The sequence below is a fragment of the Pangasianodon hypophthalmus genome, chromosome 16, assembly GCF_027358585.1.
Source record: "Pangasianodon hypophthalmus isolate fPanHyp1 chromosome 16, fPanHyp1.pri, whole genome shotgun sequence".
NCBI classification, from domain to species: Eukaryota; Metazoa; Chordata; class Actinopteri; order Siluriformes; family Pangasiidae; genus Pangasianodon; species Pangasianodon hypophthalmus.
The window spans coordinates 14,340,148-14,408,684 of record NC_069725.1 but is presented as its reverse complement, the minus strand read 5'-3'; the positions used below and the strand labels follow the sequence as shown (position 1 = coordinate 14,408,684).

The window sequence follows — 68,537 nt, the reverse complement described above, 5'->3', positions numbered from 1 at the left end:
TAATCTTGAGACTTAATGTGTATTTGCAGATACAGGAGTGAATGTTGTGTATTTGTGAAAACTGTTTTCATTTGTGTGAATTGTATTTCCATGTGAATTTTCTGTGTGAATACTTTCCACATGAACATGTGAATCCCAAATGTTGGAATGCATGAAATAAATTCTAAAAAAAAGAGTGTTGTTATTTTATTGCTGTTATTTTTGATTGCAAATAATGTACCGTATATATTACAAAGACCAAAAATGCAAGTAAAAATGGCATATTTTAAGTGCATTAGAGGGAATTATTTTAAATGCTGTAGCCCTCCAGCTCTAGGGTTGGAAAGCCATGGCCACTCTTGACAACTTCTCCAAATTCTATTAACTATTAAAACACCCCTAAGCAATGCAGTAACGGGAGAACCTGAATGGTAACCAGTATGGTATGGAAAACCACAGTTTTCCATACAAAGTTTTCCTACCAAGTTTGACAACATTTTGTTGCTTTCCAGCCAAGATAAATATCACATTATAAATAAATCAGGTCTAATATAAACAAATATGCATTAACATGCTTCTTATGGTGTGTCCACCAGACTTAAGTATCTGGACAATATGTCTGAAATCAGTCAGGAAATCTTTCCTCACTGTTCAATTTTCTCAAAGTATTTATTTTTGAAATTGTATTTCTGTTCTGTGGTTGACTCCATGAGATGTCATTCACTTGCACTTGAGATGAATTCACCTGTGCGTGCATGAATAAAATAAAATGTTTACTCTTCTAGACAGGTGATATTTTGTGTTGTTTGCTTAGAGACTGATTGCAGAGATGGACAGCTTTGGAGAGAGCAAACAAAATCTCTAACCATTCTTTACAGAGGAATATTCCTTCAGGCTTTCAGCACTAGTATACTGTGGGTTTAGGATATTCTGGAGAGTTTCACTGGGAAATAAAAAAAAAAAATCTAAATATCAAAAAAATATATATATCTTTAATAAATACTACATATTTTTAAAAAAATAATAATAATTCATGATACACTATCATTACCTTGTTATTTTGTCTGGTGGTACAACTACAGGTGTAGAATTCTACTCTTCTGTCTTCAAAGTGAGGATACAAGATGGTCAGATAGCTATCTATCACACTGTGCACACAGAAGATACATTTAAAGTATTTACTCAGTGGCTGACATTAAAAGGTTTTTGACAGCAGCAATGGAAGACCAGTTATGATCATGAATGGCCTTGATGTTTGTTTGCATCCCATAATGTTTGCCTGTCTCCTCGAAATTCTCCCCAGAAAAAGCTTCTTAACACATATTGTAGCTCAAATCATCAAAGAGAAGCACTGCAGAAAGCAGCTACGTTCAATACACCCTTCATAGCACAGCATCCATCAAGCACTATTTCAGCTTTGATGAAAGGTGATTATGGAATGCATAATGTACAAGATTGTTTAAACTTGGTCATGGTTAAGGAGATGTGAAATCATTACTACATGCTTGAAAGGTACAGAATTTTTAGTCTGTTTTAATACTAATGCTGGTAACGCTGTTGGATAAGGTTTGCCTTGCATTTGTTGTAAACAGTAAAAAAAAAATTCTGCTACCAGGTATCACTTAAAACAGTAAAACAATGGTAAGCCCTAGCAATGTGCTGTATCTTTCACCACACAGTTGGCCTGTTTTAGATACACTATGTAAGTTTAAACCAAGGTATAAAATTCATTCATGGTATACATACATAGAATAAAACACAAAAAGACCTAGATGTTTGATGGTAGAATTTTACACAATCAATTTTTTGCCACACAAGAGGTTTAATAACACAAGATCAGAAGCAATAACTCTAAAATACGCAGAAATAAGCTAAGTGGGCGAAAACCAAACTTACAGGAAAGAGCAAGGCTTGAAAAGCTGCCTAAAGCCAGATCACCCACTGGACATTGCTCGTGAAGCAACCAGACGGGGGGTCTATGGACAACGAGGGTGAGGTGTAGGCTGATGATGAAAGTCCTCCTTGATAAAGTGATCCAGAACATCTTGGGACCAGAACTCTCCTCTGGACTGTACCCTTCCCAATCCATCAGAGATTGGAACTGACCCCTTTAATGGGAAGAGTCTAAGAGGGTCCTCTACCAAAGGCTAGTGAAGGGGCATCTAGGGGTTCAACTTTTTGCAGGGGTCTGAGCACCACCCTTCTTTGGAGAAGGACATGGTATAAGGCTGTTATACAATATTGTGGAGGCAGTTGTAGGCAGTTACCTGGATGATGCGTTGCAGGATCTTGAAAAGATTAAAGTTTTCTTGATAGTAAATGGAAGTTAATATCCTTATGGAATTTATTATCCTTAGTTCTACAACTCATGTATAAATCTTTTGAAGAATGAAGTCCACATACATTTAACTCAGTTCAGTCATTTACTACAATTGGAATAGTTACACAAGTATTTCAGCTTTTATATCAGTGTGCATCAGTGTGTAGCTTCCCCTTTAAAAGCTGCAAGGCACCATGTGATCTTTAACAGGACATTAATTTAATTACTTAATGAGGCTGCAGAACACCACTTGACAGTAAACAAAGCTGTCTCCTTCAAATACATACAATTACTTAATAAGCAACACTAATTATCCCATTTACATTATTTAACACCATGAATTCAAGAATAAACAAGATAAGAAGAGTAAATAAATGGTTTATTCCCAGTGAACTCCAGCTTATCTGTATTAAAAAGACAATAGACACACATCAGTGGTTAAACCACATCATCAAACACTCTTGAGAAGCCATGTCTGTGTAGAATAGCGTTCCTCTGTATTGCAAGTATGCCTTAATGTACACATTTGGCACTAGTTTGACTTCTTTTGGTCCTGGGAGAGTAGAGGGGAGTGAAGTGACCGATAAATCAGCTGGGCCTGGTAACTTACAGCTGATTGGCATTTATGAACATACACATGTGAGTACTAGAAATCAGTGTTTCCGAAACAAATGAAAATCCAGCAGAAAATTTTTGTATTTACACACAATTTTATAAAAGTTTGATAAATGAGGCCCATTGTTAGTAAAATATAAGCTAATTCAAATTTCCTATAAATAAATTATCATAATTTTTGATAAGAGTACCCAGTGCTGTACCTTGAATCTATAAATTCTTTCGAAACAAAAAGTCATTTTTTTTTGCCAAGATTAAAGTGGTAAGTTTTATCTTTTTCATAGTTTCTATGAATTCCTCTTTGTACTTCCCTATTTGTATGGGCAAATTTTTTCCTTGAGTTACTCTTGCCAATCATCTTCATTTAAATTATACAATCCATTGTTAAAGTTTGTTTAAGCTCCTTAGTGGCCAACTAAGGTTGTCCAGATTGGTGGGAGAATAGAGTTCCGACTTATAAAGATATATGGGAGAAAATTGCAGAAGGTCATCCATCACTGCAACACTCCACCGATCTGGGCTTTATGGCAGAATGGCCAGAAGAATTTCAAATTCCAAGCAGGCTTTCATGTGTCTTGCACTGAGGAGAGGCTTCCATCTGGCCACTCTGCCATAAAGTCCAGATCGGTGGAGTGTTGCAGTGATCTCCAAGTTTCTCCCATCTCCACACATGATCTCTGGAGCTCAACCAGAATGACCATCAGGTTCTTTGTCACCTCTCTTACCAAAGCCCTTCTCCTGCATTTACTAAGTTTGGCCGGACTGCCAGTTGTAAGAGTCCTGGTTGTTCTAAACTTCTTCTATTTAAGACTTATGGAGGTCACTGTGCTATTGGGAAACTTCAATGCAGCAGAAATTTTTTTGCAGCCTTCCTCACATCTGTGCCTCAACACAGTCCTGTCTCTGAGCTCTGCAGGCAGTTCCTCTGACTTCCTGGCTTGGTTTTTGCTCTGATATGCATTTTCAGCTGTTAGACTTTATATACACAGGTGTTTGCCTTTCCAAATCATGTCCAATCAATTGAATTTGCTACAGGTGGACTCCAGTCAAAATGTAGTCTTTGGACTCACCTGAGCTAAATTTCTAGTGTCATAGCAAGAGTCTGAATACTTATGTTTACGTGATTTTTCTTTTTTTCAATCACATATCTAGTTTTTCGCAAATCTGTTTTTTGCTTTGTCATTATGGGATATGGAGTGTAGATTGATGTGAAAAAAAAAAATTAAAACATTTTAGAATAAGGCTGCAACATAACAAAATTTGAAGAAAAAAAATCTGAATACTTTCTGAATGCACTGTGTATATATGTATGTATATATACTTCACTCCCCATGCGCATCAGTAAGCCTTGGGCACCCATGACCCTGTCACCGGTTGTCCTTCCTTGGACCACTTTTGGTAGGTACTAACCACTGCATACGGGGAACACCCCACAAGACCTGCCGTTTTGGAGATGCTCTGACCCAGTCGTCAAGCCATCACAATTTGGCCCTTGTCAAAGTCATTCAGATCCTTATGCTTGCCCATTTTTCCTGCTTCCAATGCATCAACTTCAAGAACTGGCTGTTCACTTGCTGTCTAATATATCCCACCCCTTGACGTGTGTGTGTGTGTGTGTCTGTGTGTATATATATTTAAGTATGTCTGTGTGTGTGTGTGTGTGTGTGTGTGTGTGTTTAGCTGACACAATATCCTGTGACACTGTGACAGGGAAGCCAACCTTCTCTGGTCATGTGGTCATTATATAAATCTTTTGATTGGTTAGAATAATCCAAAGACTCAGAGCAGAAACTTAATTAGGCTTATCAGTAATTAGTAATGGTGTTGGTGGTCCTGTTCAACAGAGTAGAGCTGAGAAGGCAGATTAGAGTCCTCTCTCCTAGAGCTGGCTTTTATCTTCTCACTGCTAATAAGCCTTTGTATCCAATCTTACACACATCGGTGGTTTTCATAAGGAGCTGAAACAGGCCTCCACACTCATCCTGTACAGTGTGAATATTCATTTCCTATACAGAGCTGCTTTGTTATTTTCTCTCTCTCTCTCTCTCTCTCTCTCTCAGCAAAATGAAGAAATGGTACTGGATAATAATTTGCATCTGTTTTACTTTTTCATAAAGTGTCAGTGCTTTGTTTTTCCTTTATAGCCACATGATTTGAACCAATTAAGTGTTTTGCACACAGTATCTATTACACAGCTAAACCATTCTGCCATCATTGCTTTTTTATGTGAAATGAATATGACCTAGAATGTTGCAGCAAGACATTAGACTGTAAATCACTTTTAATTAAAGTCAAATAAAAGAGAATGAGGCATACAATATAACCTTAAGTGGCAAGCACAACAACAAAAATCTAAAGCTTGTTTAAGAAATAAAACAGAAATAAGCCATACAGCTGGAAGAAACAATGGTATAATACATAAAATGTTTCTATAGTGCCTAGTAACGTCATATGTCCTCCTTCAAGCTCCCGGTGATCCGGCTAATAACCAGGGTACTGAATCTGAATCAACATAGGAGGATACATCTTGGCAGGGAGGACTACTGATAGAAGTGATAGCTAACAGACATGACAGCTCCAACAACTATAAGTCCTATCCTGTTAAAAGATAACAGATATGTCCATTTATTGCTATTATTTCCTTTACCTGCTTTTTCCTGGTCAGGGTAATGGTGGCTCTGGAGCATATCCGTGGAACACTGGGTGTGAGGGGAGATACACGCTGCACGGGGTGCCAGCCCCATTGCCATATGAATTCACCAACTCATTCACAACTAGAAGAGATTTAGCATAGGCAATTCACTTTGGCATGGGAGGTGGGAGAACCTGGAGTACCCAGAGGAAACCCATGTGGTCACAAGGAGAACTCTGCACAGGGAGTAACCCAAGATAAGTATTGAACTGGGGATTCAGGAGGTGTGAGGCAGCAACACTACCATCAGCACCACCATGTGACCATGATACCCTTGAATGTTATTTAATTGATGTAGTTCATTAGTGTTTCTTAATGTTTCTAATGCATTTAAAATTTAATAATTCAGCATCAGGAATTCAGGAATTCCATCAGCTAGCTATAAAACCAGACAAGGACCCTGTGATGGAACAGGTGAGTATGGTCAGCTTTCATGTATAAAAATAATTAAACAAATTGCCTAAAAGCTACTGGCAAAGCCACAGGTTTCCATGAAGCCTGACACAGTAACAAGACCCTAATCTAAGCAAAGTCTCCTTCTACGATCCTAGCAATCATGGCACAGCGTTGTCTGGTTGTGCTCTATTATCACTCACAGGTCATGTCACAGAGCAGGAAATGGTACTGAAGCTTAACATACTGTATATCATCAAAGAAGCACCTAAGTTCTTGTTTAGGTCCATAGTCTTAAAGCTGGATGAAAACTAGTTTTGCAAGCAAGTTTCACATGTTTCTGACGTTTGCAGATGTTTTTTCCTGATGCCCTGCTGAGCTTATATGTTAAATAAAGACCAAACTGCTCCAGGAAAGCAAACCACTTTCCAGGGTGCTGAAACACAACTGAACAAGGATTTCAGCCCCCATGTTTTGTTGAGCAGGCAGCAGTGAGGAGCTTTGAAATAAGTGATGTCTATCTCCTCCGCATCTGACAGCTATAAACACTCAGTTCCTGGATATTCATCGAACAGTACTGAGGTGGAAAAATATCTTACTTCTCTTTCTACATCTCAAGCATAGCCACAGAAGACTTAGGGTTAGAGGACAGTGATCACCATGGAAACATGGAGAACTGTGTGCTGTCACCCAACACCAAGCCTCTGACAACCTCAAATAATTACTTTGTTTCTGTTAAATAAATTGCTCCTGTGATGATTTCTTTCTTTATTTATTTATTTTTTATTTAGTGCTTATAACAGGTGTCCATGGAAGGTGAATATGTATTGTAAAACATAAATCTGATTTGAATTTTTGGGCTATTTGGCCCTTGAGTTGAAAAGGCAGCCAACCAGCACATACCTGTACAGCCAACTTCAGCACCATGTGAAAATTATGTCTCGCAAAGTTCCACGCAGCTTGTTTGCTAATTGAGAAGTCCTTGGCACGAAATTGTTTTGGATCACTGTTAATGGATGTTCTTAGTATTCCACATTTTATAGATTGTAACAAGTTGGATTGCTTATAGGGCCGCCAACTATAGTCAGTCATGTGTTTTATTGCTAAACAACATCCCCAAAAAGTAGGTTATGTTAAATAATGATGGAAGGAAAGTTGCTTAAAAAGGAGGTGAGTTGAAATTGTGGTGTTGATAAATCATCATCAAGAGGGAGTGCTGCCTTACAGCATTGATGGATAAAACTACACCTCGTACTCAAGGATGGCAAGGAAAAACTACCTGATATGAGAAAGAAACCTTGAGAGGGGACCCTTCCTCTTCTGGGTGACACCAGATAGTGGGATTATAAATTGTTACTCCTCTAACTACCCAAACAGGTCAAAGAAAAAGTTGTTCAGTATTAGCATTTTGTGAATACTAGCACTTGATGAGCACAGGACAGTGTTTATGATTACAGGAGCAGCACATGATTCTACAGTATCCAGGTCACATTATCCCCTTGAGCATTGTTTAAGGGAAGTATAATCTTTAGGGTATCCACGTCGGACCATTCACGGCACCAGAAGCTGAGTCACAAGTGCAGAAAGCTTCAAGTAGAAAGTCAGGATGACTCAGAAGGCGAGAGGAGCCACAGCAGTAGAGTGGTGTGTGTCAGGAGAGAAAGAACAGATTATTAGGTATGCTCTGGACCTGCAGTCATCTTAAAGGGTGTAGACTGTGAGCAGAGTGCAAGCGAGGACTCCAGCAGGTCTATCTATGAAATCATACCTATACTTTATAGTTGCCATTCTACCCACCAGTGTGTTTTTGGAAGGTGAAACCAGAGTACCCAGAGAATCCCCACACGAAACTCCATGTGAAACATTACATGGACAGTAGCCTGAACTAATGATCAAACCCCAGACCCTGAAGTTGTGAGGTGTCAAAGCTATACCACCCATTAATAATTATTATAAGAGTTCATCTTTAATAAAACACTGTAGGTAGTCTAATAAATCTCTAATAAATAAACTTTATATTTATGTAACACACAATATCAAGATATTTTGTTTTCCTAAATGAAATGAAATCCAATAATGTGATTCTATCATCATGTCTGACATAACTATCTGGTTGGAAAACTGTTACAAACTCATGTATCTGTATTCAGGGACGTGGGAAGGCAAGCTGAACAAGTTGCCTAAACATACTACACTTAGGTATACATCATATATTTTATGAGAACCATTATTCATGGATTTGTGGATTATGGTCATATATAATCCATATATAATTATAGATTATATATGACCCATCCCTACATACAGCTCAGATACATCAATCGTCAAGAGAGCGAGTCAGGGAGAGAGTGAAAGTCTAATATAAACAAAGCGGAATCAGGCTTAATGGTTTTAGCTTTCTAGCTTTATTGCTGTTAGATATTTGGCTGTATTGAGTGTGTTTCTGTGTGGGGTTTTGTTGTGCTACAATCTTGAATATATTGCCATGCCTACTGTGTGTGTATTTCATCCACCGGTCTGTGTCTTTTAGTGAGCAGACTTCATATTGTTGTTCTTTACACTGTACTTTAGCTAGATAATTAGAGTTAGGTGGCTAGTCTTCTCCTTTTGGCCTTGGAGATATGCCTTGCAGTTCAGAGCTGAGCCTGGTGTGAAATTTCCAGGTCCCTTTCAATCAGAACATATTTTTAAGCTAGCTAGCTATCATTACGTGACTAGAACATTCTAGAGGTTATGCGGTTTTTTTATTCTGCAGAATGAGCAGAGCAAGCAGAATGAGCAGGACAAGCAGCTCAGGGAATGCTGCTTGATCAGGCAGTCACGTTTACATCTAACTGGCTGAGGATAGCTAAAAGTAACAGGTTTTGCTATTTTGCCTAGTTCTCAGGAAAATGTGGCAGTTACATTTACTTGCACAATAAAGGTTTTATTCTCAATAACACTTCTGTTATTCCATAATAGCAGCAGATTATTTATATCCCCAGAGTCATGAATATTTGGACTGTGTCCCAAACTGTGTAATACAATACTAAGTAATTTGTCAGTACACCTTCTGTGTTCTTATATTTAGGCGATCTACAGTGTAGTACTTTACTTGGAACACTGCCTTGAATTCTCACTGATTGTGTATTGAACACATTAGAGTAATCCATTTGGTGTAGCACACATTATGAAATATTCTTCTGTGAGCTTCCGTAGCTTGCAATAAATTCTACCAGAGAGGGTGAAATTAAAAAATCTTCAATTCAATCAAGTCAGTGGGACCATACGACCTTATCTTATTGACAAGAATATCTAAGCAACTCTGACATGCTTGTCTGTGATATTGAAATTAATCACTGGTAAACATTTATTTTTTATATACTGTAGTAATTGTTGAATGTAGTTTACCTCATTTAACATTATAGATCACATATCTCCATCTCTCTCTCTCTCTCTCTCTCTCACCTGTTCAGTCACATTGTTTGAAGCACATTGCCACAGACTTCAGTGGCCTCATTGTCACCAGAGACCAAACTTAAGCACTCAGGCACCAGTGGCTAAGCACATGCTTTAAATGAGAACAGAAGCACCACTAGCTGTCCCCAGTAGACTGTTGTGTTACTGTTCTCTTTCCGCCTAGAGCACTCATTCTAGACTGAGTGACCCTTTTTATTCCATGCATTTCCCACAGAGAGTGGGCAGAGAATGGGTGCTGTGAATATAAAGCTCTGCATACAGCTGATTACTGGAAAGTCCAGTTACAAAGGTGTGGTGCTGTTGTGTGAAGTCTATGGTTGGATGCTGTTCTGGACTAGTACACTAGAGGTCAGCACTATATAACAGGTCCATACTGTATATGCATCATAATTACAAATTTACATAATTACATAGTTTCCAATGATGAAAGACATTAGCCATCTGACAAAGAATTAAGCCTTTACAAAGTAATTTGTTCATTATTGACATCAGTACACAATTTAATTATGTGTGATGCCTACGTCCACTTCATCTTAATCCTTTGTGCCTGCACCGAAAATTAAATACCCACAGAGAGCCCAGTGCAGAGTGAGTAATTCTGGGTTCACATAACTGTTAGCTGTTGATTTAATCATTTGAAAAAAAGCCTTCCATTAGGCAATGGTGACTTTTAAAGCATGCAGAATAAAATGTGAAATCTTTCAGTTTTCACTGATTTACATAGTACACCTTTAGCCTGAAAACAGCTCATGCAGTTTTAATCAGTTTTCTATTGCATAATATAATTGCAGAATAAAAGTGTATATTTTAGCTCTTACATTTAACATTTCTTACTGTCAGGTTTTGCAGCCAAGATATATAGCTTATAAGTAATGGTGTTGATTCTTTATACTATAATTGTACATTTCTAATCTTTATAGCATACGCCTGGATTACAACTAAATTGCATAAGCAGTGCATATATTGACTAAGCACAAAGGGAGCAATTATTCGCATGACTAGACAATAAAAGTCTTCCTAAAGTCAGTTTAAAATACAATCAAAGCACATTTTAGGGAGTTCATCCAAACTCTGTGAGTGCTCGAAGAAGTTCACATTAAATTCTTTCACTGATATGACAACATTCTCTTGTTTTTGTTGTGCTTACCTTCTATTCAGGGATATGTTGTGCCTTTCCCTTAATATTTGTACCTGATTGCTGAAAAAGTAAACTGGATCTTCTCCCCTAGAGACAAGCATTGAAATCTTTTCTACACAATACTTTATGAGTACTTTTGTAGCACTTTTCTACAGTATACAATTGTAATTCTGAATAAATACACTATATGGCCAAAGGTTTGTGGACACCTGACCATCACACCCATATGTGGTTCCTCCACAAACTGGTGCCACAACGTTGGAAGCACACAATTGTATGGATGTCTTTGCAGTAACATTACAATTTCCCTTCACTGGAACTAAAGGGGCCCAAACATGTTCCAGCATGACAATGCCCCTGTGCACAACGCGAGCTCCATGAAGACATGGGTTGCCAAGGTTGATCAGAGGTTGTGACTGTAGTAGTTGTATATACTGGAAACTGGCACATGACTTTTAAGGAGATTTCAGTCACTTACACTGTCATTATAATACAGCTGTAAAAGTGCTCACTTAAGCTATGATATATAATTAAGTGGTAGCTCACATTCATTAATATTGTTTTGTGTGCAAATTCCAGGACTGCCAGAAAGCCAATCAGGGCAGGAGACATGACAGCTCTTCTAAAGCTTCTTTATTCAAGCTGACATGGTTTTATATTACAGATATATGTAATATACTGTATGTCTGTAATTATTTCATTGTCATGTCAGCATTGGCCTTCAACTCCCATCAGCACTCACAGACTACAACACATCACATGACCCTGTGACATGCCCTCTAGATCATTCTCACCTGTTTTGTCTTTCCTCTTGATTAGTGTCCCTATTTAAGTTCGGCAAGTTCTTTTTTTCTTTGCTAAGTTTCTGTTGTTTGTTGTCTGCTTAATGCCATGTTCTAGATTTGCCCCAAAGTTCTTGTTTTACTTTTTTTTAAAATCTTGTTTCCAATGATTGATTACTTAACAGGCCTATCGGGCACAGGCGCAGGAGCCCAAGGAGTCAGGGGCCCCAAGGGCAGAACCTCCATGTACAGTCGCTCTTATTGACTACTCAGTGTCAAAGGGCCAAAAGTCTCCCTCAGAAACTGAAGAAATAGCCTACACAGTAACTTTGAAGATGTCACATGAAAGAATCCATCATTACACCTCAAAGTGAGTGTTTATCAGTTTAGTTTTCTGTAGGACTCTGGGGGCCTAATCCTCTGTTACTGATGTCATTCAATATGGACCCTGCAACTGAAAAAAAAAAAAGTACCAAACAATGGCTCTATTAGAAAGCCACTGAGAGAAATACATAACAGCCACCTTCCCAAATTCTAAATAAAAATAAATGTTGCATTTGCCTAAAGGCATGATTCATGAGGAACCCGCAAGTTTTTTTCCACCCCGATTTGTCTAGGGCCCCACTAACTCCTATAACAGCATGGTTTTCCAGATCAGGATACGACTGTGTTGTCACATGACCATAGAGTTGATTTTTGCAGAACCATTAGAGGTTCTGAGTGTGCTGCCTGTTTAAGTGTTTTGTACTGTGAAATATTATTCATACCAGGTAACTTACATTCTGCTCTTGTGGTGTGTCACTTGGCTGCTTTAAATATGTAGTGCCAGGCCTAAACTGAAACAAATAAAATTCTTAACATGAAAATAATATTACTACTTTTAACAGTTTATTGGGACCTACCTCTTGCAAAAATCAGGTGATGCCCCCTGTTAGTTCCTATTCTCATTTATTTTTTAGCCGCAATAAACAGTAATTGCCTCACCAGCCTCGCTCCTCTCTCTCTCTCTCTCTCTCTCTCTCTGAAAAAAAACACAACAAAAAACAGTTTGTCATTTTACTGAGAAACCAGAAAGTGTAACAGCTTGCAACTGAGACTCCTTCCATAAATGTTAATAATAAGGGTCTTCTAACAAAAAATGCCCACACATCAACGATTATAGGTTTTACTTTGTTTAACATGTTATTAGTCTTAGATTATGTGGAGTGTCCACCGTACAAGTCCCTGTGAATGAGCTGTTGCTATAGAAACAATAACATACTAGAACAAGCACATTAATATTAACCTATCATTCATGTTACAACTGGAACTACATTCTGAGCCGTGCTGTTATATGAAAATAATGCACACCTTCTTACCAATCAGATTTTCTCAGATATGCTGAGAAACAGGCTTTCTGTCTGAAAGCTACTGCGCATATACTGTAGCTACACTATAAGCATGGAGATATCACAGTGAAAGCCGGTGAAGTAGCCTGCTGGAGGTTTACTGTTTTTATTATTATTATTATTATTATTATTATTATTATTATTATTATTATTATTATTTGTGATGAGGACCTCATTAGTTGTGATAAATGTGATGAATGACAGTTCCACTGAAATTATTAAAATAGCATGTCAATAATAGGGGAACATTATGCCTTATCTTATAAATCCTGATCTACTTTTCTTTTCCTCTCACTGCTCTTTACTACACTACCCAATCTGACATTCTAGGGGGCCTTTTGTGCATCTGTGCCCAGGGGCCCATTGTCTCATAACTGTCCCATTGTTACAGTCATATAGCCTATAGTTTAGATGCTAACTGTCAAATCTAATCATTGAAATATATTATATTTTTTAATTAAAACTGCCCATGCCAAGTAAATGAAAGGAGAAATTGTTTACATCATTGAACAACAACTGCAATTAGCAAATACTACACATACAAGCCTTCTACAAACAGAGTAGGTAAAATTTATGGTAAGACAACAGTGTGGTTAGCTGCTGATGTGGTTTATTAACCACTTGCTTTTGATATTTTCTCCTGATCCTCATAGCAGTTTCATTCTGTGGGCGATAACCAAACAAAATGTCAATGGGGTGGCAAATAAGTAAATATTGTGGTTTTCTTTCATGTATTTATTATTACATAGAGATGTCCTACTGAGACTAGTTTATCCTAGCACAATATTAGACATGAGCGATACATTCCAGTTAGATTAAAGACAAATGTAAACCTGTGTAAGTTAAATAAATTATGCATTGATTATCCAATTATTTTGCCTCACTTGTAAGAGAAATAGAAAATGTTATTTACTTTCTGTAATGGGGCAGTGATAGCTTGGTTCCCTGGCATGAACTAGAAAGCTGGCTTGGGGTTAGGGTTAGGGCTAGGGCAGGTTGACCCTCATTTTTTTTTCTTTTTCTTTTCTTTTTTTGGTTAGATTGGATTCTGTGTTACTTCTCATAAAAAGCTTTGGACAAAAGTTTCTCTAAATCAGATATCTATAAGTCTGTAAATGTATATTCTTCTTCTTCTTATTATTATTATTATACTAAGCAGCACACCTAAATAAAAGGTTTTAGGTTTTCCCAAGAAACAACAATAACAAATCTGTTAATATCCTCTGAGAAACAATCACACAACTAGATATTGATGAATAGAACTTATGATCTCTATGGAAATTATATTCGCAAGAATGTCATAAGATGCAGGGCGAGCCACCACACACGTATACATTTAAAAAAAAAAACTGAGTGCAATCAAGCAAGTCAGAACATTTACACTGACTAATCAGGGAAAATAGAAATTACTTCAGCATTACTGTCAGGATTACTGATTAGCACTTCTCTGCTTACCCAACTTTCTTGCCATACAAAGAGCAAATACTACTGATATCCAATTTTATCTCTGTAAGAAGGAACATCAGTTCAAAAAATTCCCTGTTTTCATGCATATGTAGAGTAGCTTTAGAACTGAATCAGTTTGTGAGAATCCCTCAGAGATTATAGAAGATTAAGGGAATTTTCTGGAATTCAGTGGCAACAGTAGTCATTGGGTACTCTACAAACACTGGTTAACCACAATAGGCAATAAAAGCTGAACATCCTCTTAAAGCTTTTCTAGTGTAGCAGCTTGTCCCTAGTCAGGCAAAATGCTACAGTCACTTGTATTTTTATATTTTCACCCAACACCCAACCCTTAGACTTGCCTAGACTAGCCTACTCGAAAGTTACATTTGTTACATCCAGCTCTTCCAATACATTACATCCAATATTCGATCATAAAATACACTATATGGGCAAAAGTTTGTGGACACCTGACCATCACACCCATATGTAGACATTCTCCAAGCTGTTGTCAGAAAGATGGAAGCACACAATTGTATAGAATGTCTCCTTGTGCTGTAGCATTGCAATTTCCCTTCACTGGAACTAAGAGGCCCAAACCTGTTCCAGCATGACAATGTCCCAGTGCACAAAACAAGCTCCATGAAGATATAGTTTGCAAAGGGTGGTGTGGAAGAACTCGGGTGGCCTGCACAGAGCCCTGATCTCAGCCCCACTGAACTGGAACACTGACTGCAACCCAAGCTTTTTCAACTGACATCAATGCCTGACTGCACTAATGCTCTTGTGGCTGAATGAATAAATCCCCACAGCCATGTTCCAATATCTTGTGGAAAGCCTTTCCAGAAGAGTGGAAATCTTGAATGGGATGTTCAAAAAGCACTGGCTATGATGGTCAGGTGTCCACAAACTTTTGGCCATATAGTCTACCTGCAATTCCATGTACACAAAACTGATATGAATCAATAATGGCTTTAATATGTATTGAAAAATGTTATTATATCAGGTTGGATTGAACTGCAGAGTTACAAAGAGCATAATTACTCTCGCATGACTTCTTGATGGAGAATTGGGCTGTTTTCACCTCCCTCTGCCTTCCATGATGCAACTGGTCAGTGAACTTTAGAAGATGTGAAGCAGCCAGGGGGACACATGCATCAAAAAGAATAAAAAAATTACGCCAAAACACTTAACTTGATATATAGTCAACTCATAATATCACATTAACATTAGAGGGAATCCTTCAAGATCAGGAAGATACAAAGTACAGTGAAGAAGAAGTTTGAACAGGAAGCAACATTAAAGCAATGCACTTACTCTGTTGTTGGCAAACACACACTTAGACACACATAGTACAACAACAGACACATTACATGCAAGTGTAACATGATGGAATAGCCATGGACAGTCATGGGAAGTTCATTTCACCACCTGGGTGCCAGGAAGGAGAACAGCCCTGGTGCATGTCTTGCTTGAAATGGCGAGTTCAATCGATCCGTGTTAGACGCTTGAAAGGAGCATGGGGAAGAGCAAGGTCTGATAAGTGCTAACAGGCAGGTGAGAGCTGGTCTGTATTTGGCTTTGTAGACAAGCATCAGTGTTTTAAATCTGAGGCAGGCACCTACAGGAAACCCAGGGAGGGAATGCAGCAATTGGATGGTGTGGGGAACTTGGGTAGAATGAAAACAATCGTGCAGCTGCTTTCTGGATCAGTTGCAAGGGTTAGATGGCATGCGGGGACAGACCTCCCAAGAGTGAGTTGCAGCAGTCCAGTTTCAAGATGACAAGGGACTGAAGTACCTGAGTGGCCTGCATAGTGGCATTAGCATAGTGGCATTAACAACACGAGAAGGATACTTGGTTGTCCAGAACTACCACAATCCTGCACTAACAAACAATACTTAACCTAACATAACATTCAAATAACAAATATGTCATGAGGTCTTGTCTTTCGTCAGCAAACTGTAATGCAACATCGTTCAAAGTGTTTTTCTTAGCAATTTAAGGATTCCCCTGCCTATCATTACCCAGTCCTGCACCTTTATGTTTGTCTAACAGTCCCATCACCATCTGCCATTTAGTTGGAATGATGAGATGTACTGCAATATACCACACTCAACTAATGTTATCTCTTTCATTGGGGCTACTTTGTAAATTATTATAAAATGGTTCATTGACATAAAATTTGTCATCCATAAAACTTAACTGTAGTCTGATTATCCGTATTTCTAAATAAATCCTTTTCCAAGTGCTTAATTAGGTAATGTTTAAGCTTTTATAAAGGGTGCTGGTATGGTCATGGTTCTATGAACATTCATGACCCGTGCACTTAGCATTTTAGGAGGCTTGTTTCCCCCTGGAATTTAATGCATAATACAGCAGTGGTGATGTATTCACATTATATCCATTGATTGTAGGGGTGAGCACATTTGCATATCTTACCAATAACAGAAGTGTCAACAGCTTCCAAATAATTGCTTCATTATAATTTTAAATACAGTATTTGAGTTTCATTCAGGAGAGTTATACTGAACTAAAATTATATCCTGGTGAATATATATGAACATCCTCTCAGAAGAAAAACATTTTCCTTTCATATCGAATATACTAACACTACAACAGACTTTGAAAGGCTTGAAAAAGAAATTGTTATGGAGATTTTTGCAGAAAAAGGCCTGTCTTTACATGCCAATGTCTGTTCGACTGGTCTCGTTATTGGTATTGCATGCATGAAGCTGTGAGTTCTGTGTCCTCAGGGAGCACTTAGGGAATTTCACACTGCAGGCTGATCCTCAGTCAAAATACCAAACCTTTATAGGGTTGTAGCAATGATGTACTAAATCTAAATGACATGACAAACCTGGATATAATATCAACCATCAACTATATATCATCTTCAAGAGTAAGAAGAACATGCACAGAAAGGACAACAGCTTCTGGAGAACTGTCTTATCTTCAGATTAACTTGCACAGATTTGAACTCAGAACTGTACAGAGGCATTTTGGATGCAAACTTGCAGAAATCAGCAAAGAATTTATTCAAGTGGCAGAAGTGGATTTTTCAGCAGGTTAATGATCCAGAGCACAGGATCCACCTTTTTTTGCCAAAAAGAAAATGAAAGTCTTAGAATGGCCTCTTCCAGAGCCCTGACCTAAACCCTATAGAGCATCTATGGGATGCAATAGAGAAGAAATAGCAGATTGCTGATGCTCTAGTGTGGATGATCTGAAAGTTTTGTTGGCTGAAACGTCCTCCACATGTATTACAGAAACTGGTTGATTCCATGCCCAGACATTGTCAAGAGGTTCCATGAAACAAAGGATGGCATACTAAAACATTATAACTGTGATCTTGAATGAAGCCACTACTGAGTGTCCAGTTGTCTCATTTTAAACATATCTATTATTTTTCAACATAATTTATTTTTTTGGGGAAATGTATTTCTTGAAAAGTGTGCTTGTGGTATCTTTCTTTAAAATAAATGCCACTTGGTTTGACTTGTTTTCTAATGCAGAGAGAGAGAGAGAGAGAGAGAGAGAGAGAGAGAGTGTGTGTGTGTGTGGTGTGCGGGTGTGTGTGAACACAATTCATACATTTATAAGTGTGGCTTAAGTGTCCCAATACTTTTTGGGGCCACTGTACCAGTATAGCATAACATCAGTCATGTTACAATTTCTGATTTCCTTCTAGTCTCCAGCCATGTCAATTTATCATATCACTGTGACCAACATAGTTACTGCCTTTGAAATGTAAACTCGAGGGATCATATTTTATAAAGACTATATATTAAGCACAAAAAATGACCATTGTCAATCCATTTGTAATGCACTAGTGGCTTTCTATTCGTATGTTGTTTCAGGTTTTGGCTAACATATCGCAGTACAGTACGTCTTGGAGACTCATGGCATTTTTTTTTTTCAGTATTACATGCCACTAAGCTGACTTTCAACTTAATTTAAGGGATATATAGAACAGTTTTCACTATCATATTTAGTAGTAGTTTACCAGCTGTTATTTTATTAAGCACAGTAGTGGGGGTATATGTTAGCCAGGATTCCTTTGGGAACAAAGAAGGAGGACATGTATTCTCCTGGTGGCTGTAGCTAATGTAATTACCGTTTCATATGTTTGAAATGGATAGTTATATAATCCCGACAGGAAAAAAAAAAAAATATATATATATATATATATATATATATATATTCTTTAAGAATTTCTACTTGTAAAAGTGTAAAGAACCAGGTTTCAGTGACCTTCACAAGCATTCACACAAGATTTTTTTTATCACAAAGATGAAAATGTGTTTAAAGTGTTTATCATGCTTTATAGTATTAACAGTAGATTGAATAACACAACACATTTGAGATTTCGAACCTAAATAAACTGTATAAAGGCAGTTACTTGGCAGAAAACAACCTTAATTCAAATAAAACAGAATAACAATCAAGTAATTGTGACACATGTTCCTGTTTGCTAGCCTCCTATACCTAATGTCTGCATCCTTCTACTTCATGCACTACTTTACTGTTGACAAGAAAGCCTCTCCTACTGAATATGGGCATGCTTTGGAAACGGAGTGCACATCACTCTTTGAGCCATGCTTGCCCTGCTCAACAGAGCTCTCCCTGTGCCTTCCAATTTAAAGTGACTCTGTTTTGCTTTCTCTCTCTTGTCACACATCCAAGACCCAAAATATTTCAAGTCGACAATGTTCTTCAGTTGCTGGAACATGATGTAAACAAGCTTTATATTTGTCACATACTTGGCCCCTCCTTCACCATCTCTTCTTCTGCATGGTCTGTCAGACAACAATTAGGCAATATCACACAACATTTCAGATAAAAGTCTGAGGACTTACATCGTAGTAGTTATCTGATCCATACTTAAGATAACACAACGAAATGTTGTCACAGTTCAAGTAAGCTGAAATTCCAGGAGAACCATTCTGTAAAACAGGTCGGTACATGATTTTAACAGTTTAACTTATCTCTAAATTGAGAACAGGTATTTGAGTGTAGGAACAGTTTGACTTTTCAAACAGTGTATTAAGATCACCATATTAGCGGCATCTCTTTTAGCATTCTTTTTAGACAAGATGATATCAGCATTGAAGGCATGGAGATATATTGTGATAAGAAAATTTGAAGTAGTTATCAGATATTGTGGGTTTACATAATTAATTACACAAAGGTCTAAAGAGCTACCTAATCAGACAATATACAATCTTTCCTCTGCAATTACTCATGTTAAACTTTATCATTACTGCTTGATTTGCTAGACATCTTTTTCTCTGCAATTTCTCTGCATGTTTTATGTCATGTAATGTCATTTATATCATTTAATATTAATCTCTGTGTAAATAGGAAGCAGTAAGTATTGTCTAACTTTAATTATTTTTTTCTTTATGCAGATTGCAAAAACTGTCTTCTGGGAATTTATAGTACTTCTTTGAAACTTGTTTGAGGCATTATTAGAGGTTAAGCATGTAAATAGCAAGCTTTAGGAAACTTTAGGAATATTAAGCAAGCTTTGTTCAGCTGGCCATAAAGCTTACACACTGACGTGACCTGATATATGATTACATACAGGTAGTTTAAGAATGAAAAAAGGTGTATAATATGTTGTCATGATTATGATAGAGGTAATCTGGGCTGTCTAACACCATTAAACAGTCATAGCTAGTGTTTGTAGCTAGTTACTTCCCAAAGATTTGGTGAAAACTGGTTGAATAATATTAATGCATTATTATAGGCCATGAAATGAAAGCTATATAAATGGAATTTGAAAATATAGGTTGGTTGAAAGGTAGGTAGGTTGTGGACCATGATCTTTACATTTCTTGTCACTCATCAGGGAAGCTTTATCCTCCATGATCTCTATAAAGTAAAAAAGCGATTATTATTAATGAATGTCATAGTATAACTTTCAAATGGCATGTGTTCTCTACAATTAGTTACAGGTGAAAAGAATGAATGTGCAAAGTATTTTTTGCTAAAAAGCCTTGAGGGAATTTGGAGCACATAAACATGCATGCACACACACACACACACACACACACACACACATGGACGTGCACACACACCCACACACACAGTACAGACTGGATGTAAATGTTAGGCAGTGCCGCTTTGCTGCTTTCATTTCATGTCAAAAGAATGAGTCATAAGGTGTTCAGTAGGTGAATGGTTAGATGTTGTTGAATACGTTGCTAAGGACTGGCCTATGTTTGTTTTTTTTTTATAATGCTCTCTCTCTCTCTATCTCTCTCTCACACACACACACACTTACACAATTACCCACACCATTATGATTTGATTCCTATTTTTGTCAGAAAGCATTTCATATCATTCCCCCACCCTGTCCTTCACTCTTGCCATGATCTAACACTGCAATCCTCTAGACCTGGTGTTAATGGTGCCTTTCACTGAGGCACACAGACTAGAACAAACACATTCATTCATGCATCGAAATGCTAATGTGGCTGAGCTACACCACATTTTCACCAGGCATTATAATTACACAGCCTAATTCCCCTTACAGAAAGTCATTATTATTTGTTGCTGAACGATGGTGAACAGTCATCTGGCACTGGAAATGCTATAAATACCATGATCTCAAGTTATTGTAACTTTTGAGGAGAATCAAGCTTTTTGTACAGCATTGGTATATAAAATGATAATGAGAGAAGAATTGAACAGAAATAAGAGTAGGACTTAGTACTCTTTGCAGAATTTATGTCAAAAATCATACTTTGTTCCTTGGAAACCTGTAACCCTTTGGCTACTTGGGAAGCTGACCATAAACTACAGTACATTACTAAATCATAAACATTGATTTATTTTTGTGATCACTACATAAACACAAAATAGGGCACAGCATTACAGCTTTGTCTTGTATCGGTGTGCAAAATGGATTTCTACGTCAGCGTGAACACTGTTGTAGGCAGGACACTGACACAGAGCAGCATAATTGTAAAAAAAAAAAAAAAAGGGTAGGGTGTGAACGAAGACATCATCAAGAGGTGTGGATAGACGTGCTGCTGCAGCACCCAATCAGCTGAGAGTTTTACTGAGAGTCTTTAAAGAGAGCAGTGCAGCGCAGTGACATTTTCATAATGAAAATTTTATTTACAGATTTCATATCAATATATTGGTTGTAGAAATGACAGAATTTGAACTGTTTTTTTCTCGTGCGCTTTTGTTGGTGTTCAATTACATGTGCTTACATACTTTAAAAACATTGTAAGAAATGCAAGAAATGGCATTTTTTTAAGGTGTTCCTTGAAATTTGTGTCTGTACTAAGAAGGTATACTGATAGGCAGTAATAAAAGTACAATTTTGGGATAAAGTTAGTTTAAAAATCCCACTAAAACAGCAGATTTTTAGTGTCACACCCAATGTTGCTCCTCTCCATCCCCATTAATGCAAGCATGGCCATTTCTGACCTGGGGGCAAGAACAGGGAAAAATTGCCTGATAAATTAGCAATGCACCAGTGTTATTAAGCTTAGTGCTTGTGCCTACATGAACATAGAGCCCACAATCAGAAACTCTTTTTGATATAATGAGTGATGAGGAGAAAGGAAGTGGCCTATTGCTCAGTGTAAGGAACCATAAGCATTCTGCATCTACTGAAATTAAAAACAATTTATGTAATTTAGCCATGATATCTTTAACTATGTTTTTTGTGATTTGTTTTTACTTGTGTGAACATGGGATTTACAATAATGATTCATCCATTTCCACTTGGGGCTTTGTTGTAGCATGCACGAGAGAATAATAGGTGAATCGATGGGAGTCAGCTCTGAATCTTCAAGCAAGTATGGGCTGGAATGATGTCTTACCCAAGACTCATTTTTGCTCATTTTTTAACCTTTCATTTATCCATTCCTTATCCTTATGCTTAAGTTTTCTTATCCAAGATTCTTCTGCATGCATTGCATTTAATTGGAAGGAAGGGCTCCAGACACACTTTACAATTCAGCTACAGCTGCAGTCCCTTGTACACAGCAAAACATTTATCCACTACATATTACTGAAGAAGTTTATATATTTGTCAAATTGGTAAGCAAGCATGCTTAATTTCTTTTACGTTCGGCCATCAGTCAACCTCGCTTTGACACTTTACGTTGACTTATGTTGCTTTACGCTCTCATATGAATTGTAAGATTTGAGGTTGGAGAAGTGGCATGTTTATAATAAACGAATAATTTTCTGTACATCTGTGATAAAATAGGTCTAAATGTTTAAGCAGCGATTTGCTTATGCTCTTAGACCTACTGCGATTAAGCAAGACCTTCAGAGTTCTGACATACACTGATTTTCTGAATGATACAGTAGAGGAATTTAAGATGCTGTCAGGTTCTTTTTCTACATGTCCCAAATATAGGAGCAATCCACAGAAAAGCTGCAGTGGCTAAATTGAAATCTCTCGCTCTCTCGCTCTCTCCCTCCCATGTGCTATAAACTGATATGCAATTTCTAAGAATATTTAAGAAATATACCTGGAATGTGCTGTGTCAGAACTATTTAAGGAGGATGGTGCACAGTAGCCACGATCAGTGATTTCTGTGTGTTCATGTACTGAATATTGATTTCAATATGTTTAACATATTGAACATCTGTTCAACTGCTGGTCTTCTGTACGCTTAATGTGCACTTAGTTTCCCAATGCCTACGAGACTAAGTAGACATATTTGCACTACAGGAGCACTAAATAATTTCATACACACGCATACATGCATGGAAAATAGTCTCAGAATGATTCTTAATTTTTCAGCATTAAAAGCATTAATTATAATGATTTTTGAATTCTAGAACATAAAAAATGTGCTCAATTATGGCATGAAACCGCCTACAAGTAGTGTGGCTGCTGCATTTAATCTTTTGACAGTAACATTAGACAAACAGGAGTTACAGTAATTTAAGTCTTTAGCTGGAAGATGATTTTATCTTATAAATTCTTAGCAAAAACATCAACAATGTTTACAATCCATACTGTCTCCTTTGAAGATCTTTTTGAAATTCGAGCCCAAGGCGTACACTATTTAAATGTACATGCTTTTTTTTTGCACAGCCTATGTGTAAGCCCACTGGTTTTACAGGTTCCAACTGTCAGTAGACTGTCAGCAGTTTGTTATATGGTAGCTGTGTTCAATTCTGGGAATTTTCACGGCTCTGTTCATGCTTGTCTATGATCACTACAGGATTAAATATTGGCAAGATATTGCGCAGGTGTCAGGGAGCGAGAAGCTGCTAAAGGTAAGAGTATTTTCTGACCTTTCTGTAATGAAACTGTCTCCCTAAAGGAAATCTAAAACCTAATTTGTTTTATTATATTATTTTTATATTTAGAGTATTAGTTTCTTTCAGGTGCTATTTTTGATAAGAAGTATATGTACTTTGCAAGCCATAAATTTTAAGAAATAGTAAGATGCTATGCTCACAGATTAATATTGATCCTGCTGCAAAAAGTGTTATTCATGACATGATTGTTCTATCAGTATTAATTATAGATGTCAACATATAGTGATGTGTATAATATTTATTTTAGGGATATAATATTAAAGGTTACCTTAGAGTTTATGTTCATTTTTGTTTACATGCACATGGATTTTTTCACTTCTAAAGTATACAGTCACGTGTTATTATTCCAGACAAACATCCAGCTGAGACGTTTGAGCACCAGATAATCATTACGTCTCAGTGCATACTCCATGCGTGACACTCAAAAACATTGTCATCCGTAGTGAAATTATGCAGCTCCTGTGTGTACTGTGGTTGAAAGCCATTAGCATTTGTGTGAATTGTAAAAACGTGTGTGCATATCTGGGTGTGTGTTTGTTTATGAATGTGTGTCTGTGATTAAATGCTTATAGGAATACATACAGCTAAATTTCTGCTGCATCTACAAATATGACCATACCCTAGGTCTGGTTTTGTATGCAGTATATGCTTGTATGTAGTATGACTTTAAAAAAAATGCATGTAAATGCAGGTTTAAAAAGAACTAAATTCTTATTTGAGTGTACTTAGTGATTAGTTTAACCAGTTTGTTTGGATGTTTTAGGATTGGCTATTTGTTTGATAATTGAATGTATCTTATTATCATCTTAAAGAGCTATTCAACAAGAACTATTGTAAAGAATAGGCATATGCTTGTTCACATTCCATATACTGTAAATGTACTCTTGATAGTCTGGTTCAAATGTCATGCAACCATGGAAAATGAATTACACATTCTATACAAAGTGTTCATAACTGGTAACTGGTTTACTAGTGAGGTCGCTCTATCACAAAATTATGATTTGCGCAATACAAACATAATCTACTGACCTTACAAAGCAGCTGATATTGTTGAAAGTAGTCACGTCCTGATATTTAACTTGTAATAAATGCCTAAACCTTTAATATCTTACAAATACTAAAAATTATTCCACAGCAACACTTTACAATTTAGCAACATTTTTTATGTGAAGATATCTCCAAACGTAGAAACCATATAAGACAGTGGTTTGAGTACAAAATAACAAGATTGCCCACCTTCCACTGAGAGAAATGCAGATGTAGCAATGACGTTTTGAACTGACCTCAATAACAATACTGTTAAAGTGTTATATTATGTATATGGTCAGGGGCACATACTGTACCCACTAGTTACTACGAGCCAAGAAACATCACACAAAATGTTTATTCAAAGCCCATAAAATGAAAGCATCTGGTTTTAATACTCCTCACTTTCTTTACGACTCATGTCAAATCCTCTTTATTGTTGAATAGTTTGTTTTATTATTTAACAAACATAGCAAATGTCCCAGAACCTTGTCTGACCTCTACCCTATCTTTGCACCAGTCAATAAATTTTCTATACAGTCTATACTGGTGTCATAATTCAAGAATATGATTAGTATGATTATAGGGCTTAATCCCCCAAAATCCCAGGGTGTCTTGAGACCATCAATTACTCTAACTGCTATGTAATCAGCCTGGTTTTGTCACACTAGCTTTGATGTGTTTGTTTTTTGCACTTTAGAATGATAGAGCTGCATTCCCATGTTAATCCTCAGTTTTTATTAGGCATGTCAGGGCATCTATCCCACTTATTCTTCTTTAAATGCACCTCCTATCAGTGAGAACAATTACATTTTCCGCTCTAGGAAGCTGACTCACTTCAAGACTTCTAAAGAACAGACTGCTGTCATAAACAGACCCAACTTCTCTTCCTTTCAAGTATTTGTGTAAATCTTAATACTCTATGACTCAAGGCTTTTGATTTTAAAATAACACAGTTATAATATAACTACATTTTAAAAAATCAGAAGTATGAGAAGTAGAGTACTATCCATTCTGTTGGGGGGCATGGTGGCTTAATGGTTAGCATCTCCTGGGTTAGGGGCTCAAATTCTACCTCCTCCTGTGTGTGCAGAGTTTGCATGTTCTCCCTGTCCTTCAGGGTCTTCCATCGGGTACTCTGGTTTCCTCCCCCAGTCCAAAGCCATGCGCTGTAGCCTGAATGGCATTTACAAATTGTCCATAGTATGTGTGGGTGTCCCCTACTTTGTGCCCCAAGTTCCCTGGGATAGGCTCCCCTGTGACCCTGTGCAGGATAAGCAGCACAGAAAGTGGAAGGATTGATTCCATTCTGACTTTACTAAAAGATTCTAATAAACCAGTTGGCTATAAACCTTTACTGATTTCATTTGTATTTACAGTGGATATAAAAAGTCTACGCAACCTTGTTAAAATGGCAGGTTTTTGTGAAATAATAGAATGACACTAAGATATGTCATGTCAGATCTTTTCCCATGTTTAATATGCAATTGCAAAGTATACAAATAAAGTGAAAAACAATCAGAAACTTTTTTTTTTAGTCTTTTTGGCTAAGAGTCATCAGTGTCATCAGGCTATCAGTGTGGCACATCTTGACTTGTCGATATTTTCCCACTCTTTCTTGCAAAAACATTCTAGATCCATCAAATTGTGAGAGCATTTCCTGTGCACAGTCCACATCAGGTCAGCCCACAGATTTGTAGTTTCAGGTCTTGACTCTGGCTAGGTTATTCAAAAACATTGATCTTCTTATGGTTAAGCCATTCCTCTGTCGATGTGGATGTATGCTTTGGGTCATTGTCATGTTAAAAGCAGAAATTCATTTTCATCATCAGCTTATTAGCAGACAGCTGAAGGTTTTGCACTAACATCGGCTAGGATTTGTAGCTATTCATGATTCCCTCCACCTTGATAAAAGTCCCAGTTCTGGCTGCAGAAAAGCAGCCCTAGAGCATGATACTGCCACCACCATGCTTCACCATAGGTATGGCATTCTTTTGGAATTATGGAATCTTTATACCTTTTGGATTTGGTCTCATCAGATATAACACATTTTGCCACATGGTTTGGGGTGATTTAGTTGGGCTTGGATGTTTTTGTGAGAAAGGGCTTCCATCTAGCCATCCTACCCCATAGCCCAGACATGTGAAGAATATGAGAGATTGTCACATGCAGAGAGTAATCAGTACTTGTCAGATATTCTCACAGCTACTTTAATGTTGCCGTTGGTCTCTTTGCTGCCTCTCTGATACGTTTTCTTTTTCTTTAGTCAATTTTGGAGGGGTGTCCTGTTCTTGGTAATGTCAGTATGGAGCCCTATTTTCTCCACTTGTTGATGATGGCATTCACAATGTTCCAGGTACATGTAATGTTTTAGAAATTCTTTAATACTCCTCTCCTGATTGATACCTTTTGACAATGAGATGCTGTACATGCTTTGGAAGCTCTTTACAGTATATGGCTTCAGCAGTAGGATGAAACCAAGATGTCAATAAAATCCTGCAGAAACAGCTGGTCTTTATTTGGGGTTAATCAGAATCCCTTCATTGATGAAAGCTGTATGATAATTGCTTTTGTACATGAGTTGGAATTTGATTGGTACATTCTGAGCACAGTCACATGCCCCATTAAAAAAGGTTGTGCATACTAATGCACCCAGGTTATTGTAGGTTTTTTCTTTCTTTCCTAAAATGTTCCTACTTGTATTTCACTTGAATTTTGCTGATTGCTATATCATATTAAAGGAGGGAAAAGATCAAAGATAAATCAAAGACATGATTTTATTTTAGTTTCATTTTTACACAAAAAAACTGCACTTTAACAGAGGTGTGTAGACTTTTAATATTCACAGTATCCAGTGTAATTTACAGTGTTACATGTTCAGGCATATATGACAAGTGTTAAAGTGTTCCTCACCTTTTTGTAAATGGTCATCCTTCCACATATACCATATAATGTGCTACACACAACAGGCATGCTGTCTCTGATACCCCATATAAATCAATGAAACAAAATGGTTGAAAGGAAAACAAAACCTTGTAACAACACATCAGTTGAAAAGCCACATTTAATATCTATCAAATGCAGCACATTTTAAATAAGCAATCATATCACTGGAAAAATAAAAGATTAACAGTGTACACTGCCTATCACAAAGCTTTGGTAAATAAGATTGTAGGCTTTATTGAGGATTTACGCTTTAATCCTAAACTGACTAATCAAAGCACTACAACTCCAGCAATTCCATCTGGTTATTAGCATATCACAAAAACTTTTCTATTATTACAACCATAATGGCTGGAATTTACAACATACAACAGTCAGGAATTCCGTCACTTCCTATACCATACCTTAATGACTTTTGAATAGACCAGGCTTTGCTGGAATGTTTGTTTTCGGCAGAATGAACTTTCTAGCCTAGGGAGAGGCTTTGCTTACACACGTCTACTGAGAGACTCTCCCTTGGTGGATTGCTGAAGTGGTGGGGCATATCTGTGTGTTTGTGTGTGTGTGTGTGTGTGTGAGAGAGACAGAGAGGCACAGAGAGAATGTGTGGTTTAGTGCAGCATGCTGAGAGCTTGGAAATGTATTTAATGTAGTAACTATGTCCATCCTGTGTTATGGCATAAGAGTAAATGGTTGGGCTGATTTGTTGAGGATACTACATAGTGGGACTTATTTAAGTAAGTAAAGAAGTTTCATTTGTTTGATTTGGTGCAATCGTTTATGAAGAGTTTAATGTATCGAGGACACTCTCTGGGATGTCACTTTGCACATTTCCATTTGATATAATCCTCCCCAGTGTCAGAAATTCAAAAAGTATTTGTTGGTAGTAGCATCAGTTTAGCAGTGAGTATCTGATATTTGTTTTTGCATCTTGACGTAACTACTGACTTTCATTAACATTGTTATTTCATGCTTTTGCAAGCTTTGCAAGTTCATATAATCTCATTAATAGCTGAAGAAAAAAGTCTACTTGCGTTTGACAGTGCTGGTGCTAGCTGTACCTACAATAATCACAGTGGTAACTGTAATTATGGTGAAATGAAAAGTTGTTCTTCATTCATCTCCCAAATATGTTTCTGTGCACAGCTTTGCTTAATCCTTAGATCTAAATACTGTATACATAGTCAAATAGGAAGTTAAAGGTGCAAGTGCGAAGGAGCTTTTAAGATGAATTATATAACAATGATTCGCTAACCATGCTGCAGAGTGGTCTGAATGAATATTTGCACCACCATCAACCATTCAATGCGGGCAATGTTAAGAAGGCACTGTATGCAAGTACCATTACTGGCTAACTGTATTTAGTTAATAATACAGAAGAAAATCTTATTTCAGCTGTAGTTATGTGTATAGACATGGTGCAACAACTCAATGCAGAACTTCATTTCTTTATTTCTTTAAATTAGCAGCAACTTTTATGAAGTTATATCTGAAAACATTTATCTAAGCATTATGATGATGTTCAGACTATGGCAGTTAAAGGTGTCTTTTGATGGAGACTACTTTGCATTTCACCATTTCAGTAGTTCTCAGTGTGTTATTGTTGGTGTATGTACCAGGAGAACTCCCTGACAAAGGTTTTGGGTAGGTGTTCTATGGTATATCTGCTGGGGTTTCATCTGTTGGGGAAGCTTTTTGCTAAGTAAAATGTGATGGCCAAATCCCATGGCCATAACTGGAGACTTTTATGTTATGTCCTGACATCTGACATCCGAGTACCTTAAATTTGTGCCTTACTTGAAAGATGACAAAGCTTGAACCTGCAGGCCTGTGGTTACACTCTAAACTAAAGTGCACCTTACTTGTCTCTGGGGTGGTACAGTTGTTATGTTCTTTGTGCATTTATTATGTAATTCTTCAGACTTTGAACCATCTTTCGAAACTATATACAGCATGTGCTTGCACCAGATTCCTTAAAACCCCAACCAGCAATAGCACATTTCTTTCTTTCTTTCTTTCTTTCTTTCTTTCTTTGCAGTTGTTATTTGACATGGCTGGTGGGTGATGTCTTTTACTCCTGTCTTGCACGCGACAGTGAGTTAGCATGTCTGGAATGAGCCTTTGGCATGTTTACTGCAGCTGGGATTGTTCATTAGGTGCAATGCAACCATGAAACTACTGTCAATTGAAATGTATTCAGTTCTACTTATATATTTCGATTATATTAGGTAATTATATAATTATGTTTAAAGTGACCACTAACAGCACTTTGGACATGGATAATAGTTCAGTACACTTTTAACATTCTTACTACCCAGTGTGTTTGCATTGTGTTTGACAGGTTAAACATAGGCTACTTTAAATTTAAACAAAAAAAAAGGTGTGATTTTGTAGTTATCTGGAGCTATAGAGAACATGTTCTGATAACACTTTACAATACTGTTCAACAACTCATGCAGAAACTATGCAGGAACGAATGAGTAGTTCTTCATTAACACATACATCTTATAACTAATAAGAACTACTAGTTAATTGGTTAATATGTATGTTTGAAGGATATCTATGGCTATGTAGTGAGAAGCGCTAGTAAATAAGAAATCATTTAAGATTCCGTGTTTAAAAAAAGATGTTGGAGATCTCTGGGATCTACACAGATTCAAGTAGGCTAAGAAATGATAACCAGGCTAAAACATTACTGTGGTTACATAAAGAAAAATGAACATAAAACACCAAAATAAATGATAAAATGAAGACATTGCCTTCTCATGATTTTCTTTATTTAAAAAAGCAACACTTTGCTTGTTAATGGTTAAGGTTAATGTTTAGTCAGTTTATTATTATTATTTTATTTTATTATTTTAACTAATTAGAATAACATTTAATTTAATCAGCCCTGTTTTGTACTATAACAGCTCCATGTTGTATGAATCACTTAAGAATGTTGTTTGCATGTTTTTAAACTATATAGATACAAGTTTAAAGAACCATGAAACTCAATAATAATGACTGAAGTGTTACTGTATTGTTCTTCAGTAGTTAATGATGTGGAACAGTATTGTAAAGTGAAATACAGGGAAATGCATTACTAATGACTGAAGTGTTACTGTGTTGTTCTTCAGTAGTTAATGATGTGAACAGTATTGTAAAGTGAAATACAGGGAAATGCATTACTAATGACTGAAGTGTTACTGTGTTGTTCTTCAGTAGTTAATGATGTGGAACAGTATTGTAAAGTGAAATACAGGGAAATGCATTACTAATGACTGAAGTGTTACTGTGTTGTTCTTCAGTAGTTGATGATGTGGAACAGTATTGTAAAGTGAAATACAGGGAAATTCATTACTAATGACTGAAGTGTTACTGTGTTGTTCTTCAGTAGTTGATGATGTGGAACAGTATTGTAAAGTGAAATACAGGGAAATTCATTACTAATGACTGAAGTGTTTCTGTGTTGTTCTTCAGTAGTTGATGATGTGGAACAGTATTGTAAAGTGAAATACAGGGAAATTCATTACTAATGACTGAAGTGTTTCTGTGTTGTTCTTCAGTAGTTGATGATGTGGAACAGTATTGTAAAGTGAAATACAGGGAAATTCATTACTAATGACTGAAGTGTTACTGTGTTGTTCTTCAGTAGTTGATGATGTGGAACAGTATTGTAAAGTGAAATACAGGGAAATTCATTACTAATGACTGAAGTGTTACTGTGTTGTTCTTCAGTAGTTGATGATGTGGAACAGTATTGTAAAGTGAAATACAGGGAAATTCATTACTAATGACTGAAGTGTTACTGTGTTGTTCTTCAGTAGTTGATGATGTGGAACAGTATTGTAAAGTGAAATACAGGGAAATTCATTACTAATGACTGAAGTGTTACTGTGTTGTTCTTCAGTAGTTGATGATGTGGAACAGTATTGTAAAGTGAAATACAGGGAAATTCATTACTAATGACTGAAGTGTTTCTGTGTTGTTCTTCAGTAGTTAATGACATGGAACTGTATTGAAGATGGTAATTCATTACAATTTTTTTGTTATTTAAAAGAAAGTTAAAGTATGTTAATGGGGAATATTTGTTACTCATTACTACATTACAGTACTTTTATAGGTTATTGTTGTCCATTTCTTTAGACCTTGACTGGCTAAATAAAAAGAATACTCTGAGGAGACCTATAATAGCTCAAATAAACATTTACATTTTAGACACTGAGATATCGGAATAGATTGAAATATAATAAGGTAGTAGATCTTCAGGAGAAAGATAAGGCTTTGCTATTGGGAATTGATGCCATGGGATCAGTTATTAATCAGTAGTTTTATTTGATGAAAGAGCCATAGTTAACTAGTAGTTCTGCAAGAGAAATATAACATTCTACTTAAGACTCAGTAATTACTCCATAGTTAATAGTGAACTACTACTAACATACTGAGTAATTAACTAGTAGTTCTTTATGGTTAATTGGAATAAGATATATGGTAATGAAGAACTACTCATTCATTCTTGCTTAGTTCCTGCATAGTTACCTGTGAGGAGTTAAACAGTATTGTAGAGTGTTACCCATGTTCTTAGTGTATTATGGAATTAGCCATCACCTATGTAAAAAAGAATGCTGCAATTTACTCTGTTCTACTTTCATATTTCTCACCTTATAGATCTCTTTTCCCTAAAAGACTGTGAAGTGTTTTGACTGAGAAGTTGGTGGGAATCAGTGCCCACATCAGGTTGATGGGATGAAGGGACTAAGGGGCTTTGATGCTGGGCTCCTCTTCACCTTATTTTCTATTGCCTTTAGCCTAGATGTACCTTCTGAGGGTAAGTAGTCTGGCCATAAAATGTCTCAGTGGTTGCTTTGCATGTCTTTACTATATTTTTACTGCAGTATCCTCTGGAACTGGACTCATGCTTCAAGAAGAAATTCTGATGACATTTTATGTAATGTGTGTTTAATAACTGTGTATTTACACTAATTTATACATGCAGTTGTTCTATAACTACTGAACATGTATGCACTTCTAGAAATTGAGTACAGTAGTAAAGTTTATGGAAATACACATGTGCAACTTTACAGTTGTAACAGAACAGTAAACTTTGCAATATATATTTTTTCAATTTACAATATATTACAATATTTGTGTTGTAACCTCCTAACACAACAGACTGACTATACAGGAATTGTCTACTTAAGAGAAAGAAAGTTCAACAGAAAACCTGCTGTTCATATAACTTCATTTACCCTGTCCTGCTACACCTGAGACAGACATGATCAGCTGTTACTGTGCAGCCCAGTCCATAGAAAAAAACTGTTCACGTGCAAAGATATCTGCAGCATCTTCTATATGTATCAAACTTTCACTTTACTACTCTGGAATCACATTCTGCACAACCACACCCACATCTCCACTACTCTATTTGAATAAGATCAATATGTAATAAATACATTTCCCTGACTTTTATACATGTCATATACATACAGCCCACTTCATTGATAAATTAGTGCTTTTCACAACATATGTTTGGATTTATATAAATAACTGCTACATAGCTAAAATAATAAGAATGTAACAATGAGTCTATTTGTTGAACAAATATTAGTTGAACAAATATTTTTTTATTTAGTTTATATTGTGATGCAAAAATTGATGACCAGCCCACATAGAAAATACTACACATTTTTAAAAAATTTTTATTATCTCATTATCCCAAACCTATACTCTGTTTACTTAACAACAGTGACAGCAGCTGGTTTTTTATTAATTACAGTTTTTATTAATTTTCAATTAAAAAAATGTTTTTGAACATTTTACAAATGTCAACCACTGTGAAACTGTGCTTGAGTACAGCTTCTATTAGTTCACCATGTCACTTCTAATGCAATAGCTACCTTTAAAACTTATTATACTTGCAGCTATTCACTATGGTCATTACTGACCAAGTAAAACAGATATGTTGGATAAAGCTGTGATTAGAGCTTTATGCAAGCCAGTCAAGTTCTTCCACACCAAACCTAGCATAAATCTCTTTATGCACAGTGGTGTCACAAATTCCGTCTCTGGGAACACCTACCTGTTCCTATGTGTATTTGTTTCTGTTTTGGTCTTGTCTCTGCGCCATTTCCTGTGATTGATCTGTATGCATCTGTTCAGTGTTAGTGCTTGATCAGGTTATCTACTTGTACCATGGTGTTTTTATGTTCATATTGCGAAATGTTGTCGAATGTTTTCATACATTCCCAAGACATAGTTGCTTTGGGGCTTGACAAACTGTTGCAACAAAGTCTGTAACACAATTATTTAATATAACTGTGGGTAGTGGCTGCTAGTGCTCAATGCTAACAGGGGAACAAAAACATATTGAAAACAAGATTCATAAAACGAGCAAAAAAAATAAATAACTTGGAGAACATGGCATGAAGCACACAACAGACAACTGAAGCTTGGCAATGAAACAAAGATAGCACAGAACTTAAATAGCTATGCTATTTAATCAAGGGAAAACACAAAACAGGTGGGTGTAACCAGAAGAACAATAGAAAAGCAATCATGTGATCTGGCTGTTTTTGTGAAGCTAATGGGAAATGTCCAAGGTGGCCATATTGGTTTTTTTTTTTTACCCTTTAGAATTATTTTTGTATTTCTGCTTTAATGAGTCATAAAATGTGTCTAATCTTCATTCAAGACCAATCTAATTAGCATCAGCCTAAATTAATAACACGCAAAAACAGCTGTTCTTTTCTGAATCCTTTTATCTAATAACTGGTAGAACCCCCCCTTTTTCAGAAATAACCAGGGACGGATTATGAGACAATGGGCCCCTGGGCACGGAAGCACAAAAGGTCAGGATTTATAATAATTTATGCATAATGTTCCCCTATTAATGACATGATATTCTAATTATTTCAGTGGACCTATCATAATGGTAATTTAGGGCAATGTTAAAATGATCACACAATCACAGTAATTCATTTCAATTCAATTTGAATTCAACTCTGTTTTCCCATATAGTGCTGCCACTGGCTGCACGCATGAGCCATGGCAGATATTGTGAAAAAAAATAAGAAGAATGAACTTGTAAAATAATTAAAAAATTATTTTTAATAATGGAACAGCGGGTAGTGTTGCTGCCTCATAGCTCCAGCATCCCTGGGTTGATCCTGAGCTCAGGTTACTGTTCGTGGAGTTTTGCATATTTTCTTTGTGTTCGTGTGGGTTTTCTCTCTGTTCTCCTATTTGTTCCCAAAAACATGCATGAAGAATTTGAAACATTTATGACCATTAGTACTATTTATAATTTTACAGGGCCTTGTTTTTTTCCATTCTGGAAAATGTCTATTTGATATGACTGAGATTCACAAAAGAGGACACTGACTACCACTGAAAGGAGAAGTCTAATTATACAGTATGTCATGAAAAACACCAAATTACAAATTAAGTGGGCTGTGCGCAATGTGTTTAAAAATAAGATACATATATATATTTATTACATATGAATCTTATCTGTAGTGGATATGTGGGCATGGTTAAATTACTCTGTGCAGAACGTGAACTCAGAGCAGTCTAGTGAAAGTTTGCATTTTTTAATATAGATCAAAAACCCTTGGGACAGAATGTTGACATTGCACAGTATAATATATTGATATTCATTGTATACAAGGTTCAGTAAGTTTGGTGTTAATGTTTTATCCATGAAACTGGGATGCACTGTGAATACACACAATGTCCTTCGCAAAGTCTATGACATCTAGGGTAATACTTGGATTTCAAAAGTTTGTTAAAATCCAACAGAACTGGAGTAAATAATATGTGGCCTGTGGCTGGTATAACACAAAAAATTTCCCATACCCAATGGAGCAAAGCTCCCTATATCTGCACATGTATCAGTGTAAGAATCTGATAGGCCAAATATTTTCAGCCAGTGTCTTTACCGAGAAAATGATTGCCTTTTTTTTACTCAGGGGAGGCGCTTGCAGAATACAGCTGCCATGCTGAGCATTATGTGCTGCTCCATTAATATTTTAAGCAGTGGTCTGTCTCTAATCATAGTGTCTCTGATATACACATGAGGCAAAACCGATAATGTGGATTTACATAATATGTACTTCTTTAATGCAGCCGTCCTGAGGAGTTACATTATATGTGGTCCATACAGTTTATGTATTGACAGACAGTATTAGATATAAACTACAAAGTGGGACCGAAATTCTTCAGTGACAGTGATTGGCAATATGATTATTATATGCTTCATATACATATACAGTTTATTCGTTTCATATTTCTTCCAATATAGATCCATTCTCTCTCTCTCTCTCTAAGATTTAGTGCAGTGTATTATTTATGCGATAATAAATCCGAGAACACTCATATAATATGGGCCGTTTTGGTTAATCAGTTCAATATGTAAATGTCCCATTTGGATTAATTAGTTCAACAGATACCTGAATAATAGATAATACCTTAACCTCTGACTACAACTTTATGTTGCTTTTTTCATCTTTAATTTTTTTTTTATTTTTAAATTTTTTTATTAATATTTTTTTTGCAGTGGAGCAGCCACCAACAATCACAGCTCAGTCTGTAAGATCTGTTGTTGCCGTGGCATTTGATGATAACTTCACTTTGACATGTGAAGCTACAGGGAATCCAAAACCAGTGTGAGTTAGACCAGCATGTGACTGACTGATGGTGTAGTCTGTTATCTGTGCTTTTTTAAATAGTAAATATGATCTGGGTTCATGTTGAGAGAGAGATATTTATAAAGTTCTAATTATAAATTAAACAGACATTATATTCGTACAGTTTATGAGGAGATACATGGGATATTTACATGTATACAAATAAGTATGGTTATGAAGTCTAATTTTTATTCTGAATTTTGGATTTAATAGGTTTTACTGGACTAAAAATGGCCTGAACTTTAACCCACGTAGTGACTCAAGACTCAAAAACTTTGAAAACAGTGGAACTTTTGTTATTCCAAGCAACAAATACCTTGCAGAATATCAGGGTAAATACAGATGCTATGCATCCAATAAAATGGGAGTAGCAATGTCAGAAGAAACCCATTTCATTGTACCTAGTAAGTTATTTTCCAGAAATATTAGTGTTGTTGCTTATTAGATAATATTTATTAATGATAGGACTTGATCATCATTTATTTGTGGGGTTTTTTTTTTTGTTGTTTTTTTTGCACTTATTGCAAAGCTTCACCAAAGTTTCCAAAGAAAGTATAGAGCCAGCAGTGGTTAAAGAGGGCGATCCAGTGGTCCTGGAATGTAACCCACCAAAAGGCATTCCACCTCGCCTTCTCTACTGGATGACTATTGGTAAGTAAATTTTTTTTAAGCTGATGAGTGCTAATGGATCATCGTCTTAGTTTTTAGCTTGTAGGATCAGGTTGCCTGGCATTGCTAGTGTTGTAATTGAGCACCATCGTACTGTACTCTCTATTACAGGAGAGTAAAGTGTTTAACATTGCATACATTGCATACAAGGATCTGGTTTCATAAAATCACCTTTTGATAAAAATGACCAAAAGCAGTTTGCTAGCCAGACTATATACAGTGCCCTTTAAAATTATTAGCACCTTTCATAAAAATGGGTGAAAATTATATATTTATATAAAACAACAAATACCTTGCAGATAACTTACATAACTTATATATATATATATATATATATATATATATATATATATATATATATATATATATATATATATATGTGTGTGTGTGTGTGTGTGTGTGTATATATATATATATATATATATATATATATATATATATATATATATATATATATATATATATATATATATAGTATTTACAAATACATTGTATATATAGTATATACATATACACTGTATGTGTCTATGTATAAATGCATATAAAGTAAACATTACACCATTATAAACAACAATTAAAATTTTTACAAACAAAAGCTGATCTGATAAACTTTGTTCTAACAAAAATCATTCTCAGTAGAATTACTTTTAAAATAATTGAGTATTCTCTAATGTATGTACCAAAATGAATGACACAGCTAAGGTCTATTTTAAATAAATGCAAACAAATAATCATTCTTGAAAAGTATTGTTGTTCATTTGCTTTCAGTTCCCAGCTGTTGCTTTTAACCATGACTTGTTTCCTTTGGGGTATAAATATTAGATATAGAATCCCTTTGTTATCCAGTACCACGGCAAAAAAACAAAGAACTTTCAAAACAAAAAGACAGATGGTTGTTGACCTGCATAAAACCATATAATGGATATAAAAATATATTTAAAAAGAAACCCAATTAGGGACATAACAAAAAAAATTCATGTCTGAAAGTTATTAGCCAGGAATTAGATCCGTGAGCACACTGTTCCTCCACATATTGATTGCTTGAGGCTGTTTGTTGGCTGGTGGTTTAAGGCTGTTTGTTGGCTGTTTGTTGGCTTTTGTGAAGTTTGATAATATTATGAATTCTGCTAAGTTCCGGGATATTTCAGCCCACAAATATGTCCATAAATAACACAAAAATGGTAAAAGAAACACAAAATCACTGTTTTGCAACAACTACCTTGGCGTGTGGATTTGAACCATACTGAAAACCTCTAAGAAGTTTTTCAGAAGTCTAAGAATGTAAAGGTGCTTAAAATGTTGCATGGCTAAGTGAACCAAGATCTCTCTACAGGGACTCCAACCTTGTTAAGACATTACAACGTTGGAGACTCAGTGCTATTATTCTCTCCAAGGAAGCATTTTTTTTGTATAAAAATGCATTACTTAAAAAAAATCTTTCTGTGGTTCTCCCGCATGGCACAGCAGAAAAGCATTTGCCTTAACGTTGGGAGATTGAGAGCTTGAATCCTGATAATGTCTGTGGATGGCAGCCAAGGGAGCAAAATTGGCCGTGCTTACACTGAGGGTTTTTTTAATGCAGTTGTCAGGCTTCTTATATCTTCAAGGAAGCATGTGGTAGCCTTCACCCTCCTCGGTTGATAGCCATTGTATCATAGGGGAGAACTGACTCGTGTGGACAGGCAACCAAATTGGAAAAAATGGAAAAAATAAATTAAAACAAATGATTTTTGTTTGACTAAAAAGATATTTAAATAACAAGATACAATGACCATGTATATTTCAGCTCAAAATAAAACTTCCTGTTTTTTATTTATTTATTTATTTATTTATTTACCCCGATTTTTATTCCTAATTTAGTCTTGGCCTATTCCCACCCACCAGTCAGATCTCCCCATCATACGACAACTACCAACAGAGAGTATGCCACCCCTCCCGCCCAGAGAGCATGGCCAGTTTTGCCTACTTTTACTGTCACTCCGCTCGGCAGCCCCAAAACTTATCGCATGTGGTATTGTTTTTATATATTAATCTTTGCTCAATATCATAGAGGATTCCAAAAACTCTGAAGGACACTGTATACTGCGTCATAAGATCATCTATTTTCCATATAACTGGCTTCTTGGTACTATTTGCAGGTCTTCAACACATTGAACAGGATGAGCGAGTATCCATGGGCTTGAATGGGAACCTGTACTTTTCAAACGTGTTAGAAAAAGACAGCCGTAGTGACTACTGCTGTTTTGCTTCTTTTCCAAGGATTCGCACCATCGTCCAGAAAACTGCCATGGCTATTGTGGTCATGTCCTGTATGTCATACCCTCTACTTTACCTGCCCACTGAAATGTACAGTGCCAGGTGTCTGAGCCCAAAATCAAGAACTGTTTCACAAAAAAAAGATTTTATAGCAATACATTTCTGATTCAGGAGTAGATTATTTGAATCTGAGGCAAGCCATTTTTGTGAAACAAATTTTGATAGTGGATTCAGACATGTGGCCCCCACTGATGATATTGATATATCCATTTGTTTGTGTGCAGTTCTATAAGAAAATACTTACTTTTGCTCTTTTTCCTTCCAGCAAACTCAACTGGTGAAACAGATGTCAAAAGTGAGTCAAATATATATAGGCATTTGCACTTTTTCAAATGTTTATCAAAGTTATTGATCATCAGATTACCATGGTTTACATTTGAATTACAGTATCTGTTGGAATTTGCATTCTCAGTTTCGGACAGAAAGCCGAATATTCTGGTGCCCTCTGGTGATCTGTCCCAGACATATCTGGTGCAAGGACAGGATCTCGAGATTGAGTGTATTGCAGAGGGATTGTACGTTTGTGCTCCTGTTGTAAAAGATCTCTATCACACCATTCTCACAGTGTTGTTGTTAAATCATTTTTCTGTAATATACTATGTTCTATGATCGGCATTATTTTAATTTGTACTATTAATGTCAGCCCCACACCAATAATAGAATGGACCAAAATTGGAGGGAAGTTGCCAAAACGCACCAACATCAAGAACCATGGAAAATGGTTGATTATAACAAACGTCACGGAGGAAGACAGTGGAAAATATATGTGCAAGGCAAAGAATTCTGCTGGTGAAGCAGTTCATTTCTTCGACATTACAGTAGAAGGTTTGAATTTATTCTTTAGTTTATTAATGAAACGGGTTTAGGATCTTAACCCTTGTGTTCTACTTACTAACAAGAATATTCCATTGATTCTCTTGAGCATAACTTTAAAGTTTTACTTTAAATTTTTATTTTAAATTCATATAAACGATATCTGTAGAAAAATACACAAGTAATCCCTTTGATCTGTTATTTCATAATCCTTTTATTTATTAAAAAAATTAAGTCGTGATTGGTCTAATCACATAGGTTAAATGATGATAACATAATTTTCAACTTTCTTCGATTTTGGGGAAAATTTCAAATGGGCCCCAATATGAACATACTTAAATGAGTTAAATTAAATTAAAATTGTGAGTTAAATTGATAATTATCTGCTGTTTCTAGTATAGTTCATTTAATTATCACTATAACAAACACCTACAGTTTTCAAACAAGCTTTGGAACTACACTGGAAGGAAATTGCTCTAGTCTGGACATTTTCATAATCACTCTCTTGTTTTTCCTAGAGCCACCACACTGGGTGCAAGAGCCAATAAAAAGTCAAGTAGTGGCAATTGGCTCAGAGGTACACATAAAATGCCATGCTTCAGGAAAGCCACCACCCACAATCACCTGGATGAGGAATGGTGAACCGCTCCGAGGTAAGTTATCCAAGGTAACTCAACACACACTCAAAAACACACAGATTAAGTAGGCAAAATGACTCATACTATACTAAAATGTTATCTATCTCACAATGCTAATTATAAAATGAAGGAGTATAAAATGTATGCTATTATATTTAAAATCACATAGAATAACTAAAAATGAGCTGGACATTTACCACAATGTACCTATTCAGTTTTGCATGCAAAACTGAAAAAAGTACCACAAACTGTAGCCCAAGCTGTAAACTGAATTGTTTTCTTGTGTAAAAAACTGTGTGAATTCCTACAATTTTATGTTTCTGGGTCCTACTGAATCACTTCTGGTATTGAGGATGCCATTATTAGTGCAGTTACTGCAGTTCGCAGTTACTCTGGTCCTCACACTGCAATTAGGGCACCGTAATATAATATATATAATACGTGACCATGAGTTGTTTAACTACGTCATGTAAAACATACTGAGAAAGAAGAACAGTGTCATGGGTAAACATAACTGCTGTCTTTGAGGTAAATTGTGAATGATATTAAAACACTAAGAAGCCTCTTCCTTCTCCCCAACTGACCTCAGCCGTCTATCTGTAGAAACTACATGCCTCGTGAGTTGCTTTTAAAAGAACGTGAGTGTCTCAGTTCTGGCTGGGGGCAGACAAAAAGACTAGCACGTCTGGTCTGATCCCACAGAAGAGCTACTGCAGCACAAATTGCTGAAAACGTTAATGCTGGTTATGATAGAAAGGTGTCAGAACACACAGTGCTTCGCAGCTTGCTGCATATGGGGCTGCGTAGCCACAGACCAGTCGGAATGCCATGCTGACCCCTGTCCACCGCCGAAAGCGCCTACAATGGACCATGGAGCAATGGAAGAAGGTGGCCTGGTCTGATGAATCACGTCTTCTTTTATGTCATGTGGACCGTTGGGTGCATGTGTGTTGCATATCTGGGGAAGAGATGGCACCAGGATGCACTATGGGAAGAAGGCAAGCTTGCAGAGGCAGTGTGATGCTCTAGGCAAAGTTCTGCTGGGAAACCATGGGCCCTGGCATTCATGTGGATGTTACTTTGACATGTACCACCTACCTAAACACTGTTGCAGACCAAGTATACCCATGTATTGTTTGCAGACCAAATGTATTCCCTTATGGCAGTGGCCTCTTACATCAGGATAATGCACCCTGCCATACTGCAAACATTGTTCAGGAATGGTTTGAGGAACATGACAAAGAGATCAAGGTATTGACTTGGCCTCCAAATTCCCCTGATCTCCATCCGATCGAGCATCTGTGGGATGTGCTAGAGGGACATACACAATGTGCTAGAGGGACCTCCACATGAGGGACCTACACAATATTACGCAGGTGGTTTTAATGTTATGGCTGATCGGTTGACTGGACAGTTGAAGATTGGAAAAGCGTCACCTGGTTTGATGAATCTCGATCTTTGAATCTGGCGCCAGCAGCACAAATCCACGGACAGTTCAGAATGCTGGTGGCGGTATCATGGTGTGAGGAATGATTTCTTGGCACACAGTTGGCCCCTTAATACCAGTTGAGCACCATTTACATGCCATAGCCTGAGCATTGTTGCTTACTACGTAAATCTGTTTATGGCCACAATTTACCTATCTTAGAATGGCATGATAATGTGCCATGTCACAAAGCAAGCATCTTCTCAAACTGGTTCTCTGAACATAACTGTCACATCTATCATGAAGAATTCACTGCCAAGCCACCAGAGGGCACCTTGCCATGTATTTTGAACATCTTCTTCTGTTATTCCATTCATTTCCTGTGCACATCTGTTCAGTTTCTCCTTTGATTGGACTCCTTATATAAGTTTGGTGTTTCCCCCCTTAGTTGCTTAGTTTCTGTTATTTTGCGTGACTGTTGTTGCTTTTGTTTTCATGTTGCGTTCTTGTTTTGCTCCCAGTTCCTGTTTTGCTAGTTTTATTATTCTGCCTTGGTTTGCTTTGTTTGTATTTGCTTCAATAAAGAAAAAGCCTGCACTTGTATCCGTTCTCCATTTTTGTGAGAATGATAGTGATACTTCTTTTTCAGTATATCTCTTGATAGCATATCTTAAGTATCAGAATTCTGGAGACTGGGCTCCAACTCATTTAATCACATTTTATCACAAAGCACCACAAAGTAAATGTTATCGGGTGGGGTGCAATTAGTCCTTTTAGTACCTTTCATGAGGGTCATTAGGATCACTCTTTGCCTGAACTCATCCCTTAGATCTGTTCACTAAGGGTGGCTTTACTGGGATCATTAAGCTGCTCGTGACATAGCCCTGAGGTATAATTCAGGCACTGATGTACACATTAGTAGTGCACAGGCCCCTCCATCGCAACAAGGTATTGATCCATGAAGTGGTATCTGTTGGCTATGGCTAAAGAATACTGCTTAAACACAGAAGTGTGGAGTAAATAGAAGGAGAAAAGTGTAGTAGGAGATGAGAGACAGAAATAATGGAAAAGCATTAAAAAAAGTGGAAAGGGTGAGATTCATATGGCAGACGGGTTGGATAAACAAGATCATCACTCTTAGACTCCTTAGCCGACCCTTATTAAGGCAACCAAATGGCATACCTCCTGTGAATGAGTTTGCTGATTTCTCTAAATTTCTACAAATATTGGGCCATATTCAGAGTTGAATGTGCACAGTGAGGATTTCATATGGAAATTATACACTCTGGTATTCAGACCTCAGACATGATTATAGCACTTTTCATAGAGTTAACTGAGAACCTTTGCACGTGGGGTGGCTGGTTGACTTAAGCAGAGGCATGTCTCAGTTTCTTGCAATTCTGACCTTGGACTTAAGCCCATTTTTCTTGCTTGATATTGACTTGTGTGATATTGCAGTATTAACTGCAGTGCCAATGCAAGACTGGTATGTAGTGGGATATACAGCTACATAGAATTCTTGAATAGTAAAATGTATTAACTTTGTTTATGCAAACCACTTTATTATTAAGAACTTACCATAACAATCTTTCTTCTTTTTCAGCATTCTCCTCATCCCATATCAGAGTGCTACATGACACAGTAATCCTTTACAGAGCCCAACAAAATAACAGTGCAGTTTATCAGTGTGAGGCCTCCAACAAACATGGCACTTTACTGAGCAATACCAACATCATAGTTATGAGTAAGTGATCTGTATTACACTAGTTGAGCATAGACCTGAATTATAATTCTGTAACTCTCAACCCAGAAAGTTTTCCCAAGCTTACCATCTACCCAACCTGTAAATTCAGGCACTCTTAACCACAGTATAAATGCTGAAGAACCATTTATTTCCATGGGAAGCTGGGTGGCAAACACTTTCATCTGAAATCAGTGGCAGTTTTCTTATTGTTCAGCTCCAAGCTGTTAGCCTCAGACAATGACATGTATATGGATGATGTCATCTGCAAACTTTTTTGAGTTTGACAGAGTAACTCTTAGAAGTACAGTCATTGATATATAGTGACATTCTCACATAAGGGTCATTCTGACATACTGTTTCCTGTTAGAGAGGAAACTGATAAACCAGTTACAGACAGATGAAGATACATTTAACTACCTCAGAGTAGGTCTGCACTGATAGCGCTAAAATCAGAGCTAAATTCCACAGAATATGGGCTTGGTGTAGAATATGTTCATATGTGTATTACTGCATATGTGTGTAATAAAATCTCATTGGTCAATCATGTACTGGGAAAGTTTTAGAGTAATTTTTATATTCCTAATTCTTCCCTAACACTACCGCTCTTATAAAAAATGAAAAGCAACCAAATCTCTATTTTTCAATTTTTTTTTTTTTTTTTTTTTTGCAATAGGAAATGAGGTCATCTGTGTTTTTTCTTTATGACAAATGTTCTTGCTCATAAGTGATTGGGGGGTCTCTGTTAATTTGTAATCGACATGAAAGTAGAACTTACTTAGAGTCAGCGTGGTTTTTTTGTTTTGTTTTGTTTTGTTTTGTTTTGTTTTTGCTGGAAATGACTGCATCTTATGTGGGTCAAGTTAAATATTAAAGTTTTTTTAATATTTCATAAATGACTAAGTTAATCTGGTTTCTTCCTAGATCTTCCTCCTTTGATCCTGACACAGAATTCTGTAAAGTACGGTGCTGTGTGTGGGAAAAATGTCATGATGGACTGCAAAGTGTTTAGTTCTCCACCTGCTGATATCCACTGGTCAGTTCCATGCTATTTTAGAAATGCCGATTTATTCTTTTGTCTGTTCATATGCCTATTGGTTTAAGTTATTAATGATTAGTAGGTGATTGACCAACAAAGATAAGTCAGTACAGAGATTACTGGTAAATTATTTTAAGATTTGTAATGTTTAATTGGGCCCATGTTAAAAAGTCACAAGGATGACTTAGCATATATATATATATATATATATATAACAATATATAATATATAATATATTATAACAAAACTGCAACTTGTACACACTACTGATATGAAGCCACGTATCATATAACTGATCTATTTATCAACTAAAAGTATGTAAACCAAGCATTGACCTTCATAGTTCTTGTATCAGTGTGTTGTAGCCACACTGTATAGCCATAACTGTTGGAAACACACAATGTTGGAAGCACACAACTGTATAGGACGATTTATAGAATAAAACCTACCTATATTTCTCAGGTGTTCATGGTGAGAATTTATATATACACTCACCAGCCACATTAATAGGAACACCTGTACACCTGCTCATTCATGCAATTATCCAGTCAGCCAGTGTGGCAGCAGCACAATGCATAAAATCATGTCAAGATGCATGTCAAGAGCTGTAGTTCATGCATGGTTAATGAACACTTTGTTGTTTATTTTGTAGGAGAAAAGAAGGCCTTGAAGGTTCTGTGGTAGGAGAGCGATTCTTTCTCCATAAAAATGGCTCCCTTCAGATTCACACAACTGAGGTGGAAGACACAGGAAAATATACTTGTTTTGTTAACAACTCAGAGGGCAACTCCAGCATTAATGCAAAACTACATATAAAAGGTTAGCGATGTTCTTGGGCTAAACGGGTTTGACTACTCTTCTTACACTAATTTATGGTATATATTATGAGATAATGGTCAGTGAAATATATGCACATCTTTGTGATAGACCCAACCAAAATCGTGACTCCTCCGCAAGATAGAAAGATCAAGAGAGGGAGCATGGCAGAGCTTCAGTGCAACGCGCAGTATGATCAGTCATTCACTGATGAGCTGAAAATTCTCTGGCAGAAGGATGGGAAAGATATAGATTCCAATTACATTGAGGATTCAAGGTGGGCAGCATAACTTAGCTATAAATGGTTTGATAACTATTGCAAGTCAACTAACATAATTTTAATATTTATATGGTTGAAGTAATATCATCCCTTGTCTAGAGGCTGTAAATATAAAAAAAAATCTGTAAAAGTTTGTCTAAAACAAATCATTGTTTTGATTAAGAGTAAGATAAAATTGCATTCATGTACAGTATATTTGTAAGCAAATCATCATGACTGAAATCATTAAAGCATTTCACTACACGTCAAAAGCATTTCACTACATTTGAATTTGAATATGACACTGCACATCTTTGAAACTTATTTTGAGTTGGTATGAGGACTTCAGGCTTATTGTTCCCAGTGATAGAACTGAAGAATGTTTTGTAATATCCACAGATTCTACATTGATGTGGGAATACTGCAGATCAACAATGTGAGCCACAGAGATGAAGGACTATACACATGTATTGCTAGAACATCCCTCGACCAAGATACAGCATCTGCATATGTAACTGTGCTAGGTATGTTATTTACTGTATCATTCATGGCCAACATTTTCACACTTTAGCTTTTATAATTAATCATTTTAAAATATAATTAATGATACTCCATATAAAATGTACAGTGTTATATCTTAATGATACATCAACAGAAAGTTATATAATGTAGATGCAAACACACCAAAAGTCTGAATACAACACCAACAATCATGCTTTTTTAATAGAAGTCAAAACTTTTCTTTATAATTTGTTGAAAGCAGGAGCAACTGTAAACTGTATGTAAGCTGTTAACCGTAATTCTTGATGATATTCTTGTTTTTTTGTTGTTGTTGATAAAATAATAAAATAATTAAAGAAACGAGCTAGCAAACAATTCTTTGAAGACACTATGACTTTCTTTATGCTGTCATGCTATTCAATTTTCATAAAATTCAAACTGTTGTTTAGTTTGATCACAACGATGTACACTTTTTTATATGTTTGTTGCACTTTAGATGTCCCTGACCCTCCAGTAAACTTAACATTATCAGATCTGAGAGATCGTAGTGTGAAGCTTCACTGGATGCCTACCAAGGACCATAACAGCCACATAACAGGTAATGTCCATGACTGCTTACACTAAATGCAAATCTAAAGATACACCACTTTGAGCTACTCTCCAGTGTATGCAAAGTATTCTATGTAAATAATGGCTACTGAATTGTTTATTATTGAGCAGAGTACATCATCGAATTCGAGGAGGACCACTGGGAGCCAGGCAAGTGGAGGCCACTGCTGCGAGTATCTGGCCACCAGAACTCTGCTCCTGTCTCATTACATGGACATATTAACTACCAGTTCAGAGTCAGTGCTGTCAATGGCATTGGAAGAGGTCATCCCAGCAAACCCTCTGAGAGATATAAAACTCCTCCTGCTGGTAAGAATATACCTTTCCACTTCCACTGAGTCTTTATTTCATGTTTCTTTATTTCCTGACATGCCATAGTGATTGATCCATATGAACCTTGCTACCTTGATCTTTATATATATATATATATATATATATATATATATATATATATATATATATATATATATATATATATATATTTATTTATTTATTTATTTATTTATTTATTTATTTATTTATTTATTTATTTATTTATTTATTCTGGGAAAGTAATACACAGTATGTACATATTATTTACAGTCAAGACACATCTTATTAATACAGATTTCCTCCTTAATAGCCCCAGATAGGAACCCAGAAAACATAAAGTTTGAGGGTCATTCGCCTCATCAGATGGACATTACTTGGGAGGTAACAAACTGACAGCGCTTTTGATATACTATAGGTGTACTGCAGTTGGCAAAATGAATATACTGTATAAAAACCTCACTAGTGAGGTATGAGAAAATTGCTATGAAGAAACATAAATCCATCTACACTATATGGTCAAATGTATGTGGATGCCTGACTATGACCCCCATATCTGGGCCTTCCCCAAACTTTTGTGTATATTGTCTATATTCTTTAATAGATGTTTGAAAAGTTTGCAGTATGACTGAGCTCATACTCCCTAACCTTAAGCATTTTTAACTTTTCATGTGGGAGCAACCTGACTTCATGCAAATTAGAAATAAAAAAATTAGGAATTTTCTCTTGAAGTAGTAAATTTCTTTGGATTTCATGTGACATTGTAAGAAAAGCTATGACCATTAATCTTGCTTCTTCCCTGACCTTGACCATGTTGACCACTGTTAAAATGCATAGTACAGGAAATGAATGTACAGGTAAGTTACAAATGAACTTTTCTGTACATTCCTTTCCTTTACTGTTCATTTTAACAGTTTTGCAGGTTTTGAGAAGAATTTTTACCTCACAACTCCATTTGTAAAACTACTCCTTTCACTCTCTTTGCATTTTAGCCTTTGAAGCCTATTGAACACAATGGACCTGGTCTAGAGTACAAGCTTAGCTACAGACAGATGGGTGTTGAGGAAATCTGGACAGAGAAGATGGTGAAGAGGCATTCCTTTGTTGTGAAAGGCACCCCGACATTTGTCCCTTATGAGGTTAAGATCCAGGCCCACAATAATTATGGTTGGGCAGTGGAGCCCAGTGTGGTGATTGGATATTCTGGAGAAGACTGTGAGTAATACCGCTTTGCACTTCAGTGTTTAACGTTTCCCACTAGTGGCAGATCCATAACATTTAGCCGGGTGGGACACAGGGCTAGAATGACCAAGTACTCCAAAAATCCTGTAGCAGAGCTAGCTGTAATTCAGTGACTCTTTTCTAAACATGAAACTTCTGTAGCAGATCCTCTGTTGCAGCTTATCCAATCACATGCATTTTTCCAAAATATTCAGCTTAAGGCAGCTCACTGAGAAAGGGAAGTGTTTTCACAGATTTTCATAGATTTCCCCTCTCTGGTCTGACTAGTGAAGTGATGTTGATGATAAAAACAGAATGCTTAAAGATGAATGGACAGAAAAGTATGTATTTATTCTCTGCTTCAAGTCCAAAACCAGCATGTCTCATCTGTTCAGAGTCCATGGGGCTAGTCAAAAGTAGGAGCTCTACAGCAAAACAAGATAATAATAACATTAAATTGATGTGATGTCATATTTATAGCCATGAACAAATCATTAAAAGTTAAGCATTAAAAGGTAACTAGTGTAGGCATATAGTATTGATTAGAGTGATACCATATTGATTATTGATACCATATGGGATCTGATATGGGATCTGATATGATTAGAGTGACTACTGATGTGAAAAATCAAACCCAAACAACACAGTGTATAAAATACAGTAAACGGTGTCAATAAAACTTGTATGTGTGTGTGTTACTGGCTTGTAAGCAGCTTAGTTATGGTGGACTGTGACTTATATCCTCAATAGTAGTTAGTTATGGCATATGAATGGACCTGTGTGTATTTCTATCTCATCCATCAGTATGCTTACTTCCAAAGCCTTGTAGTGATTGTTTTACCTGGAGCTTAATGCTATCTTGTCCTCACCAGTGCCAGTTGCAGCTCCTGAGGATGTGAATGTAGAGGTGTTGAACTCCACGCTGCTGCGGGTCAGCTGGTCTCCTGTCCAACAGACCCAGCTCAGGGGCCATCTTGAAGGCTACAGTGTGAGTGTCCTTCTTTTGATAGGGTCTGGAGAGAAACATCATTTAGCTATGAGCAAGCAGTTATGAATCGACCCTGCTTCTATGTTTTCTCTTTCCCCTGAGAGGTGAAATATTGGTATTCTACACTATTAAAAGTAAGAAAAAGACTTTCTAAATGTGTGAAGTTAACGTTAAAGTTGAAGTGAAAGACAATAAAAATCTAACTGAAGGTAACACAAGTGTAGTAGGCTACTGAATTTGGGGTAATATTCAATAAATCATATTACATAAATATGAGGTCGTGTCAAATGATTATAATATATTCCAGACCTGCATTCGAATAGCCACTCCAACACCCCCCGATATTTCTCTCCATTTCTTCCTTTATTTCTGTTTTTTTTTGTACCCTTTATTCCATTTTCTCTATTTCTTTGTCTCTCTCTTTCAGGTGCATTGGTGGAGAACACAAAGCCTGCTGACTTCTATAGAAGTTCCTGCTGAGAAGCAGTTTCTGATCCTCCCAGGGAATCAGAGTCACACCATAGTGCCTGGGCTGAAGCCATTCTCCCAATACCGTCTCACTGTAAATGTCTTTAACAGGAAGGGCAATGGTCCCAGCAGCAGGCCGCTCACCTTCACAACACCGCAGGGAGGCAAGCACTAGTTGCATCACTTACATTTAAATAGGGCTTCACGTAGGGGGGCAAATGGTTTTAACCTTTATGCTGTTTTGTTCAAAATGACCAAAATGACATTTTAAATTTGTCAAACATGAAAGTTTATGTTCACAGTTCAGTTCATCTAGTTAAGATTAAAAATATATATTAATTTATAATACAGAGAATATGTTTAGGTTATTTTAATAACAAAAGTGTTTTAAAAAACATGATTTTAGTGAAATTACCTCCCTCTTTTTTGTATACTCACATTTTAAATTAGTAATTGTATTGCTATAAAACAAACTCATGAGTAACTGATTTCTCATTCTTCTTATAAAGTAAGGTAACTGTAAGGTGTTCACTGTGTGCAGTTCCTGAAAGCCCCCCTATACTCAGAGCCACAAACCCTCAGGATAACTCCATCACACTGGTGTGGGCACCACCACTTGAGGCCAATGGTGTTCTCACAGGATACAAGCTGCAGTACCAGATATGTATGCCAATATTATTCTGCATTTTAAAGGTTGGCAGCGGTTAGAAATTTGGGGTTAATCACTAACTACATTTTTTACCAAACTGCAAATTTCCTATTTTATGCAAGCATCATTGTCTAGAAAACAGACTCCCCATGGATCAAGTGTGGAATACTTAATTCTTGAATACTGACGTTGCATTATTTCACCAGTCCAAGAATGCAAGTTAGGCAGGCCTACTTATTTGAAACATATAAACAAACCTACAAAACAACCCTTAAAAAAACATTATCTGTGTTATTTCAGTCAATGATACACTGGATGTTGGTGAAGCATACGGAGTAAACATCAGTGGACCAGACACTACACATTGGGTTCTACATGATCTGGAGACAGCCAGCTACTACCAGTTCTATCTGAGTGCTTGTACACTTGTGGGCTGTGGACCAGCTATCAGTGAAGGGGCTTCCACAGCTTCTGGAGCACGTAAGTGTTCCCAGCAGTGTTACACACAACGATTAGTCTAGACTAGACCCGGAGCCAGATGTATGCATGTCAGGAGGCACAGCGCAACTTAATGCAGCCATAACAAAATGTTGTCAGAGTTATCAGTAACAAGGATAATGTACTGAACTTCTTTATTAGATGTAAAGAAAATTGGTATATATATTTCTGACATTTGTGTTATAACCAAGGTTGCCATGACAAAAGCTGACCTATTGATTAGCAACATTAAAAGACATTAGGCCTCATTAACCAGGCTGGATATAAACAGCTTTATTTGTAGATCATTCATATGAGCGTTTACACACAAAAAAAATGGTATTAATGAAAATCCCATAAATTTAGAGAAAAAACACATTTGTATCCTATTCGTACTGCTGAGTGTGTGAAAAAATAAGATGAGTAACTAATGTAAAACCTTGGCTTGATCGACTTCAAGTCAAATAATTTGTATGGATTACTGCACTTTTATATGTGGATTATACTGTCAAGTTTAAATTGCTTACTTTTATTATGTTTATTGCCCTTATCCAGAGCTACTCATAGAAGAGCTTTAGAGTCTCTAACAAAAAAGCTCATCCTCATGCTAGTTCACTAGGTCAAGGACTAAGAGTAACATCAATAAAAAAAAAAACAGTTGTTTCATATTATTGATATTAATTTAAGAATATGAAAAATAAAGAAAGCGAGCCAACACAAACCCATAAAGTAAGAGAAATAAAACTAATCATTTAATTATAACAATAGAAATGCTGCCATATAAGCGGAGAATGAGCTGGTCTGTCTGCGCATAGCCATAAGCCACAAAAAAAATGCCTTGGCTGACGGAAGATTTAGTGAGTGAAAGGGTGTTTAAGACCAGTATAATTTTTTTCGGAGGATGAAAGCTGGGTTATAAATTGGTTTAACATTGTGCACATCCACCAATACACTTAAAACAATTTAAAAATAGATTTGCATGACCACCTGGGTATAGTGTAGATATTTTTCTCTTCTCCTGTTACACCATTTTCCTGTCAGATCACTTTATTCACATGTAATTCACCTTTTATGTAATTTATCTCTAGATTTTAGCCTTTTCAGGTGCTGCTTCACTGTTACTTTCATCATTCATTTCATGCTCCCAGCTGTCTATGCAATCGACCTATTATGGAGTTTTGAGGGTGTCACTAAATGCAAATGAGTTTTGCACTTATGCATACAACATATGTATGCGAGTGCAAAGAAAAATCAGCGTTTCTGAAACCTTTTTGAAAGCACTGGAAAATTTTAGTTCAGTTTAACTTATACAAACATTTACACACAAGATTACTAAAACATTGATAAATGAGGCACAATGTTTCCCTAAATAGTTCTTTCTCTATGGTCCCAAAACGGCCTCCAATTATTGCACTTCTTGTCATAAATAAAATAATTTTAAAAAATCAGAATGGCTTAAAAATATAATGTGCTAGCAGTCCAAATTGCCTAGTAACACAAATGCCCTGGACCCACCATGACCCTTACATAATAAAGCGTAGGTTTTGTTAGTCAGACGTAATAAAGGGTAAAACTGCAGAGCTGTGTAAACTCATGAAGGCAATGTCCAATGCTATAGTATGCTCTGGCCCGATCCCTGAAGTGCTGGATGTCCAAGTGGTGCTCCAAAAACAATGAGGGGTTTATAGATAAATGGGCAAGTCTTGCGTTTTAGAACAGGGCTGTAGTCATGCCACTTGGGAAAGTGCTGCACTTGTAACACATTTGGGACAGGTCTAGATAATCAGTGACGATCCAGAGGTGGGGTGAGATGAAAGATAAAAAGGGTTAAACCAACTAACTGCTAGCTGTGTTGCTGATCAGGGATTTAGTGTTCTTCGTTTAACAGAACTTGGACTAGACCAAATAAGTATTACCTATAAATGAACCTAGCCCTCCTGGATATGGCTATATAAATCACCCATGTATAATTTAGAATGAAATAAATTATAATGACCTTCTGTTACTCAGAAATCTAGATATAAATTGAACTCCTTTGAGGTACTTTTCATTAATATAACTCATTAATATAATTCATTAATAAGCAAAAAAATCTACTCACTGTGGGTTTTGCCTTGTCCCTTACTTTCACGTCTTGTATACAGTGGCTTCAGAAAGTATGCAGAACCCTTCACATTTGATTGTATTATAGATTTAATGTAAAATAGATTACATTTTTGGCCATTTATCTATACATAATAATCGATAATCACAAAGTAAGAAGATGTTTTTAGAAAGCTTTACAAATTTATTAAAAATCAAAAACTGAAGCTAAGTATTAAGCATCTGCCAGCTGGCAGTGTTCCAAACAGATAATGAACAGAGTGAGTGCAGTCCGTAATGATACTGCGGGCCTTCCTCAAACAACGTGTTTGGTAGATATCCTGTAAGGCCGGGAGTTTATTTCCCGTATTGAGCTCTGCTGTTCTCACCACTCTCTGAAGAGCTTTGCTGTCAGAGGAAGAGCAGCTGCTGTACAAAACAGTGAGGCAGCAGGTCAAGATGCTCTCTATGGTGCAGCGGAAGAAGTTTGACAGAATGTCAGAGGAAATTGCCAAACCTCTTGAGCCTCTGCAGAAAGTAGAGACACTGATAGGTTGCTCTCACTACTGTGTCTGTGTAGAGGCTCCAGGAGGGATCCTTGGAGGTGTGGAAACCAAGAAACTTGTAGCTCTTGACTCTCTCCACCTCCACCCCATTGATGTAGAACCCCACTGATGTGATTGTTAGGTAACAGTTTCTGTAATCATAAAGATTATGATGATTATCCTGAACACACCTTCAATATACTTAGCACTGTTTGACTTTAGAATATACAATTATAGAAGAGGAATATTTTATAATCTCACTATCTAGTGTCACCCAGAAGAAGATGGATTCCCTATTGAGTGTGGATCCTCTCAAGGTTTCTTCCTCATGTTGTCTCAGGGGACTTTTTCTTGCCACTGTTGCCCCCTTCTTGCTCATTAGGGGTGTAAATCTCCATCTGGATTTCTGTAACACTGCTCTATGACAATGCCTAGTGTTAAAAGTGCTTTGAAAAAAATTTAATTGAATGTAATTGTTAAAACAAACTTTTACAGAGTTATGCACTTCATAAGAAGCTTAAGAAGCATTTATCATTACGTTTGTCTACTTGGGCTTAAAGCACTAAAAAATTCATCTGTTAGTTTGTGAACAAATGCTGATTAATTTATGTATTTGCAGGTGCAGCAGGTGTACATGAGAGAATTTCATCTAAAAGCTGGTTCATTGGAATCATGTGTGCTGTGGCATTGCTCACTCTGGTAGTTCTAATTGCCTGCTTTGTGACCATGAACAAAGGTGGAAAGTATTCAGGTATGATAGTGTTGATTCCAGAAGTACTCCACTCACTGTTCACATTACCAGGACTGTCAGCGAAATAAGATAAAACAGCTTTGTAGTTTTCTTCACCTGTGCTGCCTGCCTAAGGCTCTTTCTCTCTGCTTTCATCTCAAGTGCACATAAACACACACAATACTGTGCAGAAAACACTGAATATTGCATCATCATTTTTCTTTGCTACCAAATTGTGACTTTTTCCCCATGCAACTTATCATGTCCTGAAAGAAGATAACTCTGAAAAGCACTAATATTTTAAATTGTATAGTACTTAAGTTATTGAATTATTACAGAATGCAGAAACATTACACTTTATTTGAAGGTTACCACCTTAGGATCTTTATAACACATTCATAACCATTGCATAAATGCATAAAAAGTACTGCTGGAAACATTTATAAAGGTTTGTATACAAAACTACAAAACTTGTAATGACATTTGTGACTTTGTCATTATATGAATTTTTATCCTTATCTTGCAAGTTATTTGTTTGTACATGACACATTGAGAAAGTTGGAGGTACATATAGTGCTTAACAGCAGTGTGCTGTTTGATTTACACTTTAGTTTGTAGGTGTTAAAAAAAAATTGGACAAGTAGTTGCAAGTGATCCTTTTAATAACAAATTCAAATTGCCACTTGTAGTCAGAAACAGACTTGAGATCATAGCCAAAACAAAGACAATAAAGTGGCAAAACTGCTGTAGTATGGGTAATGGCATGAGCTTTCCTGTTGGAAGAGATCAAGAACATTTAGTAGTTGCACATATGCTGCAAGAGTTCACATAGAAACATCTTGGGTCAGTAAGGGTCACCAGTACCTCTGCTGTAATATCTGGATTGTGCAGGAAATAGCCAGGTGTCCATTGGAGCCCATATGAAGAGTCTGTCTCATATTTGTTGTGGAACATAACCTCAACTTCTGGGTAATATTTAGGTGTATGCTCTGTCTCTGGAGAATGTCCAATTTCTTTGTTGAGGTCTCAGGAGTACAGTAGCTAGGATACATGAATCTGGTATGATAGAACCCTCCTCAGCAGATTCCTTTTCATGAATTCTTTAAAGGCTGTCAGCTTTCCCATTCTTGGAGCATGGGCGAAAGGAGGTAAACTTGAAACATGAAAAAAAAAACAAAGCCCACCTGACGAGTGATCAATCTCTTGACTGGTTGGATATACCCGATGATCCGTCAGTGCTAGAAAGGGATGAAAGGTCCTCTCAAACCACCTTCTCCACTTCTTCAGTGGTAACTTGAGAGCCAGAAGTTCCTGTTTGCCTTTTTGACTGCGGGAGATAATTTAATGTGAATGTCCATGGCTAGAGTTTAGAAGAATGACCTTATCATTGAGACAGAATGGCTCCTACTCCCATGTCTGAGGCATCCACCTCCACCATGAAATGAAGCTTATGATCAGGATGCATGTTGAGTTGAACTAAATCTTTTCTTGAGCTCTATGAAGTCCTCTGTGGTCTGAGAATTCCATCTGAGTTTGGTTTTTACCTCATTTGAGTAGTAATGTGAGGGGAGCCCAACACAGCTCAAGTTCATGCTGAAGTCTTAATAAAAGTTAGTGAATCCAAAGAAATGTTGCAGTTCCTTGACTGTACATGGTTTAGGCCAGTCAATCACTGCTGCCACCTTGTGGTCATCCATCTTGATCCTTTGACTGTCAACTGTGTAACCTAGGAATGAGATTGAAGTCTGATGGAAAATACATTTTTCTGCATTCATGTACAAGTGATTATCAAGTAAGTGCCTCAGAACCTTGCAAACATGCTGGATGTGTTTGGGCAAAGTAGCTGAGTGTATCAAGATGTCATCATTATACACTATTACCTCCTGTCCAGAATGTCACAGAATACATCATTGATGAGAGCTTGAAACACTGAAGGGGCATTAACCAGATAATATGGCATCAAAGGATATTCATAATTCAGAAAGCAGTCTTCAATCCATCACCCTTGTGTATGTGGATATAATTATATGTGATATTGAGGTCAGAGTTCAGTAAAGAAATGGTAGTTACTTAACTGTTTTGAGGCTCAGGGCACAAAAGGATATGGAGTGGATGTGGATATTAAGGCCTCAGGCCCACCTGGCTCTCCTCTCATGACAAAGGGTAAACGTGATTTCTAGGTGGTGTAGTACCTGGTAATAATTTGATGGTGATGTTGACCCTGCAGTGTGGTGGAAGCTGAGTATCCAGTTTCACTAAAGTTGAATGCTAGCCAGAATCTGGAGTTGGCTGACGAGGTCTGCTGCCATCAAGTTAGCTGCTGCACATGACTCTAAGAATGGGCAGAGTGACTGGTCAATGTGATATAATGTTATGGGTGCTAGAATCTGCTTTTTGGATATGGAAGAAGGATGAGAGTTTACCTTGGTCTGCGTGTGCTTCTCATTACCTGAAACGGGATCTCAAGAGTCTTTCTCAGATCTTGAATGCCCTCCACAGTTGTCTTGGAGATTTCTGTGGAACTGGTCACTCTCTTGGTTTAAATTATCCAATAGATAGACATATTAATGAGAGAAAGTCAAGCCTCACATTGTCATCACGGCACCTCCATGTTCCACCTCCACATTAAATCGGCATTATAAATGAATACGCAGAGCCACATCATTCCAACTGCTGGCTGCAGCAAAGGTGCAGAAACAGAGTGCATATTCAGCTATCATTGTGGATTCCTGAGACAGGCACATAAGTTCCTCTCCACCCTTTTTTCCTTCTGGTGAATGATCAAACACATTTTGAACAGAATCATAAATTATTCATACATGGTTACCTGTTAGTCTTGGCATTCCCAGACTTCAGGTGCCCACTCCAATGCTTTGCCATTAAGCAAAGAGATAATCATGGTGATTTTGGCACAAAGGAACTTCTTTTTGATTGGTGAAATACAGTGAGCATTGTAGTATATAACCATGACATGGTGAGAACTTACCTCTACAGCAGGTACGAAGAGCTAAGCAGGCTGAGGAAGATGAACAAGTGTGTCCATTATTATGGCAAGGTTTGCTGTAAGAAACTGGGATGCCTGCAGGGATGAATTGCAAATAAAATCTTTTTTTTTTTAAATACAAATCAACAGGTTTGAGGTCATAACCAAAGCAAAGAAGATAAAAGGGAAAAACCAGATTGGAAAAGAAAGACATAGAAAGAATGTCAGAACCATAAACAAAGGAGAAAGAATGCTCAGAGGTACAAACCACTGAGTAACAAAACCTTGCATAGGACAGAGGAAAAATAACTGCTATATACACATAGAGATAATGATTTGAGAGCTCAATAATTTGGGCTTTCAATTCTGTGCTCTGAAACATTAAAGATAAATGTTGTAATAGATTATGGTATCACAAATAAGAACTGCTATATCTAGAAAATCACACTAAAACTGGAATGCAAAAATATGCTCTCTAGCTGTATGTTAGTTATTCATTAAAGATTTTATTCATTTTTCAATTAGGGAATAGTTTTCACATTTATAAAGAAAAATATGTGTGTGGGGACGGGGTAGGTGGGGGTGGTTAAAGCTAGATGTATACTATTTGGATAGTTTGCTCAGTAATGTAATATATTATGGTACAAAAGAAAAAAATCTTGTTTACAGTTTTTACCTTTTCGCAAAGTGATCAGACCTCATGTTGCTATTTTATTACACAGTCGTTTGAGTGCTGCATTTGCAAACTAATCGCTTTGCAGCCAGTTCCCTTAATATTGACATAGGTTTGCAAGGAATTGTTCAAATACAGAAGGGTGCTAGCATTTGGGAACTTTCCATAAAGTGCTTTCTAGTAAGAATAATACATATAAACTTCAGCATTTATTTATGTTGCTATTGCTGTAATTGCTATCCTAATACTACTGAGTTGAGATGAGTGCACACATTTCTCCAAGTCATTCTTCTGAAGTTTTTACACATTTCCAGGTAATCAATGTCCTCAGAAAAACACAAAGCAGAAAACCCTTCTGTCACATTTCATCAAAGAATAACCTTAGTGTTTTCACTGTGAAATATAAAGGTGACTTTTTAAAAGCAATTCATTGGTTCTTTTTTAATTCTCCACTCTGCAGTGAACGAGGCGGAAGAAGTGAGATCACATATGAACTCTAAAGGCATGAATGATGAGACTTCCTGTGAATACAGGTAAATGATACCCTCTGCTATGGTTGGATGTAAATGTGAGACTGAAGTGAGTGTTTAAGTGAGTGTTCATAACACCTTGTCTTTCTCTCCTACAAAAAAACCATACAATCATGGCACTTATTTGGATCCACACAGAAAGCATGGCAAGTGAAGCCAGATGTTGTGCAAACCTGTGAACCTGTGTGTGTATGTTTGTGTGTGTGTGCGTGTGTGTGATATTATGCTGTAGACCTATGTACAATACACCAATACAGTATCTTGTTTTTTTAAGCTAGTACACAGCAATATGCATGGACATGCACATGCATGGAATTATTAGGAGTTGTTTTTTTTTTATCTTTTCCTTTGCTATGCACAAATTTGTGTGATGCTGCAGAGCTCAAAGATAATTCTAGGAACTGTGGTGGCCCCAGACAGGAATGCAATTGTTGCAAATACAATGTTTTTTTCCACTTTATTGAAATTATGTCACCCAAATGCATTCTGCATGCTAGATGTAATAGCTTTCCAAATAGATAACCTGTTATTACATCGCATAGGCTACAGAATACCTTTGGTAAAGTGTTGGCTTTTATATTCTATATGTACTTTAAAAGACCAAGATATCAAGACAATTTGAGTACAATGACTTATTCTACCAAGAAGGCTAGCTAAATAATTAACATTACATTCTCTAAACTAAGCACCAACTCCTAGTTTGCTGCTTGCTTGCCAAATGATGTTGGGATAGCATTATATTACTATATAAGCCATAGGCTTAGCCTACGGTTCAATTTAAAAAAAAAAGCCTGTGCATGTCCGATATACTAGCAACACATTGCACGCACACACACACATGCACACACACACACACACCGGGGTGGGGTTTCTGGTATAGGATTGTACATTACCAATCTGAGGTTTTAGGAGACTCCTGCCCTTTGAGATTTGATATTTTTGTAGACTTAGTGTTGGACTATGCAAATTGAGAGTAAAAGGAGCAGAGCAGTGGCTAAGCAGTTTTGCTAAGAAGCAAGCTAATGCTAGTCTAATTGAAATATCTTGTGCTTTATACCAGTAGGCTTGCTAACATTAGACTATTATATTGTGTATACAATATTCAGGGTCTTTTGTGATAGCTAACACAAGGCAAACTTATAATTGGTTGCACCAGTCAAACTTAAACACTAATGTAGCCTAGTTTGAGTGTACATTCCTAAAATTTACTTAAATATTAACGGTTGCAACTTAGTTTCAATGTAGTCTTAAGTAATAATGTGAAAAGTAAAACTACCATTCAGTATAAATCTACTTAAAACACAACTCAGTGTGCAGAGTAATAAGAGCAGTTACACTGATCATCAGTGGTGGCTCGTAAGTAGTGATGGGTGAGGCAGATATATATATCCACTATTCAACCACTGTTAATCTTCTTAAAGTCTTCATTCACAGCTCCATACATTGTTTTTTTATTTCAAATAATACTAATACTAAATACTAATTAGCTCTTTTGAGTGACCAACACACTAGCCTTTCTAGCCTTTCTAGATGTTGCACAATCATGGGGCAGCATGCTTGCTTCCCCCCTTAGCTCCGCAGAGTTAATATTTCATGTATTTGTCAGAAATAGGGAACAAATGCTAATAAACAAATGCTGGACAGACATCACGCTGGCCCACTGCTGTCTGTGCTGCAGTATTTGATCTGTTAGCAGCTTATTTGCTAATATTCAAATTGAGATTATTGGTTAGTGCCCTCACCCTCTTATGTCCACTCTTGGATACATGTTAATTAAGAAGAGGTCTTTTATAATTTAGCAGTTTGATTTAGTTTCTATATACTGTTCCAATCTATTTCTTTCACTATGTTCAGACTAAAATATTAAACTGGTTCAACTGTCTGCAGTAGTCAAGCCAGCTGTCAAACTAGCTAAGCTGAAACTATAAAACGTGATTTTCTGTATTAAGTATACCACTAACAACGGCCTGTTAGCTTAAATAAATATTTTAATTTTGTACATTTACTGTACATACAGAGTTAACAGCTGTAGTATCTGTCCTGACAAGTAGGCTAAATTGGGTAACAATTTAATAAACTATCCAAGGAATATAATTTGTCCACTGAGAATTTGGGTAACACTACAAGGCTGATGGATTTGTAGTTACCGAGGAAATGTGTGATTTTAATATGCAATAGCATATTATTGTTAAATGACACAAGATAATGGCTGTGCAGCACTCCCAATTTCCATATCAAAGGCACAGCCACATTTGAGCTGCTCCACTGCAGGTTCCTTCAGGTTTGGAATAATTTGTATCAGCAATCAATAGAGCATCAAAGAATTTGTTAGGTTTAGGGGTGTAACGCAATGCCACTTCTATTTATTTAGTGTTCAAAATACGTGTCTCTGTATTCCAATTTAAACCAGATGTGGGCATGATCTAGACTGTAAGTGTTTTGTATGTGAACCCTACCACTTCCCCCCAGGAAACACTGGGGAAAAAAAAGCAAGACCGCTGGAAAGAGAAGTGATTTTTCATTCACAAATGAAAGAAGGCTAATGAATAGTGCAGCTTCTCCTATTCGTATCATGTCAATGAACGTTTTCTTTGTCCAGAAAGCTTCATACTCACACCCAAACTCTAATAAATATGAATTATGGATGTATGAAAGTAAAAAAAAAAAAACCTCCTTTTCTTGTGGCATTCCATTGGATCCCAGGCCTAATGCATACCTCTAGTCTCAACCTTTCTGGCAAGGTTAAAAAAAAATAGCGTATTTGCATCTGTTTAGAACACATTGTCTGTTCAGTCCAAATAATGTATTAATATTCAATTACATCCCTTATCCACGCATTATCACAACAGCTGTAATTGCACTCTCTGAGGACACACTGAATTAAAAAATAAACTATTACCCTTTGAAGCATTGCTGTTTGCATTTAGCATTTAGAGAAAAAAAAAAACAGTGATTCCATCCTGACCCCTTTCTTCTCCTTCTTATTAACCTTTTCTCTTAGTTAGTCATATACTGTACACTCCTGGGAAAGAAATGGGCCAAGCCCAGAATGGCTATCTAATGGTTATCGATTGCAGGTTTTGTGTCTAGAAGATGTGTTAACAAGCCAGTCTCAGAAAAACATCAACGACAGAAAACGGAAAGTTTGATTCAGAGTGGTTCACCAGAGTGTGGAGTGATGATTCATGATTTGAGTTGCATGGTGATGCTCCAAAAAAGTGTCTTCGAAGATCTAGTGAGAAATATAATAGTGAATGCATCTCTACCCCAGTTAAGCATGGAGGAGGAGGTGTCATTGTGTGGGGAGCCTTTTGCTGGTCCTGGTGAGCTGCTTCACTGTGAAAATTCAATTAATGCTTTGAAATACAGGAGAATATTTCAGAAAGGATTGAAAAGTTGTTTTCTAAAGAGGAACGATCAGATGTTATTTTTTAACAAGACAATGCTCCTGTCCACACTTCAAATACCACCAAAAAGTAGCTTGAGAACAAGTCAATCAGGCTCATGTTTTGGCCTGGTATGAATCCAGATTTGAATCCTATAGAGAATGTTTGGTCTCAGATTACACACAAACTAACCAGGAAACATTTTTCAACTACTCATCAACTGTTTGAAGCCATCAACATTGAATGAAACAACATGGACTCTTCTTTCTGTAAAAAGCTATCTGCAAGATTACCCACAAGGCTTAAACATTTAAAGAAATCAAAGGCAAAAGCTATCCCATACTAAGTTACTTTATCTGTGTATTTGTTCTAATTCTTGCTAATTTCCTGATCAATAATGTATTGTTAAGACCATTTAAAGCTTAATATTTTGCCATTTTTTGCTTGGCCCATTTTTTTTTTTTTTTTGCCCAGGAGTGTATATAGGCCTGTCCCTCAGATGAAGTTAGTAATTTTTCCTTTGGTTTTTTTTTTTTTTTTTTTTTTACAATGACAGTGATAAAAAGCCTCTGAAGAGCAGCCACCCTACACTAGTGGATGACATCAGAGAAGACAGCAGCAGCATGGACAGCTCACTTGACTGCGGGAATGAGGACTGCGAGTTCAGGGAGGACGGATCTTTCATTGGTGAATATGCTGGATACAAATGAAGGCTATCCATGGAGTTGACAGTTTGAGATGCTGTTTCTACTTTTAGACTATTAAATCTATGAGTGAAAGGCTGTGTGTAATTTAAAGATGCAGATGGATATTAAGCATCTGAGTGTGTGTGAATGGTCACTTCCTTAAAGTGAAGTAAACATTGCGAAACACGAGCTTAATGTCATATGACAAACTAAGCTTGTTCTTCACTTATAAACTAACTGTGCATCAATGTTCAACAACTGGGTGGATTAGACACTTTCTTTTTTCAGAACACAGTCAGTTGTTAATGAAATTCATTTTTATTTTGAAAAAAAAAAAAACAACAACATGGCCCCTCACTGACTTGATCATGTCATGACAGCACATTTTTTGTTAGATGCCATGGATATGGTATGCATGGGCACAAAAAGTCCTGTCAAAACGTTATAATGAGGTATGGATCCTAGGAGTAAATGGGTTTCCTTTGATGTCGATGCAATAGATTAACATAATTATTTCTAATTCTTACATAAATCTGACACATTTCTGTTTAGCAATGTACTTTATTAAAATCAACATTTACACTGCCAGTGGGGGGAAAAAAAAGCAGTGCAAATGTCAATTTCAATCGAGTACATTGAAAAGTTTAAAATAAAGTGATGACCCTTACTTTCGTTCTTGCACGGCAGTATTTTCTTATTCACATACATTTTGCATGCAGATACACACTGGTGCAGTGTGGAGATCATTTTTAAAGAGTATATAATTCCCGAGAGATTATTGTCATTCCAGGAGCATCCATTCCTGTCCAAAACACGAGACTGTCATTAAAAACGATCTTTAATACATGCTTGGCGCTTATCTTGTTCTGCAGTTTATGCCTACCTCTATCTTGTGTCTTAAACTATCTTTCTGTGTTTTACTGTACATAATGTATGTAGTTTTTTCTTTTGTTGTCAGTGTTTTGTTTTCAATATATATATATATATATTATGTTTGCACATTCTTTTTTTTTACTTGTAAATACCGTTGTCCATAATGAAGTCTCAGAATGTTTAATCAGAATATTCTACAGAGTATACTGCATAAATAAAGGAAGCCTAGATGCTGCATTATCCACTGTTGCTAACTACTTTCATACAGTAATTCCTGTCATATTAGCAGGGCAAGAATCTCTAATAATAAATCAATGCAAGTCTTTGGAGAGATGTGGGTCTAACCTGTAATGTATTTTGCTTAATGTTCAACTTAGTTTCAAAAAAAGTTGCATTTTTTACAGATACATTGATATAAAGGTGATGTAAATATACAGTGGGACAGCCCGCCTTAACTCTTTCATAAAGACCCTCATAAAATAAATGCACATGGTCACACATGGTCTCTAAGATCTCTCTTGTGAAAAGTAATTCCTTGTTCTTTTTTTTTTTTTTTTTTTGAGATTCCACTTATTTTTCCACCCAAATGGTGCGCAGTGTGCCAACAAAAATCAATGCTGAAGCTCTGAATTTAGCTCAGTAAGGAATTTGGAAATTTAGGTTTTGTATGTGTATCTGTGATATAATGCACAATGTTTTTAATATTTACAGTCTCTCTGAAACTGTCTATTACTTGTGTCTTCATCATATATTGGGTATTCTAACAATAACCATAATCTATATTTACTAACTTATAGAAAAAGCTATTAGGTAAGGAATAACACACAACAGACCATGCTGTTATACATGATCATCACACACACACACATACACGCACACACACACACACACACACACACACACAAAAGCACAGCCTGTTTACTGAGAAAATGGAAAGCGTAAGATTGAGAGTGCTTACAACTGAGACTCCTTCCATCAATGTTAAATAAATGTGTCTTAACAAAAAACATCACCATATCAACAGTTAAAAGCAATTAAAATTACTTTATTAAACAAGTCTCTGAGTATGAGCTGCTACTATAGAGACAGTGATGTATTAGAATGAGCGCATTAATATAACCCTGTCGTTCATGTTACAGCCAGAACTTCCTGTGCTGTTATACGAAAATAATGGACACCTTCTTCTCAATCAGATTCGTGCATTCAGCCGCACTGTGGTATAATTAAACAATATCACACGAGCGGGACTGCTTTTCATCTTCATCTGATGAGCTTTCATATTTTAAGTCAAAAGTTATATTCATAATTTTTTTTGCCATATCCAATGATGAAGATGCTAACTACTATTATAAAGCAATTAACTGTTGCTAGAATTGAAATTATAAAATTATGTGCACAGTGAAATTATATACACAGTGAAACTTCCCAGTGGGGTTATAATAAATATAAGCACTCTTGGAATGGAAGCTTAGTGAACTGGAACTAACTGTTGTGTAATTACTATTATACAACAGTTCTGGTCTACTAATTTGATTGGACAAGCAGTGTGCTGATATTTAGTATAGCACTGGTCCATTTCACTGTTTGGATCACTCCGCTTGTCTGTGTTTGCTACATAAAATTCCAATTCTAGTAAAAGTTCATTACATTGAAACCATTACTACACTTACTGTAGGCTGTCAGTCAGTCTGTGTGTTGCATGGCAACGCGCAACGTTCTATACAGCTGTGGCTTCTTTACAGCTGTGGCTTCTTTATTTTCATTGATGGAGCAAAAATAATTATGTCTCTAATAATATTATGTCTGAAAGGTCAGGCCTGCAGCCTTGTGTCTATGGCGGAATTACAGCTGTGTTAATATTCAATGCAACAGCACTCTTGCTTGTGTGATATTGCTTAAAAATCAAACTCTTTATAATGCATAGAACTATTTGTGTATTTTGTGAATGTAATGTTGACTGTGTGGACTATATATTAAACAGATGTCCACAACTTACTTATGAAAATTATATAGAAATTATATTATATTTAAGATGATGCAGTGCAGCAAATAAAAAAAATGTTAAAAAATTGTAATCATTGCTCAATCACTGAGCTGTCATCCATCATTTGATAGTGCACCCCCACCCGTGTCTTTCCCCTCAAATACAGGTCGGTCACAGCGATAATCCCTGGATCATAGCAGATTATACCTTTATATCCATTCTAAAATTGCTTTCTCTGCAGAGCAATAAATGCTGCTAAACAATAACAAGAGAACACCTTTTCAACCAACCCAGCAGTGGATTGTTACTTTCGGTGATATATAAACCTCCACTTCAGGGTGGTAGTGATATTCCAGCCACAGGATAATGGTTCATTTTCATTGACAAAACCTAAGCCTTTACACTACATGTCAGGAAAAAGGTTTGAGGTGCATTTAATTAACCCTGTTGGATTATAAATACATACTGATGAAATTAGGTATAAACAGATTCAGGGAATCCAATAGCATTGCCATTTTAATAGTTTTGGAAGTCAGGTCTCCCACTATGCTAGCAAAACTGTGTAATTTCAACACATTGTATAACATTCCATAAGTTGTTGCATAGGAGTTGACCATCGAAGTATCTCGATTACCTTTCCTCCATACAATATCTGTTCTGCAGTTTGTTGTTTACAGCATGTTTTTTTCAGCATTTTTACTGAGTTTAGTGAGAAGGGTCATGATATGAGGTCCATGTATAATTAAAACTCAGCAAAGGTGTTTTCAGAATAATATGACCATTTATCTTATTTTCCTACCAAGCATGCAAATGGTTTGGCGGTACATTTGGTTATCAGCCATCATCAGTTCAAGATCAGCTCAAAGTCAGGTGTAGACAGCAGAACAGAAGAAATGGCTACATAAAGGGCCCAGGGCAAAGATTTATCAAGGCTTATCAAAGGGGGATCAAAGTGTAAATGAGGTGTTAAGGTCAGTGCAACAGAAAGATCTGTTCTCTTCCTGACAGATAAAGCCATGAAATGAAATGAGCATCTGTCAAATGGAGAGAAAACCTGAGGAAAGGCCTTTATTTTGTTTTTTCTGGGTTATTTCTTGCCCAGACATGCTTGGAGAACACCTGGCTTTGTTTGAAGGTGGTAGAGTATATGAACCATAGGCAGAGGATTAAAAGGGAATGAGCTGTCCCTGAATTACTGATGCTCAGCACATTGTGGTTTCACTTTTAAAAACTTCTTTGAATGCTGTTCAAAGAAGGACTTGTTTGTCCAGCACATCCCACAGATGCTCGATCGGGTTGAGATCTGGGGAATATGGAGGCCAAGTCAACACCTTGAACTCTTTGTCATGTTCCTCAAACCATTCCTGAACAATTTTTGCAGTATGGCAGGGTGCATTATCCTGCTGAAAGAGGCCATTGCCATTAGGGAATACATTTGTCATGAATGGGTGTACTTGGTCTGCAACAGTGTTTAGGTAGGTGGTACATGTCAAAGTAACATCCACATGAATGCCAGGACCCAATATTTCAAAGCAGAACATTGCCCAGAGCATCACACTGCCTCCGCAAGCTTGCCTTCTTCCCATAGTGCATCCTGGTGCTATCTCTTCCCCAGGTAAGCAACACACACACACCCAGACATCCACATGATGTAAAAAAAAAAAAAAACAAAAAAACATGATTCATCAGACCAGGCCGCCTTCTTCCTCTGGTCCATGGTACAGTGGTACAGTTCTGATGTTCATATGTCTATTGTAGGCACTTTCAGTGGTAAACAGGGGTTAGCACACCTTTCTATCATAGCCAGCATTAACTTTTTCAGCAATTTGTGCTATGGTAGCTCTTTTGTGGGATTGGACCAGGTGGGCTAGCCTTCACTCCTCATGCACATCAATGAACCTTGGGCACCCATTCACCAGTTGTCCTTCTTTGGACCACTTTTAGTAGGTACTAACCACTGCATACCAGGAACACCCTACAAGACCTGCCACTTTGCAGATGCTCTGACCCCATCGTATAGCCATCACAATTTGACACTGGTAAAAGTCACTCAGATCCTTAAACTTACCTATTTTTCTTGCTTCCAGTACATCAACTTCAAGAACTGACTGTTCACTTGCTGCCTAATATATCCCACCCGTTGACAGGTGCCATTGTAACGAGATGTTATTCACTTCACCTGTCAGTGGTTTTAATGTTATGGCTGATCGGTGTATATATGTACTCTGTCTCTTGCAATGAGATGCTGGAAAGCCAGAACAAGAAAGTCGGTGCTGAGTTATGAAGAGTGTATTTGACAGAATTCTGCTGAGCTTGTGTGTGTGTGCACACGTATTTAAGTTGAGCATGTTTTTCTTGTTGTTTCATTTGGATGAGAGTGCTGTGCAGAAAGCTTAGAGGAAAGTCCAATCAAAATAGCTATGCTCTTTCTCATGTCTACATTCTGTCTCCTCAATAAACCTCCCACCCACCAGAGTCTCACAGTATGCTATTGCAAAGTGTAGGCTTAGTCTAGATTAAAAAGTAAATATTAGTGCTGCAGTCTAAAAGTTTGTTAACTATATTTAGCAGAATTTCTCATCTTAAACAGGCTCATAAATGTTTCTACAGCTAGTGTTTGGCAAAGATAGCCATATTTATAAATGAGAGTGACTGACACTGTAATGCTGCTGGAAATGTGTAGTGTGTGCTTGGGTAAATAGATGCTGTCGTAAATGTCCTTTTTTATAATTTATACACTCTTGAGGATTTGCACATTATTTTGCATTGACCAAAGTGTAAGTTTCAGGCACATAGTTTTTTTGCACTCTAAAATGCACTCTACGCTCGGACTTTTATCTTTTATTTTCTCTGCCTGAGTACTGGGGCAACGTTCAGTGCCTCATTCGAGAAATAACAAAACCCACAAACACACACACCCACACACCCACGTCTCATCTCTCTCTCCTCCTGCAACACACACACCAAGCAAAA

The 68,537-nt window shown here is 36.7% G+C and overlaps 1 protein-coding gene across 1 annotated transcript; it reads left to right on the top strand.

Moving 5' to 3' along the window:
• The first annotated feature begins 19,056 nt into the window (after nucleotides 1-19,056).
• Nucleotides 19,057-63,030, top strand: chl1a (cell adhesion molecule L1-like a). Its single transcript, XM_034312056.2, is given in 28 exon segments — nucleotides 19,057-19,169; nucleotides 23,419-23,473; nucleotides 32,138-32,297; nucleotides 36,024-36,132; nucleotides 36,367-36,557; nucleotides 36,683-36,697; nucleotides 36,700-36,804; nucleotides 38,961-39,131; nucleotides 39,404-39,433; nucleotides 39,551-39,653; nucleotides 39,782-39,963; nucleotides 40,470-40,604; nucleotides 43,619-43,759; nucleotides 44,681-44,792; nucleotides 45,448-45,614; nucleotides 45,723-45,888; nucleotides 46,270-46,394; nucleotides 46,868-46,969; nucleotides 47,092-47,289; nucleotides 47,603-47,673; nucleotides 48,282-48,504; nucleotides 49,383-49,498; nucleotides 49,926-50,130; nucleotides 50,508-50,630; nucleotides 50,916-51,095; nucleotides 54,339-54,470; nucleotides 58,566-58,638; nucleotides 62,578-63,030. Coding segments are annotated over 26 exon segments (3,411 nt in total). The 5' UTR covers nucleotides 19,057-19,169; nucleotides 23,419-23,473; nucleotides 32,138-32,215; the 3' UTR covers nucleotides 62,732-63,030.
• The last annotated feature ends 5,507 nt before the right edge of the window (nucleotides 63,031-68,537 follow it).